This window comes from Brachypodium distachyon, chromosome 4, assembly GCF_000005505.3.
Source record: "Brachypodium distachyon strain Bd21 chromosome 4, Brachypodium_distachyon_v3.0, whole genome shotgun sequence".
NCBI classification, from domain to species: domain Eukaryota; kingdom Viridiplantae; phylum Streptophyta; class Magnoliopsida; order Poales; family Poaceae; genus Brachypodium; species Brachypodium distachyon.
The window spans coordinates 14035978-14107048 of NC_016134.3; the positions used below are offsets into that span (position 1 = coordinate 14035978).

The 71071-nt window shown below is 44.4% G+C and overlaps 6 protein-coding genes and 1 long non-coding RNA gene across 7 annotated transcripts in view; 4 read left to right on the top strand and 3 right to left on the bottom strand.

Annotated features, from left to right (window-relative positions):
- Positions 1-14043: 14043 nt before the first annotated feature.
- On the bottom strand, positions 14044-16738 carry LOC100833119 (60S ribosomal protein L5-1). The gene is made up of 9 exons (XM_003577303.4): positions 16608-16738; positions 16121-16190; positions 15938-16029; positions 15691-15817; positions 15512-15591; positions 15310-15426; positions 14797-14931; positions 14434-14603; positions 14044-14354 (listed from the first exon to the last, which is right to left on the bottom strand). The coding sequence occupies exons 1-9, from the start codon at positions 16608-16610 to the stop codon at positions 14240-14242; spliced, it is 909 nt and encodes a 302-aa protein (XP_003577351.1). The 5' UTR covers positions 16611-16738; the 3' UTR covers positions 14044-14239.
- A 5200-nt stretch (positions 16739-21938) lies between these two features.
- Positions 21939-23662, top strand: LOC100833433 (patatin-like protein 1). The gene is made up of 2 exons (XM_003577305.4): positions 21939-22170; positions 22302-23662. Exons 1-2 carry the CDS (start codon positions 22072-22074, stop codon positions 23394-23396), a joined length of 1194 nt encoding a protein of 397 aa, XP_003577353.1. The 5' UTR covers positions 21939-22071; the 3' UTR covers positions 23397-23662.
- A 6736-nt stretch (positions 23663-30398) lies between these two features.
- Positions 30399-32042, top strand: LOC100833932 (patatin-like protein 1). The gene is made up of 2 exons (XM_003577306.4): positions 30399-30665; positions 30777-32042. Exons 1-2 carry the CDS (start codon positions 30525-30527, stop codon positions 31845-31847), a joined length of 1212 nt encoding a protein of 403 aa, XP_003577354.1. The 5' UTR covers positions 30399-30524; the 3' UTR covers positions 31848-32042.
- Positions 32043-46660: 14618 nt separating this feature from the next.
- On the top strand, positions 46661-48482 carry LOC100834245 (patatin-like protein 1). The gene is made up of 2 exons (XM_003577307.4): positions 46661-47038; positions 47146-48482. Exons 1-2 carry the CDS (start codon positions 46883-46885, stop codon positions 48229-48231), a joined length of 1242 nt encoding a protein of 413 aa, XP_003577355.1. The 5' UTR covers positions 46661-46882; the 3' UTR covers positions 48232-48482.
- An 8229-nt stretch (positions 48483-56711) lies between these two features.
- LOC112268892 lies at positions 56712-57001 on the bottom strand. Its single transcript, XR_002960391.1, has 2 exons — positions 56967-57001; positions 56712-56867 (listed from the first exon to the last, which is right to left on the bottom strand). It is a non-coding gene; the product is annotated as an uncharacterized LOC112268892 (long non-coding RNA).
- Positions 57002-61347: 4346 nt separating this feature from the next.
- On the top strand, positions 61348-62656 carry LOC106866585 (cyclin-dependent kinase inhibitor 3). Its single transcript, XM_014901857.2, has 3 exons — positions 61348-61840; positions 61978-62127; positions 62248-62656. The coding sequence occupies exons 1-3, from the start codon at positions 61518-61520 to the stop codon at positions 62318-62320; spliced, it is 546 nt and encodes a 181-aa protein (XP_014757343.1). The 5' UTR covers positions 61348-61517; the 3' UTR covers positions 62321-62656.
- Positions 62657-68944: 6288 nt separating this feature from the next.
- The window catches only part of LOC100825130, a 4565-nt gene continuing 2438 nt past the window's right edge, over positions 68945-71071 (bottom strand). The window contains exons 4-5 of the mRNA XM_010239247.3: positions 70805-70960; positions 68945-70712 (exon numbers count right to left, since the gene is read on the bottom strand). Of these exons, the coding sequence (XP_010237549.1) occupies positions 70482-70712; positions 70805-70960 (387 nt within the window). The 3' untranslated portion in view covers positions 68945-70481. The remainder of the gene's footprint in view (positions 70713-70804; positions 70961-71071) is intronic.

Below are 71071 nucleotides of genomic sequence, written 5' to 3' on the forward strand. Positions count from 1 at the left end.
TATACCTAAAATGAATTAGGCGAACTAACTAAGGTTTTCTCCACATAAAAGTATGATTTTAAGTTCTCACAAAAAAAATAGTATGATTTTAAGGTATGGGAAAATCATACTTAACTAGATTGAGCTAATCTCATTGAATTACATTTTTCTAATTCACCATGTATTTTCTAGATTTTTTTTATAAGCTAGAAAATACCCCAATTGTGGTCTAAAGACAATAAGCTATATATTTTTCTACACAAAACAGTACGACCTACTTGTAGTGGAAAATCCTAAGAGTATCTTAAGATTTCTTCCAGTAGGTTTTACGTTTATTGGTTACACCAATTAATTATTATAAATTTTCTAAGCATTTACAATCAATCACAAAAATACGTACACGGTTTAAAAATGAAAAAGAAAACAAGTAGGTCATGTTCATATATAAAAAATACAAGCTCGATCCACAAATAGGTTTCATCACTTTTTAGGCTTCTAGGTCTTTTTCTAGATGTTTCTAGTTTTTTTTTACTCCCTCCGTCCCATATTAAGTGATGAAATATTACATGTATCTAGAGACTTTTTGGGTATGGATACATCCATATTTGGACAAATTGGAGTCAATTAATATGGGACGGAGGGGGTACTATTTAATAAACACCTAGTTTAGGATTAAATCTTTGAAAAAAACTAAAAATTAATGTTTTAAAAAGAATAGATGAAATTTATGAACTAATGGCACTGCTTTACATTTTTTGTACACAAAGTTATGGATTTTGCAAAATCAACACAAAATGGAATTTTCCTATTGGCTGAAAAAAGAGTGGGACACAAACAGTAAGGACCACTGGCCAGAAATTTGTTGGCCAGAGTTGCGGAAATTTGGGCATAAAGGCTTTAATCGGGGTCGGCCTATTGGGTTGTCCCGATTCGGTTTGGGCATGGAGTCTTTTTTTTCAGTAGTATGTTTAATTCGTTGGCCAGAGCTGCAGAAATATCGTGACGACGTGGTGGAGAATAATTCTGACAACCAGAGGCAAGAGAGGGAGGGAACGGCGGAGCGCGATGCACAATTTATAGAAAAGTGTAAGTGATGGCGTGCTTGAGTGGCTAGTGAGTTAGCTAGTATTACAGTGGTCGCGCTGGTCTAGGGCCCTGCGTTACCAAGATAGCTATTAACTCTTTGTAGGAGGCGAAAGCTTACTCACACATGGTCGTACATATAACCACGAGACGTGGTTGAGGGTGAAATCACGATGGCAACGGTTAGGGTAAACCCTATTTTCTGTATTAAGTAAACACACAAAAAGGGAGTAGAATATCTATATTACAATCAAATCATTACATTAAAGCTAAACCGAAAGGTCCTACATATACATGCATCTAATGATTTGGAATTTTTCAAAGCCATCAAAATAGAGTTTGTGCCTAAAACTATTTTCCCAGGCAAACATATAATTAGAAATATACCTAAAATGAGTTAGACGAACTAAGGTTTTCTCCACGTAACAGTATGATTTTAAGTTCTCAAAAAAAAACAGTATGATTTTAAGGTATGGGGAAATCATACTTAACTAGATTGATCTAGTCTCATTCGAATTACATTTTTCTGATTCACCATCTATTTTCTATAATTTTATAAGCTTGAAAATACCCCAATTGTGGATTTGTGGTCTAAAGACAATAAGCTGTATATTTTTCTACACAAAACAGTGTGACCTACTTGTAGTGGAAATTCCTAGTATCTTAAGATTTCTTCCAATGGGTTTTACATTTATTGGTTACACCAATTAATTATTATAAAATTTCTAAGTATTTACAAATAATCAAAAAAAATACGTACACACATTAAAAATGAAAAAAACAAGTAGGTCATGTCCATATAAAAAAATAGAAGCTCCACAAAATAGGTTTCATGATTTTTTAGGCTTCTAGGTCTTTTTCTAGAAGTTTCTAGTCTTTTTACTATTTAATAAACATCTAATTTAGGATTAAATCATTGAGCAAAAAAATTAAAACAATATTTTAAAAAATAATAACAATATAGATGAAATTTATGAACTAATGGTACTAGCTTTACATTTTTTGTATTTTTGTACACAAAGTTATGGATTTTGCAAAATCATCACGTAATGGAATTTTCCTATTGGCTGAAAAAAGAATGGGACACAAAAAAGTAAGGACCACTAGCTAGAAATTTGTTGGCCAGAGGTGCGGAAATTTGGACATAAAGCTTTAATCGAGGTCGGCCTATTGGGTTGTCCCGATTTGGTTTGGGCCTAGAGTCTTTTTTTTTCTAATACTATGTTTAATTTGTTGGCCAGAGCTGCAGAAATATCATGATGACGCGGTGGAGAATTCCGATAACCCGAGGCGGGAGAGGGAGGGCAGGGCTGAGCACGATGCACAATTTACAGGAAAGTGGAAGTGATGGCGTGCTTGAGTAGCATGCTGCTCTGCTGGAAAGCCGATGGCAACATTTGGAAACGTTGCGACGGCCGGCTCCGCACCGCAACTTGGCTAGCGTGACATTACTTGCGTGCTGATTGATGGTAAAGGCGACTTATGTCACAAAATGATGATACTGTTGTCAATTGGATCGAACACGGGACACCATGGCCAAGCTTGTGTGCACCCCTTTTTAGTTTGTGTTTTCGTTTTTCGTTAAAGATGTGGTTTTGTTTTTAGGACCAAACAAATTCAAAAACTTATGAAACCGTAAGTGTAGGCTTGAAATATTTTTTCCACCTAACTTAGAACTTTCATCTCCTTTTGGGGAAGTCTGAAAAGTTTGAAAATTCTATTTTAAATATGTAATTGAATTTAAATATGGATAAAATAAAATCCTACTGCACATTTAAAATTTTGGAAAATGCCCAAAAGTTTATAGAGTGTCCTCACATATCCAACTCTCAAATAAAATTTCCATGGATTTTTAAGTAGGTTTACTATATTTGAAAATTTCAAATATAGTTTAATTAAAAAATTGTTATTTGGGCATCCAAACAAACTCCAAAATCTTAAAAAATTACCCGAGGAGGATAAACTCCAAGAAAAACGATCGGGTTCTGCAGAGTTGAACCATCATTAGGCGCTGGACCAAGTGCAATCATCTCGTCCACTTATCACCAATTAAGTTCTGCTGAAATTTATATTTAGGGGAACCGACGTCAAGGTTGTTGCAACAAAAACGTGTTTTCACTGCACAATCCGATATAATGATGGATATTGATAAGCAAGAAGCGATTCTCCTAGGAAAGTATCTTCCCATAAACGAATGTTGGCCCTCTAGGACAAACATACCACCTAAACAAAATCATCCTTATATTAACCGGCCGCATAAGTCCTTTCCAAAACTGAGAATGTCTGAAACACTGGACCGATGAAGCGCAAGAGGAGCGAATGTACTGTTGCGCATCGCCTGGTTCTGAAACCTTGCTTTGGGACCTGGACCGTCGAGGACCTGCACCAATAATAACTACCGCAGAGCAATTAGCTCATGTCCTAGATCACGTGCTTACCTAAACTTTGGAGAGAAAATGCTTTGATTCCTTGTATTGGCAAATAAGGTTATTAGCTGGATTCATTGCTTTCATCGGGTTAGGAGGAAGCTTGGCAGGCATGTAAACTTTCATCCATTAACTTACAAACTTGAAAAACGGGACCTTAAACTTGGCAGACCGGTTCAGTTTAGTCCGAATCAATGAATTCAGGCTTAATTCGGCCACACTAGCAGCTGACATCGGGTGACGAAATTTTTCGTTTAATCCCTCGGGAGAGTTAGGTCTCGAACCCGCGGTCGACAAAGCCAAATCCCTCAAAATCCTGAATCAACGTCCAACCTTAGTGCCAAATTCCCCATTTTTTCTCCAATCCTTTCTTTCCAAAATCGTCACCCGCTACTTCGCCGTAGCAGTCGCCGCCTCCATTCATGTCGCTGCCCCCATTCCCTTGGCCTTCATTGTTCTCGTGGACGCCGCCGATGTCGGGCGAAGCGGGTTCGAGAGCTAACTCTTTCAGGGGTTAAACATAAGATTTTGTCGCCCGAAAATTTGCGAAAAGGACCTTGATAAGTTGGCCATGCCGTCCACATCAGCTACCAGCGGGGCTGAATTAAGCTTGAATCGATTTGGACTAAAATGAACCAGTCTGCCAAGTTTAACGTCCTGCTTTTAAAGTTTGCGTCCTGACATGCATTTTCCTCTCGGGATAGCACGTTACTCCAAACTTTTAAACTGGGCTGGAGAAAACCCATATTTTTTTTCTAAACAAGGGAAGAAGACGGCATCCAGATTGTGACAAATATATTCATGAGCATCAATATTTATACTCCGAAGTTTTAAATGGGACTAGAGAAAACCCATATTTTGTTTTCTAAACAAGGGGAAGAAGACGAGGAGTCGCGCATCACGGTTTTGCATCCAGATTGTGACAAATAGATTCCTGAGCACCAGTTATATATTTATATTTATATTCACTAGCCAATAATTATTTTTGTGGCAAACAAGTAAAGGTACAGTCATGAGTCAATCATACATGTGGTATTTCCCGTTACTCTTTTTGGCCCTGATCTCGTTTTCTCTTAATTGTTCACATTAGCGTTTAGTACATGTGGCACATAGTTAATGAAAAATAAATAAATAATCATGACAAATAGTAGGTAATGTGACAAAAGATATATGAAATTGTAAGGAGCAAAGTTTCGCCCTTTCGTCTCCTGGAGCGAAAGCTCCGTTGTTCGTCCCATCAGGAAACGTGACTGCGATTGCGCCAAATGCATGCCACGGTGGCAACTTGCCCTGCATAAGTGGCAATTGTAGTTCTGTGATTGTAGCAAATTTAGTCCGCGGCAAATCGCTATCCTCATGGATAAGAAAAGTCAAGACCTTCCAAATCTCCCGAAAAAGGAATATTAAATCTGGGTATCATTGAATCCACGTAATGTTGTGGTGGTGTCAACTTTAACCCATTGCGTGGCAGGGCTAAGAAGCGAACATTCGCTCTCTGTGCGCTCCCATGTGAAAATAGGATAAAATTATTCACATTACTGTTCATAGATTTCTAGAGAAAGATACTTTTTCATCGTTCAGCTTGTCATGAAATTCTATTTTGTCTCTTACCTAAATTCGTATATTTCTGTCTTTCAACTTTTAAAACAATATATTTTTTTCTCCTTGCCCTGACCCCAAACTTGCCACTGTGATCGATGAATGTGTTCTTTTTTTCCTCTTCGAAACGACACTCTGGCCTCTCGAATACATATTTCTGCAGGTTATGCCAGGTTTTGCAAGTATATACTGCCAGCAAAAGAAAAAGATCCATTGCTAGTTTATTAATTAGAGGCCTCCAGTCCAGGTTATGTTTTTTTTAATCTTATCTTAGGTTAATTTAGATTATTTCACGTAAAATTCTTAGACTGTGATTCTCTCCATCAGACTAGCAATCTTCGATTTAAACATTACTCGCTCCGTTTCATAACTCTTGTCGAAATATTACATGTATCTAGACGTTTTTTACAAATAGATACATCCATTTTTTGACAAATTTGAGACAAGAATTATGAAACGGAAGGAGTACACGTTTACTCGGAAATGGAGGTGCTCCTGTTATCTTTCAGAAAGCACGCGAGGCATCCATCCAAGTCAGACTAGTCGTAGATGGCAACATATATGGTCTCGCAAAAATCCAGCTTGGAGCGTGGTGAACGGGAAATCGGGAATGTGTAAGAGATTGTTGGTCCACATGGATGCAACGTCGCGTGTACGTTCAGAGGGCGTGACATCGATCATTGCCTTCTTCGCCGTGTTCGTCGAGGCAGCTGGTGAGTCACACGTTACACTCAAATCCATCAGGAAACGCAAATTCGAAAAGGAGAAATCAATCTATATATGTAGACTAGCTAGCACAATGCACGTGCGTTGACTAATTTAGTTTTTCTCGTTTGTCATTGGATTGCATATTGGGCGGGTATGCTTAGGTCTGACGTCAGGGAGAAACCAGAGATGGGAACAAAGATGCTGCAAGTTGGTGGTGAAAGGAGATTATTAACAGAAGATTCCGTTGGAGTTTGAACAATTTGAGGGAGGCTGGAAGATAACACAGTTTGATCATGATCGGAACCTCTTTTATATCTGCTTTAGATTCAGTACGTAGATTCAGTGCTAGTCTTTATCGGTTGTCAGGCTGTTTGATCTGATAACCCAAAGTGTTTCTGGACTTATATGTGTATTTGCTTTTAAGATTACGAACGCCGGTTGGAGAACATGCTTTGTAGGTTTCGCTGCCTCTTGTTCAAACAAAATAAAATGAATGCACATCCGTTGCTACGGACAAAAAGGTATGCTTGTTTAAAGAAAATGACGTAGGGTTATCTATTATTATATCTTCGATCATATAATTCATATACTATTACAAAACACAACATAAGTGACGGGTCATCAGTGACAGGGCTTCCCTGTCCGTCACTGATGAAGTTCATCAGTGACGGGCGCATAACACCCGTCACTGATGACGCCTCAGCAGTGGCGGGCGTACCACGCCCGTCACTAATGAACCCTCATCAGTGACGCGCACAGAGAGCCCGTCACTAACGGCCAAATATGAAAAATTGCAAAAATCACAAAAACACGCATCAGTGGCGGGCCTTGATGCAAAGCCCGACACTGATGACCCCTGAAGATTGAAAAAATCATAACTAATTCATAAAAAATCAAAAAAATGTGATTCTTTTTATTGAAGTCTTGTTTTTTTCTTGCTTAACATAGCGGAACAATAACATCAGATGGTAACATTTTAAAAATGACCCCTGTTTATAGGGGCCCCAAAATCTTCACATCTTGTCTTTTCCCACAGTTGAACTTTAGGTTTTAAGCCAGATGATCAAACTTTTGTCCACATATGCCATATTTCATGATAATATATTCATGTTTCGCATATAAGTGCATCTTGTCATGTCAAGCAATATAGTCAAAGAGATTTAGAAATTTTAGGTTCAAAAAATATGAGTTACCATTTTTTATATGTTATTATTCATATTTGGGACCATCAGCGGCGGTCGTTATCTTTGGGCCCGCCACTAATGCTCTCAGGATTTTTCATTGCTAATAACCACAGATCCATGTGCTCTTACCCTATTGGCCGAGCAAAGAACGCATCGGATCTAGGGCCCACCTCTCTTCCCATCCTCCTCCCAGTATTTTCTCCCGATCTACCTCCCTTCCGATCCCCTGGCCTTCTCTCTCCCTTTTCCTCTAGCCGCGGGTGTCCAAGCTCCCCTCTCCCCTTTCTCCACACTAGCTGAAAAGACCTCGATGTCGCCTAGAGGGGGGGTGAATAGGCGCTTTAAAAACTTTTACGGATTTGGCTCTATATAACCTAAATGTGGATTTAAACTAGTTGGATATTTTCAAGCACAAATCCTGAATATGCTAGGCTCAACTATAGTGCACCAACAACTTAAGCAATAACAAGATGAGCACTTATATTAATCAATAAGCTAGCACAAGATATATAAGATAGGACATGGCACATAGCACATATAAGATAATATATGACTTCAAGCACGATGGCTATCACAAATTAAAACACAAGTGAATGAACTCGGTTTAGTAATACCCGAGGCACGCGGAAACGGTGATTTATCCCGATGTTCACTTCCTAAGAAGCTAATCACCGTTGGAGAGGTGCGGGCACCACAAGAGGTAACCCGAATAGCCGTGAAAGTGCACACCCAACTTCTTGAGCCTCCCACACCAAAGTAGGAGTTCAATCACTAAGATGGCTAGTTTATTCCTCCACTCCGGAGATGGCAAGCTCCATAACCAATTCACAAAGCACCACAAAGGAGAACCTTGTGCCTCTTCACAATCTCCACGAAGAGGTCACCGGGGCAACAACCACCAAGCCGTCTAAGAGGAGAACCTCCAAGAGTAACAAGCTCACGGGCTCTCACTCGAACTAATCAAGGTGGAGAGCTCAAAACAATGCACCAAATGCAAAGCAAGAACACAAGAAATGCTCAAATCCCTCTCTCCCAAATCTCACCCAAATCAACAAATGGATTGGAGAAATTAGAGAGGAGGAACAAAGGAGGAACTCAACAAATGAACCCTCCAAATAGATCTACAAACTCCCTTCAATTTTATGGAAGATTTGGGGCTTGCGGGAGGTGGAGAAAGCTCTCAAAGAATGGGGATTTTCGGCTCTTGGAACCCTTGACCCGATGGGGAAGAACACCCCTGTTTATAGGGGCCCCAAAATCTGCCCGTTGGACACAGATTTTGCGACCAGGAGGCATTCTCGGAGGCTTCGGGATTCATTCCGGACAAACCCGAAGCTACTGGACACACCCGGAGGCAATCCCGGAGATTCCGGATTTAAATCCGGGCTGCCCAAAACTGCAGCACAACACACACGAAAACGGCGATAACTTTTGCAAACGAACTCCGATTTCGATGAACTTGGACTTGTTTCGAAGATAACAACGAGATCTATGAACTCACGCAGAAATACAACAAAGATCAACCAAAAGAGATGATGCAAAATATACAAAGGTTTGAGCACTCTACGCACGACGAGTTGAAGCAACGTACTCGAAAGCCCCTCTTGATAGAATGGCTATCGAACCAATAAACCGATCTCCCACCAAACTCCTTGAGACCGGTAAAACTAGAAAAACCTAGATAGAATATACCTTTGCCTTGAGCAATCCACTTTAGGTTGATGTAGGCGTTCGTGCTTGTCTCATGGAACACTTCACTTCATCACGGTCACTTGGTGAAGATTGTCAATTTGCTCCCCTATACTCCAATGTGGGAGACCTTCACTTTAAGCTCATCTTCACATCTCCATTATCACCAAATGCATGGCAAGCTTTAAGCATGTATCTTCTCGGGATGCTTATCTTGAGCTTGCCCTTTGTCAATCTTGATGACCGTCTCCATATGGGCTATATAAGATTGTTTCTTCAAAGCTCACTCATATGTATCACCTAAACCTCAACCAAAAATAACATAGACATAATATGGGTTAGTCCATAAGTGCACTATACAATTGCTTACCATATGATTCATGTATATAATCGACGGAGTGCTTTTCTTGGCCTTGCTCTTCTCAACCTTGATGAAACATCACCACTTGATCTCATCTCTCATGGGCTATATGCAATCTTCGATCCAAATCCATGAGTTTCACTTGAATCCAATCTTTGCACTTCTTCTTGGTCAACCTTCATATTTGCTTTACTCCATCTTTATGATACCATGAATATCACGTTAGTCCTCTTCATCTTCTAACACAAAATCTTGAGACACCAAATGGATTCTTCACTCGATTACTTGCTCCATGACTTGGTTAACTATGACTCAACTCATGAGCTCAACATAACCTTATCATGAAACCATATGTTGAAACCTTATCTTGTAACCATTCTCTCAAGATATTAATCCTTCACGGGAACTTCACTTTCTTCTTCTTGGTAATATTTGATTCACTCATTGAAATCCAATAACTTCATGCCTTCAATTCAATATACTTTTCTTACTAGCATTCCTTGAATTAAAGCTCAATGCAAACAACTTATGCAAAAAGATTGTCATCGGATACCAAAACCACACATCCAATTGTCAACAACTCAATGTATATCTTTATCTTCATGATATTTATCATTGAATTAACCAAGTGGTCTTCATTCATTGCCTATAAAACATTCCTTCAATTATATCTCAACTAAAACATTAGTCCATAAAAATTATCATTAATTACCAAAACCACACGTGGGCAACATGCACTTCACAAGGAGCAGCGGCCGCCGCCTCCACCACCGGATCCGGCGACCTCAACCCCGGCCACCACTGGATCCGCCGCCGGACCCTGGCGACGATGCACGCAAACGGCCCCGACCCTGGCCGCCGCCGGATCCCGCCCTGACCCCGACCCCTGCCCTGGCCCCGCTCGCCCCGCCGCCGGCCACACTCGCCCCGAGCCTCGCCCCGCCTCCGGTATGATATGTCTCTCCCTCTCGGTTCTCTCACTCTCCATCTCTCTTTCTCTCCATGTCCAGATCGAGCCCGTCGCCTTCCCCACCTCCGCGAGCTCGACCTCCCGCCAGATCCGGTCGCCCCAACCCCGCCACCTCGGGATCCGCCTCTCCATCTCTCTTGCGGTGCAGCACATCAGCGCCGCCATGGAGATAAGCCCGATGCCGCCGTGGAGCCGAGGACGGCAACGCCCATGAGACTATTTGTAATCTGTGATTTTGTGTATCCGTGATTCGTTGATCTGTGATTTTGTGTCTCCGTGATTCATTGATTTGTGATTTGTGATCTCTGTATCCATGATTTGTGAAAATTTTGCAGGCTACGGGCCTGCTTTTTAAAAAAATTCTCAAAATGCTATCAATGTCGGTCAAGAAGGACGCCCGCCACTGATGTACCTGTTTTGACCGTTACTGGTCGCCGTTTTTGTAGTAGTGATATTTGTTCTCATAGATCATATAATCCATATTTGTTCTCATTGTAATGATTTGTGTCAAATATTTCCTTCTTTTCTAGTTACAATGTTTTCACTTAGTAGTCGTCAATTCACCTCCCATGCCTCTCCTCCTTGAGCACCGGCAACTGACAAATGGGTCCGTCCGAATACAGTGACCTCACATTTTTCTATTGCTTCGAACTCCAATCTCCTCCGGTATCTTCTTTCTTTTGCAGGACTCCTCCCCCAATCGACCTGCAGCAGCCGCCTCCATTCTCTAATCCCCAATTCCCTATCATCCGGACTATTAAAGTAGTGACAAAAATCAAACACAGAGTTTTATGTTCCATCACAATGTAAGGTGTGCCGTAGCGGCGCACGGGCAAATGCAGTCCGAAGCCACCCACCAGCTGAGTCTTTTATAGAAGATAAAGATATAAGGAACGATATGAATCTGTTGATAACAATCTTAAAGTTATCAAAGATCTTGAACAAGGTAGAGCTGCTTCATCCTTATCTAGTATTAAAAAGATAATGACATGGATCCACGCTTCATTAAAAAAACATATACTTTTGATCTTGATGCTTGTGCAGGGTTAATTTGTTATCTGCCTCGGAGGATGATCATGGATGGAGACATTGCTGATCTATTTGAAGCAACCCTTAATTTTAGTGGTAAAATAATAGAAGAAGTTTCACTGGCTGTGTTATTGTTAGTTCTGAACCCAAGGTTAGGCGTAAGAAAGGTAGAAAAAGGAAATAGTTTTTCATGTCAGGTATTAGCTGTAATGCTAGAGATTTAGGTCATGATAGGGGTTAATGAAATATGCTCTAAATAATACTCATTCCGTCTCAAATTAGTTCTACATGCAACTTCATAGAGATAAAATAAGTCAAATGGACAAAATACCACTTAGTCTCCCTCTTCATATTTCATAAATTTATTACATCAGGCATTTAATCTTTCTCCAATCTTTACTTATTCCTCATCTCTCTAATCCAATAGAATGATACCATTTAAATTGTTTGTCTAGAAAAGTAGCACAACGATTAATGATTGATTTACACTCTAAAAGTAATATGAAACGAAAGCAGTACAGTTGATCACTTGATCATTTCCTTGGACCCATGAATATAAAAAAGTATCCAAGAAAACTTGTAAGGATTATTTATGCAACTAATATGAAAGAAAGCAGTACGGTTGATCACTTGATCATTTCCTTGGACCCATGAATATCAAAGAGTTTTGATTTATTTCACCCTTGTTTCAAAAGTATGAAAGAAGAACTAACCCCCCCCCCCCCCCGCCCACCCCACCACACACACACAACAAAAAAAGAGAAAAAATACTACTCATTCCGATCCATAATAAGTGTAAGTGATTTGGATAGGAGAAAATATCATAGTAAAGACAAAAGAATCGCGAGATGGGTGGAAAACCATCGATCACACGTGTGATGTCATTGTAGTGTGCGGTGATGGGGGGGCAGGAGACTTGGCTGGTTGACCCTTGAGGGCGAGAGACTCGTAATTAGAGAGGTCGGTCTCACAGGATCGAAGACGAAGAATTGACATGTCAACGAGTTTGCCTTGAGACAAATAGACTGCTGTCGATCAATGAGATCCACTTGGATGTTGTGTGGAGGGTATTGAAGGTGGGTGCCCCGTGGGAACATGCTCTTTGGATAAGATTCGCATTTATTCTTCAATTGAATTAAGTACCAAATTCTCTTTCTCAACCTAATTTTAAGATCCATAAAAACTTTTGTAGGGGGTGCATCAAAGCAAAGCTCTTAAAACAATGAGACAACGACCCACCATATTTATATTACCATTAAAACGTCGTCGTATATTGCCCACCGGGCTAGTATATATCACATTCCACAAGCAGTTCCAATGGCTCTCATCAGCTCACATCTATGATCCTAAACATAAACGGTGGCAAATGGACAATAAGGGCATGTACAATGGTTTATGAGATTGGACCCTCTCAGTGTTTCATGTCATTTAGAAAAACAACAAAACATGTTGTACAATAGGTTATCTTTTAGTACATATCTTACAATTAATGTTTATATGAATAAAATTAAATAAGTAAATATTAAGAAAGATGAAATCTAGTACAATGACAATTTTGGCTTATCATTCTTGTGAAAAGATCATCTCTCAATTAAGAGAAGGCTCAAGCTTTTTCATTTTTTTTTTCCACGTCATCAATTATCCTATGTGACATTGCTAAGAAAAACTGATGTCACCTCATTGTACATGCCGTAAGTGGCCACCATTTACATCCCTAATTACCATAAACTTACCATTTATATAGTCTAAACTATCTACTCCCTGGGTAACCGTATCCTCTGAATTCACCATTTTCTTTGCATCCCTTTCATGCGTATCCAACCATCCGATTCAAAATCATCGCCCTGTGATGCATGCCTTACTTTTTTGCAAAGACATGCCCACCCCCCGTCAAAGTCGGAGAGGGATCCCCTGACTTTATAGTCACTGACATGTGGACCCAGCCCCACGTGCCAATGACTCGGGATCCAAGTCGGTCAAAGGCAGCCCTGCAGATTTGCAAATACATCCTGCATCCAATTGTTAAGCTTACACACCCGGATCCCTTCCGCTACGGCTGCAATCAGCATCATTAGAGCATTTTCAATGCAAGGTGTTTAGGGTGGTGTTTGCATAAAATAAACCGGCTTTTGTCTAAACACTGGTGCTTGTGTTCTATATGATAGATACTTAATTAGACACCTCTAATATAAAAATAAGCACCGGTGCTTGAGAATAAACCGGTTTAATTTTGTAACACTGCGCTCCTCGAGAATGGAACCCTTCACTTGCGACGGCTGCCTTCAATTTGCTCGAAAATTTCAGGAAAGATAAACACGCCTCCTTGAGCCCACGGCAGCCATGCTCCTCGTGCGGACGTCCCTCCCTGCACAGCTTGTACTCGCGTATGAGCTTCAACCTCTCGAGCTCATACCGATCGGCCGCCACGAGCAAGCTCTGAGCCATCGCTGTTATTTCACCGTCGCCCCATCGTCTGAGCAGCGAGTCGGTCTAGATTTTGAACACTCCAGCATCCATGTGTTCAGCGACCAATCTATGGCAAAACCATTTCTGCACTTGTAACAAATTTTATATTTATGTTCATAGCATCGTTTCGGGCAAGAAGGCCGCATCTACCGCGGCATGTTACCCCTCCAATAAAGTACTACCTCAGTTCCTTAGGTTCCTAAATTCTTGTCGAAATATTACGTGTATCTAGACACTTTTTAGGAATAGATACATCGACAAGAATTTAGAAACGGAGGGAGTATTTCCCCATCAACAGAATTATCAGAATTCTTACTCAGCAGTTTTGATTCTTTCTCAGAGTTCCGAAATTCTCTAGGCAAGGTTTGCATTAGGATGTAAAAGAAATAACGACCATGCAGAGATGAGAAGGCCTCGCAAATGATCCCGTAATAAAAAAACAAAATGATTCAAACAGCAATGCCAGCACAATATATAATTGAAAAACTTAAGCCAGACACCTACGGACGACAAAACTTCAGAATCAGGGAAAACCATCGAAACTGATACTAGATCAACAAACTCAGAGACATCATAAAACCAGCAGATCGTCATATAATTAAGATAATCTATAGCTCCAGCATGATCCTCAAAACTGAAAGAAACAGGTTCATCTTGCACAGTGACCAACTTCAACAAGGGGTGAATGACATGGAGCAAGTTTGGCTCAAAGCATAAAGATAGAACTACTAAGAGACTACACTCTTCACTCGTCATCCTCATCATCATCGACATCAGCACCTGCAGAGGCGTTGAGGGCATTCAGCCTTTGTACCAGACTGGCCTTCCTCTCGTCGTAGGTCAGCTTCTTGAGATTGTATCTGCAACAAAGAAACAAGTTCAATCAATCACATCAGGGTGCCCATATTATCAGAGCCTACAATCAGCAGCCAGCCATACCTCTTGTGTGTCTTTGGTGGTTCCTTGGTTGATTTGGCCATGCTAGGATCAGCACGAATGGCAGCATGAACCTTCTTGTACAGCGCCTCCATGTCATCAGCCGAAATACCCTTCTTGATGTACTCACTGAAGTGGCTCTGGAACTTCTCTGGTTCCTCATCGGCGAGAGACTGGAACGAGAATTGTATAAGTCAAAACAACGGCCAGCCAAACCTCTTTCAACAACCTCAAGAAGCACACAGCTCAAGGCTTGATATATGCCCAGGTTATCTTTGTCAAAGGAATTGAAAATAAAGGCCAAGATGAACAGGTAACAATGAACTGACATAGTATCATAACAAATGGTTTCAACTTTTAACTCACTCTCATGTAGTCTGCTACATGGCCTCCATAGATGTACTTGCGGTGAACCTCAGCATCAAGCTGCTTCTCATCCTTCTTGAAACCAGCAAACCTTTTGTCACTGTGGGGAATGTCCAGACCACCATCCAAAGCTCCCTGCAGAAGCAAACATAAGTACACCATTATTTAGAAATGCTCCAAACATAGTCCATAAATAAATTGTGAAGATACCTCACTCAAGAGGAAACAAACAGCTCAAGACATAACAAATAAACGATTGTTCCATTTTCAAAAACTGGGCAAACTCAATGCCGCAAGACAAACTTGGCATAGGCAATAAGTGCAAAATAACTTATAACAGCCTCAAATCTATAATATATTCAAGGTGATAAGTAATCTAGACAGAACTGTCGAGTCAAAAACAGAGTAGTCCTCACCAGTTGAACTACCACAGGTGTGTAGGTCTACGTTCAAGCAGCCATTCAAAATTACCATACAAGTATGCAAGCATCATAACATGAACGCATCACATACCTTGAGGGCGCCGAAGACACGGTTTCCAGTAGTGGTCCTGATAAGGCCAACATCAAGTAGAGCACGGAAAGGCCTCCTCTCATCAGATGGCTCAACAGAGTAGTCCTCACCAGTTGCCTGAGCTCACATATATCCATCATTAGATGTGTTCAGAAAAAGGACCATACAAAATGGTAGCCTCAAATTTCGAAATGGATTATACCTCAACATTGCCCTCATATTCCTGATCCAACTCACGGTACTTGAGAATGCGACGAGCCAAAAGGAGGCCAGTGCAGTATGCTAAAAAATGAATTCAGACAGCCCAATTAAATACCACATATGAATCAAGGCAGGAAGTAGGAACATCTTCCGCAAACAAGTTCTGTTGACAATACGTACCTGCAGCATAGTTGGTGAGACCGACTGTCAGGCCATACCGAGGCAGCTCATGGGAATAGGCAGCAGCCATCACGATATCACCAGCAATGGTAGCGTACACGATTTGGGCAGTGACATCTTTGTTGGTCTGAAGTACTACAGTTAAGAGATACAATGTGCCACTTCTAATCCAAAATTGCAATAATAGTAACAATAAGCAGAGATAAGTAACCAGTGCACCACATGACATCTACTGACTAAAGGATACGAATCGCACGACAAAGCGGTACTTGGGTGTGTTGTACTTGTTCTTGTCTTGGTTGGTGAGCCTCAGCCTGGCCCTGTAATCAGTCTTTCCCTCTGCAAACATATGTAATCAGCCATGAAAAACACTTGTCATCCCATGACAGGAAGTACAAAATCACCAAGTGACAGGAACGATCAAACTTACGTCTCCTCCGCTTGAACTTGACTTGGAAGCGCTTGGAGTACGCCCTGGTCTTCTGGGTCTTGACGAACACCTACATAAATAAACATCCAAAAAACATATGAACACGACAGAAATCTAGACATATACACAAGACCTCTGATATTCTACAGCAGCATCCGGAGGAAAAATGTAATCTGATAACTTGCCGTCCGAAAACTTAGCGAGCATATTACTGTAAACGCACAACGCTAAATTTTGCAGAACATGGTGCGATTCCTTCTACCACTCAAGCTACTCCTAGCGGACGCAACCAGGCAGAGCCACAAGATCCTAGATGTACTAACCGGCGAACATAATCCCCGCACTACTCCTACAGGATACATCCAAACCAGAACGAGAACTCCCCAGATTTACCAATCACCGTACCGAAATTTCGAGCCATAAGAATCCAGCACCAAACAGACGACGAACGCGTGGAATCGACGGGCGGGGTAAGGGGAAATCTTACCATTTTCGCTGGCTGCGGCGGGGGAGAACAGAAGCAGCGGCGGCGGCGGCTGCTGCTCTTGGGATGCGACAGGGAGGCGACGGAGTGGGGAATGGGAGGGGCATTTTATTCGGATGGGAGAAACCCTAGAGGGGTTCGGGTGGATGGATGGGATGAGGAGCTGCGGATGGACGGCTCTGATTGGCGCAGGGTTTTTCTCCGTGGGCTGAATGGGCCTGGGCCGGGAAATTGGTTATGGCTTCTGGTATTCAGGACCTTCGACTAATTCTCTCAAAAAAAATTAGAAGACTTGGGCTCTAAACGCGGGAACAGTTTCGGCCCATATAGGATTTTTCTGTAGACGAAGGGGACGACGCTTCCTGTTAGGGCCTTTGGCCCGCTCCAGGAGCTTCGTTTGAAGCTTGAAAACGATCTTTTTCTTTTCTTTTTCTTTTTTTTAAGCTTGAACACGATCTTCCTTTTTCTGGACTTTTTTCCCTGCGTGAGTACCGCCTAGAGTTTGTTTGGTTGGGTCCTGGTGATATGTAACGTCAGGATTTTTAAAAGGCCATTAGCATCTTCTATTTTTTTTACAGCAATTAGCATCTTCTCTTAAATAATGACAACCATTACAAAGGGATTAGAAGCCTCTTCGCGTGAACGATGTGTGTTTGACCACGCCACCAGTGTAATTGAGGAGACATTGCATTGGAGCTTCTTGAATCTTGATCCATTAATTGCTTTTATGGACCGAAATTCGATCAAACATTGTTGCCCGTACGGTCGATCGAACGTTTTTCATGTTTTATGGTCGATCTTAACATTCAGGCCCGTACAGTGGCAGGTGCGAGGTGGGCAACTTTTCAGGGCCTCCAAAAAATAGGGGGCCCCAAATCTAGGCTTAATAGTGGTCCTGATTAGTGCTTAGCCATCCTTAATTAACACAAAAGAAAAAACATTAAACGGAAAAGAGAAAAGCCCGTGAAGGCAAAGGAAAAACAGGCCTGCTCGGCTGCAACTCGTTGTGTGCACGGATGGATCGATAGGCAGCAGGGGCCAGGGTGGGGCCGCGGGGAGGTCAGTTTTTTTTTCAGCCGTTGGGAGGTCAGCTTTATTTGCTTGGTCTGCTTCTACATATAGAACCTTTATTATTTCAACATAAAATTTGAATTTTTCAATCTATTACGAAGATATCGTATACTTTCTCCATCCCATATTAAGTGATAAAATATTATATGTATTTAGACGTTTATTTGGATAGAGATACATCCATATTTGAGCAAATTTGGATCAGTGGGAGTATTAAAGTAATATAATTAAGTATAATATATTTTGATTATGTGACATTTTTTATTATTAAAGCCCCATTTCATATTTCGCACCAGGCCCGGAATTCCTACACACGGCGGCCCTGTTAGCATTAGTTGCGGTCGCTTCGCGCTTCGTAGGCGTGGATATGACGCATCCATCCATCCATCGATCATCATTTGGGACTAAGACCAATTTTGCTAGCAGCATGACAGACGAAGGAGACGGCTTACCAAACAATGATGTTGGTTTCCCTGGGAGTAGACAAGCTTTTGGGTTTATATCATTTTGTGGTTATGTACAGGGAGGGAGGGAGTCACGTGGACACGGACATGACAAGCGAGCCGGGCGACATAGCACGCGCGGTAGACTGCAGGACTGAAAAAGTGAAAATGTTGACCCAGCGCCTAGCGACGACCTAGCTAAGCTTAAGTTAAGCCAGTCGCGGGGTTAGGTTCGTCGATGATCACACTACTTTTTCCCTTGTATATACAACAACAATAAGCATCGATCTCCAAGCAGCAAAAACTTGTCAGGGAAATAATAAAAAGAATAAAGAATTAATCAAAGGACGAAGCTGTGTTCACATGTTAATTTAGCATGGTCAGAACACGAAATTTCCACAAAATCCAGTGTCGATATGGCTTCATCTTTATTGAGTTTATCACAAGCCTAGTAGAATGCCCGTACGTTGCGACGGCCTCTTAAACATGTGTGAGCGAAAATTCATGTTTATACAAAACATAACAATATAATTGAACATTCAATCAAAATGATATCTGGGTCGATGCTACCAGCCGCGGCCACGGACATGACACCAAGTCCACACCGCTCGCTGGCCGTGGCTGGCGTCAGAAGAAGGTCATGGAGCACGCGGTGGCGCAGTGCACGAGGAACTGCGCGGCGGTGGATAGCGCCGGTAAGCTCTGGACCCCTTTGCTCGTCTCTTCCACGGGAATCTAATCTGGCGCCGACGCGTATCACCGCAGGGAGGTGCTGCGCGGGCAGTTGAGTCGGCGACGGCGGCCCGGTAAGGCAGCGTTGTGGGAATAGAAAAAGAAAAATTCGATGGAGGGTAAGGTGACACGGAACATCAGGACATACACGGAAATTGATGCACGACGGACGACGACGGAGGAAACCTTCCTGCTTTTATTATTATATAAATAATATATATATACATATATATATATGTACATATATATATATGGATAGATCAATCTGATGCACACGCAAACACACAGTCAAATATTTAGGGCCAAAGGACATGTGCCTAATCTTTTTTTTATTTCTTACTATCTCCCAAATCCCACGCTACAAAGACTAGCCTGCTGCACGTGTGTGTATATATGCAACCAGATTACCAGACCCAACTCATCACCCGACTAGGACTTATAGCCTAATTGACTTGTACGTGACTAACTCCAAGGCTATAAACACTAGCTATTGCGTGTACTAATTTTCAGTAGGCAAGACTATTCCAACAATCTTCTATTCCCATCGTCGCATATTAAATGATGAAATATTACATGTATTTGGACGTTTTTTGGTATATATACATCTATATTTGGACAAATTTGATTTATGAGACCTCCGGATCATATTTCGCAGTCGTCAAGGGGACGGAAAGACAATTATTAGAGCATCCCTAATAAATGAAGTAAAATAGAGCATCCTGAAGAAGTTTTAGGACAATAAAACTGTTTGTGTTTTCCTAGATGATGATGTATTTTAGGGCACGACTGCCACACAAGACGGTGTTAAAATATGGCACGGTTGCCTCTGCGTGGTCAAGGAATCGGGCCGACTGCCGATGCGTCCTGCGTGATCGAGGAATCGGGCTGGCGGTCGCCTCTTCTGTCGCAGGATGCTCGGCGGATGGTGGTGCGCATAATTGGCCGATGGGAGATGGTGGTGTGTGGTAGAACCCTACCTCTACCTGCTTGGCGGATGGCGGCGTGTCACGCGACGATCGACGGATGGGTGGCGGAGGTTCGAAGATGACTGACGCTCGCGCGGTGAAGGGCTGCAATTGACTAAAGGTTGCGCTGCTCCGAGCCCCGATTCAGATTGGCGGCTGTGACAGGAGAGGGCATCCAGAGCAGTGGAACACATATAAAAATGCATGACATGTTAGGACGGCTAGATCCCATTGTTAGCAATAATCTTGATTCGTGTATCTGCATGCTTAGTTTTCGTTTATGCATGTAGTCAGGCGTCCGGCGAGCGGCGAGCGATGCGTACGAGTCCGGCAAAGTTTCAGCTAGATGAGCGTGAAGGTGAGATGCCAAGAGGTGTTGTGCGATGCAACACGGAGGCGAGCTGCCGTCGTGCCGTGCGATGCGGCCGGTCACGGGAAGCTGAACAAGCCCGGCCATATCGAGTGCTAGCTGCATGTGTTGGCTGGACGTGTTGATCCTAGAGTGATTCTAGGAGAAAGAAGAGGTCGTGATTAGTTAGTTGTTAGGAGCTGGCCGAGTCGTAATCAGCTTGCGAGGCCTGGAGTGATTTCAGGAGGTGCAGATCTCGGTTAGGTGCACGTAGCGTGAGTTTAGGGATTAGTGGCCTGAGATTGGCTCTATTTAAGGCATTGTAATCAGCTTTATTTAAAAACAAGAAAGAGGAATAGAATGAGAGAAAAAAGCTCGGTTGTGAGAGGCAGCTCGAGGCCAAAAATCTTGCTTTTCTTTTCTTGTGTGAGTTGAGAGATTCAGCTCCAACACCAAAGGGCCTGCCCGACCCATTTACAAATTTTCTTACATTTTCCATGTATTTTGTATGGGGCTAAATGGGCCCGGTCCAGGTTGGTGGGTCGTGTCGGGGCCTTCCGTCGTAACGGATCGGCACATTCCGTTTATGTGTGGACCTGTGGCGCTGGGCCTAGGTAAGCTTGATTAGTAGCGGAGCGGGCCGTGCTGCCCCAAGGCCGGCCCGGACGTTGCTCAGCTATAGGTTGGCCCTCATGAATTTTTTTTTTGGATCTGCCGTACAATGAAATCCATAAAAAAAATCCCGTGGTTTCAAATCCTAAAAATCTAACGTGTTGTATCTAACTATGAAACGGAAGGAGTAACTCTTTTTTTTTTTAAAGAAACGCATGCATTCCAATGAACTTGCAGACACGGCAAGATCGCCGGCCGCTAGTCGAGATACATCTGGAGGTAGGTTCTCAAGCTACAGTAAATGTTCAGTTTAGACACGATATGAACCCACTGCAGCCAACACATGTGCTGGTTTGTTACAAACCCGAGCAACATGACAAACTCGAAAATCAATAAAAACCATCCGAAGAATAAACTTGGTCTCCCTGAACATCGCACCCAACAGACCCACATCATGATCTGACGAGAAAAGAGCATGCTTCAGAACTTGACGGTCTGTCTCCATGATAATTCTTCCCGTCCCTATCTGATTGGCATAAAAGCTAGTGCGAATGACTGTTTCAGTTTCAGCTTGTAAGGCTTCAGACACGTGAGGCAGGCGCCCTGCTGCAGCAAACAGAACAGCTCCGGTGCAATCCCTGGCGATATACCCCCAGCCCCCGCTGGCACTCTCTGCACATGATAAGCCCCATCACAGTTAATTTTAACGAAATCTTCAGGCCGCAGGCTCCAGGAAGGGGTCATCCGGACAGCAGCTTCATTATCGTTCGTCAAAACTGCATTTCATTTGTCCGCATGATGCCTAACAATAAACCGAAATTCCTCAACGGATGCCACACTTGCCCCACGATTGGATTTGTTCCCCTCCGACCACCAGCACCATAAGAAAGCCACAGCCAAACTAGCCTCCTTTCTTGGCAAATTCCTCCAGATTCAAGGCACGCCACCTTTTTCACCTGCTTGCACTTAAAAAACAGGTGATTCCAACTGCCTCGCACGCGCTTGCTAGGATGGTTTCTTTCGTCATTTTGCTTACCCGCAGCGCTTCCTCCCTCAGTCCCTCTGGAATCTGCTGCGCATCCTCTGAAAATAGTAATTTGCATGGATTTGAGAAACACGTGCATGGAATCGCCACTAGCCGGCATCGATGGGGTTCTACTTCTGCAGTAGTGCCAGTAAAGCAGCCTCTACTCTATATATCAGCAAGACCCGGCAAGTCTCGATCCAAATCAAAGCCAGCGGTTAGAGCAGAGCACGTACGGGTGGTGTGGAGTAGTACTGGAGCAGAGAAAGCAATGAAGGGCCGGCTGATCACCGTGCTGAGCATCGACGGCGGCGGCATCCGCGGCCTCATCCCCTCCACCATCCTCGCCTGCCTCGAGTCCAAGCTCCAAGTACGTCTACACACACACACACACACCAAGTTCTCCATCGAATCCCTCGGTCTTCTTCCTCCTTCTCCTTCGGCTCCTGTAATTATAATCAGGAAGAATCTGGGTTGATTAATTTGTTGATAAATTCGCAGAACATAGACGGGCCGGGCGCGCGGATCGCGGACTACTTCGACGTGATCGCGGGGACGAGTACGGGGGCGCTGCTGACCTCCATGCTGGCGGCGCCAGGAGACGACAAGCGGCCGGTCAAGGCCGCCAGCGAGCTCAAAGACTTCTACCTGGAGAACGGTCCCAAGATCTTCCCGCGGAAGAAGCTCGGGTTCCTGAACCCGGCGGCAAACCTTTTCGGCGTCGTGACGGGCCCGAAATACGACGGGAAAGCCCTCCACGACAAGATCAAGGAGCTCACCCGGAAGACCAAAATCAAGGATACGGTCACCAACATCATCGTGCCCACCTTCGACGTCAAGAACCTGCAGCCCGTCATCTTCTCCACCTACGAGGCCAAGGAGGACCCCCTCAAGAATGCGTACCTCTCAGACATCTGCATCAGCACCACGGCGGCGCCGATCTACTTCCCGGCGCACTTATTCAAAACCTACCACAAAGGCCCAAACACGGAGGTCACGGACAAGGAGAGAGAGTACAACCTCATCGACGGCGGGGTCGCCGCCAACAACCCAACCATGGTGGCCATGACGACGATCATCACCAGGCAGGTGTCTGTCGGGAACCTAGACTTCTCACCCAGGAACCACGCCGAGGACAACAACTTCCTCATCATCTCTCTCGGGACGGGATACACCAGGCCGGAGGAGGAGTACACGGCACCGAAGTGCGCCAAGTGGGGAGCCCGGCAGTGGATCTACAACGGCGGGTTCACACCAATGATCGACATTTTTTCGCATGCCAGCGCCGACATGGTGGACATCCACGTCAACGTGCTCTTCAAGGCGCTCCGCATGGAGGAGAACTACCTCCGGATCCAGTACGACTCCCTGAAGGGCGACACCTCGTCGATGGACCTCGCCACGAATAAGAACATGCACGCGCTCATAGGGATCGGGGAGAAGCTGCTCAAGAGTAAGGTGGCCAGGGTCAACATCAACACCGGGGTGCATGAAACCGTGGAGGGGAAGGGCACCAACGAGGAGGCGCTGGCAAGGTTCGCCACGACGCTCGCCGAGGAGCGCAAGCTGCGTCAGGTCAACGTCAACTCCTACTAGAGCTGCTAAACAGAGTGATTTGTCCAACTCCAAGTATGAAACGTATGTCCTGAAGATGCATGCATCGTAGGACTGCTGCGGTGATATTTTTAATGTAACTAGCACAGGGGCCTGCACAACACCTTAATTAGTCTCCAGCATTTCTTTATTAACTTAAAATAACTGAGGTCCTGTACTCCTTGCCATTCATGAAAATTGATCAAAATTCAAGATGTATGTATATATATTAGTCAATAGAGAAGACCTGGGGTGAGCTCATTACAAAATGGCAAGCTGTCATCTCTACTGCATACGAGATACTCCTGCAAAGTATTTTACCGGAGCAAGCCTCCAAAGAAACAAGAAAAATAAGGGGCTGATCAGTGACTGTGCAAAAAATACACACACTAGCTGTGGATGCCCATCACACATCTGACGCTCCCAAGCGCAAGCCCCCAGACTTTGAGTCTTCGTCCCGCTCATTGACTTTGAGTCTTCGTCCTTAGCGAGTCTTTGACCACTAGGCCATGGGCGTGCTTCGAGCTCTGACAGGGGCACAGGGCAGTCAGATCTGTCCGATTAATTGCACAACCCACGTGGTCAGTACCGACGCTGTGCTGTATGGAGTCGCTGGCAGAAACTACATGCTGATAGCAGCATGATGATGTCAATTCTTGAAATCAAAGAATAGGCAGGAAAGAGAGTCTCGAGATCATGGGGGAGAGTGAACGGTTCGTGGGATCAGGAGTCAGGAGATTTTCGTTTATGGGCTGGCCTTTGGGCCCAGCTGGTTTATTGTGCTGGGTTAGCCGGGACGTCGGGTGTTAGCCCATTTTTCCTTCTTTCGGTTAATTCGGTTAATTCAGGTAACCGAGGGCGAAAACAGAACTGCCCGATTTAAATTTGGTTTTTTAATTCCAGAACCGAGGTCAGCACCGAAAATATCGGTTTTGGTACTTGTCATTTCGGTTTTCGGTTAAAATGCCCAGCCTTAGAGAAATCCCTGCACGGAGTGGAGACGATTGGAGGAAATTTGAACTGAAATCTCGGCAATACCTGCCAGGACGGGGAGTAATTGAGCTGGCCGGCCCTAGGGATTTTCATTACGTAGAGATATAGATTTGGTGCTAATGACGCAGGATGTAGATGAGGTGCTAATGCCAACATGTAACGAGGAAAGGGCCCAAGAAAGAAGGAGCATAATAAGTTGTGTTGGCTGCGTGCCCCGCTCGGCAGCCTAGGCGGATGCAACTTGTGCTTTCGTCGCCCCTCGCCTACCATATTCCTGCGTTCCTTACCGCCATCTGCAAAGCTGCAGCTTCCCATGCGTCAGGCGGCTAGTATTCTTAAATCTTGTTCGTTGTCTCGTCGAGTCACCGGACGACGGCGCAGGCAGCACGCAGGTAACTCGTTTCTTTAATTCTTTAGATGATTAGATAACCACTCATCATTCAATTTTCGAGTCACTCAGAAAATCTGATTTTTTTTTCTTGTATAACCGTATGTACAACAAGTCTTATATGTATTTATTTCTGACCAGATGAACGTATGTATTATTTTTTTTATCTAATCAAGCATTCAATTATTTCTTTAGTTTTTAGAAAATTGAGCCCTCAAATCTAAAGATTGATTCTCAAATATGGTCGGGTACTAATTAATTAATACTTCTTTTGTCGACTAAAATTGTAAGTTAGTGTTTGATTAAGGTAGTACTTCTTTTATCAATTAGTACAACATGTAGAATAGGTTAACTAATACAATGGCATATGAAATAAGTCATAACTGAGCAATCAATTGTGTTTTTTATGTCTCCAATGATATTTTTGATTTGTTGGAAGAGCTTGGCAGTTGTCATTATCAATTTACACTACTATAAATATAGCGTATATTTTCTCATACAAAGACACATGTGGTTTAAGATCGATGCTATATAGCAATTTTTTGGATCCTTTTTTTTTGAGTAAAACCAGCTACTAAAAGCTGCATCCCACTAGCTAAATGTCCGTGCTTTGCTACGAGATTAAGGATCTGTGGCTGTGGCTCATATTTTTAAAATTTCTGATAAATAATAATTATCTCAAAATATATTTTTTTACGAAACGGCAGCAGCGCTGCATTTCATTGATTTAGAACAAAAGAGTTATTTACAACTCCAAGAAGGAGAACAAAAGCAGAAAACATAAAACAGCCTAGGAAAGAGCTTCGGGAGGCCGAACCTTGTGAAACCAACAACTCTCAATCATCTAAAGGAGGCAACCGCCTTGCAACCAGCAAGCTTCCAGGTCAGGAGCTCGTCGAAGGCAAGATCACATAGCTTGGCAACGGAAGAATGATGTGATTGAAACACCCTCTGGTTTCGCTCGAGCCAAATATGCCACCATCCCAGCATGATCGTGACACCGAGACGGTCTCGGTGCAAATTGGAGGTGCAACGTTGAGCTTCATCAAACCACCACTCAGAAAGGAGAAGAAAAGACTGATGAGGCATGGAGTTAGACATTGACTTTCCGTAGGAGCAGCGTCCAGAACTGAGCGGCGAAGGAGCAAGTAGCAAACATGTGGGAAGCAGTCTCCGCGAGGTTCGGCACATCTGACATATAGGATTAGCATTGATACCTCTTAAAATGAGGGGATCTGCAGTGAGGCATCTTTGAAGAGCAACTGTCCAAGAGAAAAACTTCACTTTAGCTGGGATTTGAATTTTCCAAATAAGGGCATCCTCCATGTCGTCCAAGGAATTGGATATAATATGCAGATGCAGCTGAGTAAGATCCTGATGGCTCAAGCTTTCAAGAAATTGAATCCGGCTCGTTGGATAGAGAAACATTTTGAACATTGTTCCACGGAGCAATGAATTGCACCAAGACTTCATGAGTGGGCTGATGCTTGATGTTTCGGATCCAGCATGATTATGGAGTGCAACTTTGACACAAGAGTCTCGAGCCCTAGAATGATGGAAAAGAGCTGGGAAGCGAGCAGCAAGAGGCTGGTCAAAAAGTCATGGGTCAATCCAAAAAGAACATCTTGAACCGTCGCCGAGGTGGAATTTAGCAGCCGCATGAAAAAGAGCAAGTGCTGCACTGTGGAACAATGTTGTTTTTGAATAACAATTATCTTGAAAGTCATTAAAACCAATCAAGAATAGTCAAAAGATCATGATACGTATGAATAAGTGGCAATTAGATAAGTCTATAACCATTAAGGAATAGTATTGTTGGAGTGAACTCGCGACCACCAACTCAAATCTTTATAAGTGTAAAGATATCATAGATCGCTCTAACCTGCATCAGCCCGTTCGAGAAGTGGTAGTGGCCAGTTTTCTTTCCACCCTGACCAAGAGTACACTTCCTCAAATATTTAACCCTAAGCAATTGCTGCCATAAACCATTTTCATTTTCCAGGTTCCATGGGTAGGCAAATAACAGGCCAAAGAGAGCCGTCCCGCTCGCGGGCCCTGCGTCCTTGCCGCGCCGGCGTCACCCCGGTGACGAGCACAGCCTGCAAAAGCTCAAAGAAAGGAGACGCTCGGTCCCCTCCCGTACGAGGGAAGAAGACGAGCCCGGACCGTCCGATCTATGGCTGTCTCTCACCCTCGGCCGTCGGATCCGTCCCTTAATGAAGCGAACCGGTATCCGGCCCAGTTGGGCTTCAGCCCAACTGTGGCCCAAAAATCGCCCGGTAAAAAAAAAGGAAAAACTGAAGGGAGCCTTCCTGAGGCGGCCCAGCTGGCGGCCCAGCCCGCGCACGCGCGCGCACCAGGCCGGACCGGCTGACCCATGAGGCCGGCGGGGTCCAAAAAATTTGCAGAAAAGCCCAAAAACATGGGAAAATTGCAGTAAAATAAAACCCTTACATGGGCTGGGCCGTAAATCCTACGTGGCGACGACCAAGTTAACATTCCGCAAGCACGAGTCAAAGACACCTACGTGGCGCGGTCGATCCTACGTGGCAGAGGAAGACTAGTCAATGAGTCAAGCCTCTCATGGCATAGTCAAATGGTTAAATGAGTTAGAGTGGGGGGCAAGAAAGGTGAGAGGAGGGGGGCCTTAGTCCATGGTGGACCATGGACCAAGCTCTACTTTTCTCACATGGTGCACACAAAAGTTACGGAGCAAAGGAGCTACTTTTACCATTTTGCCCCCACTTTTCTCTCTCCCTTAAGGGTAGCCATGGTCATTTGTCATGAACCCCTAGGCTATAAATACCCCGCATGGGGGCATGTATCATTCACTCTCTCTTGAATAAACTCAAGGGGAGAGGGCTAGAGCCTCTTGCAAAGAGCTCTAGTTTCGAGATCCGGGAAGACGCGTTCGGTCCGGACTCGAAGGAGAAAGGGTTGGGTTAGAGTTCCGAGGGTAGCTTAACCTCGATACTTGGAAAGACGCGTTCGGTCCAAGTACGAGGGGGCCCCGATGAACCTCTCGCCGAAATGTGTCTCGGAAAGATCCGCTCGGCCCAAGCCCTAGGCTAACACCCCCCTCGAAGTCTTTCCTAACATAGGATTAAGTCGCATCCGCAGGGTCGACCGAACTTATTCAAAAAACATCGACGTGTCAACTTGTCCAAGTGTACGGCGACCTTCGCTATAAGACCGGCGTACACGCCCTACCTTTATTCCCGTGCTTGAGCCATCGAACATTGGCACCCCTTACTCTAATTGTTGTCGAGAACAACAACAAGTTATTTCTCAGTCGGTTAAGAAATAGCAAAACCGTAACTTAAATTAGAGTTAAGTATTACAAATCTACCTCCTAACGATAAAAACCTATCTTTCCAGCGGCTAAGTTTATGTTCTACTTTATCTTCCGTGGCCTTCCATTCTTCCTAGTATGAACAGGTACCCATAAGTAGCCTAAGTACTCCATAGCCCATAGGCACTGAGATCTCACCTTACAGGTAAAGATCTGTGCTAAATCAGAGCTCTTTTCAACGGCATCATCAAAACAAAACAAAAATTCACTTTTATGAAAATTAATCTTCAACCCATTGATTTGTTCAAAGAGACGAAGCAAAAACTTAAAGATCTCTCACACCGACGCTCGCTCGCAGCGCACCGGAGCTGGCGGTATCCACAACCACAATTATCCACGACGACATGAATACATGATTGCCCATGCGTTAGCTGCCTCATGCATGCATTGATTCCTTTTTTGATTCTGCAAAGCTGCATGCAAGTTAATTAGCCGGCGTCCCTACAATACAGGACTAGTATAAGCTAACGTACTTTAGGATCACGCTAGCGTATTACCCGCTAACAAAAGCCACTGCGTCACCCTACTGAGACAGCTTGTTGGTCCGTTGATTGATAGATCGTCGCTAGCTATAGGATAACAAATGTTTGCAACTAGTAGCACATATACGTCAAAACACGCTAATAATTTAATTAGCATCGGTAGAGCTTGGAGTTATCCATGCGAATTTTGTACTCGATAATACTAGCGAGTCAGAGCTAGTATCTTTAACTATAAGCTTAACCACGCCAGCATCCACATGGCTGGTAACAATCGTCCCGTCATGACAAAGTATTTGTGTTGTTCAACTGTCGTGCAATAGCTTTCCTTCGCTGTCGTTGTTAGTGCACCAGTAATGAAATGAACCTCACCGTGGCCTACCACGCGGCCCAGCCACCAACCCTGACGCGGTCATTGATCACAAAACGCAAAGGGCCGATTTACTGGCCCGCCTTCTCATTTTTTTTTGAACGGATGGCCCGCCTTCCCATATTCCTCGCGTTAGAGATATAATAAGACAATGTTTAAACATAGTCTATCTTATCAATCCCAACCATATTATATCTCTAACAGCTTATAATAAGACAATGTTTAAACAAAATCTATCTTATCAATCACAACCATATTATATCTCTAACAGCTATTCACAAGGAGACAAGCACTCATTTTAAGCTTGACACATATTTCATGATGCAAAATGAATGATGCATGTGACACATCGTATAGTTCATCAAACACTCTTTGTGGTCACTTCGGAGTCGGCACATGCTGTATGGACAATTCCTTAGGACTCTCTGCCATAATCCTATATTATTTATTTTTCATATGCTTTATTTTTCTCTAAACCGAATGAACCCTAGAAAAGAAAAGAGATTCCTACGCGGTGCACACACATCTTTTAGCTTACGTGGTGCCCCTTCTGACATACGAAATTTTTTGACAGAGGCGCAGCTCAGATGGCATCCTCGTGAAATCGCCGCCGCCGTTCGTATTTCGGTGATTTGGCTGCGGTGTCATCGAGGCGCGAAGAACTCGGCTCTGGGGTACGAACAGGTTGGGGGAAAGTTGAAGAGGTAATTGAATAATTTTTTTCTTGTCAGTTACTCGTCACTGTGTTACCAGGAACCTACGTGTAAATTGTTACACCCAAAGTATTTTTTTTTTGTGAAATTCCCACAACCCGACGAACTCCACATAACTACCGTGTGTCCAATCCAGACTAAATTGTACTCCTTTTGATACATAAAAAATATCGGTAGTTTTATACTGAGTAAAAAAAAATTGTACTAAGTGTGGCCACACTTTTTATGATGGATCGGAGGGAGTACTACTTTACACATCATCTCAAGTTTTAGGACTAGTCTATCCTAGTATTACGCAAATAGTTTGACTAAAATGTTTGCGCCTCTTAAGTACTCGCTCCGTCTCATATTAAGTGACAATATATTACATGTATCTAAACTTTTTTTTAATATAAAAAGTTTACCTCTTCCCGAAACTTGAATCACGATATGATATGATATGATATGGGATGGAGGAAGCAGTTGTTACCTCTTCCCGAAACTGCTCGTACGCGCTTGCTAGGATGGGTTCTTTTGTCGTTCTGCTTACCCGCAGCGCTTCCTCCGTCTGGAATCTGCCGCGCGACTGCATCTCGCAGGCTCCAGCGGGGACAAAATAGTTATTTGCATGGATTTGAAAAAAACGTGCTTGGAATCTGCCGCGCCACCAACCGCCCTGATGAGTTTCTACTTCTGCAGTAGTGCCAGTATAGCAGCCTCTCTATATATCAGCAAACACCCGGCAAGTCTCGATCCAAATCAGAGTCCACCAGCTTAGTAAGCTTAGCGCGCGCGGCTGTGGAGTACGGGTGGTGTGGACTGTGGAGTACTGGAGTCTGGAGCCCTTGACCAGAGAGATGAGCAATATGGACGGCGGCAACTCCGACCAGGCAACGGCGCCATCGAAGAAGCTAATCACCGTGCTGAGCATCGACGGCGGTGGCATCCGCGGCCTCATCCCCTCCACCATCCTCGCCTGCCTCGAGACCAAGCTCCAAGTACGTATATACACACACCAAGTTCTCCGTCGATCTCGGTCTTCTTCCTCCTCCTCCTCCTGTAATTATAGTCAGGAATCTGGGTTGATTAATTTGTTGACAAATTCGCAGGCGATAGACGGGCCGAAAGCGCGGATCGCGGACTACTTCGACGTGATCGCCGGGACTAGCACGGGGGCGTTGTTGACCTGCATGCTGGCGACCCCATCCCCAGGGGACAACAAGCTGCCGGTCAAGGCAGCCAGCGAGCTCAACGAATTCTACCTTGAACACGGGCCCAAGATCTTCCCGCAGAAGAAGCTCGGGTTCCTGAACAAGGCGGCGAACATGGTCGGTGCCGTCATGGGCCCGAAGTACGACGGGAAAGTCCTCCACGAGAAGATCAAGGACGTCACCGGCAAGGTCAAAATCAAGGATACGATCACCAACATCCTCGTGCCCACCTTCGACGTCAAGCACCTGCAGCCCGTCATCTTCTCCACCGACGAGGCCAAGGTGGATCCCCTCAAGAACGCGTACCTCTCAGACATCTGCATCAGCACCTCGGCGGCACCGATCTACTTCCCGGCGTACTTATTCGAGGTCGAGGAGTGGAAGTACAACCTCATCGACGGCGGGGTCGCTGCCAACAACCCAACCATGGCGGCCATCACGTCGATGATGATCCCCAAGGAGGTGCCTGGCGGGAAGCTAGAATCCTCACCCAGGAACCACGCCGAGGACAATGACTTCCTCGTCATCTCTCTCGGGACGGGATACACCAGGCCGGAGGAGGAGTACACGGCACCGAAGTGCGCCAAGTGGGGAGCCTGGCAGTGGATCTACAAAGGCGGGTTCACGCCGCTGATCGACATTTTTTCGCATGCCAGCGCCGACATGGTGGACATTCACGTCAACGTGCTTTTCAAGGCGCTCCGCATGGAGGAGAACTACCTCCGGATCCAGCACGACTTCCTGAAGGGCGACACCTCATCGATGGACCTCGCCACGAATAAGAACATGCACGCGCTCATAGGGATCGGGGAGAAGCTGCTCAAGAGTAAGGTGGCCAGGGTCAACATCAACACCGGGGTGCATGAACCCGTGGAGGGGAAGGGCACCAACGAGGAGGCGCTGGCAAGGTTCGCCACGAAGCTCGCCGAGGAGCGCAAGCGGCGTGCCAACCCAAAAACTCATTCCTAGGAGGGTGTGTGCACACCACCACAACCACAAGATCCTTGAAGATTCTTGCTGCTCCCGTTCAATGATTCTTATCTTAAATTTGCTCAAAAGTGGATTTATCTATTTCTAAAATAAATTCTAGATACATGTAATATTTTCATAAAAATTATGTAACGAATAAAGTATTTTTTACAGCATGCAACCTCTTTATTTTTGGACTCTCATTGTCTAGTCCTAAACTTGTTCCATGCAGACCCTCTATGGTCCACGCTATGGGGCCCACGCCTCTGTCTCTCTATCGTTATGTCTCCCACGTCTCTCTCCCCCCGCAGGCTAACCTCAACTCCTACTAGAGCTACTACAGTCTACAGTCTTCTTTTGTGAAACGTTGTTATTGCTGTCGTGATATTTTAATGTAACTAACATAGTACCGCACAGCATCCTTTGTCTCCATCAGTTTTTATTAACTTTTAACATAAGTGAGTGTTTATTTCTGATCAGTCGACAATCCTAACCATCCGTGAAGATGTTTTTATCCATCGGACCTACATTAGTCTTACATAAATCTCAACGATTGAATCAAAAGGTTGCCTATTTGTCATTCATGAAAATTGATCAAAATTCAAGATCTACACTAATCAAAAGAGAAAAGTACGTCTTTCTTCCTCAACTTGTCGGAATGTTGTTGCCGTTGCTTAAAAAAAATCTGCCTTTTCATCCTTCAACTTTCAAAACCGAACACTTTTTGCCCACCAACTTTCAAAACCAGACACTTTTCGCCCTCCGTCGACCCAAAACGGTATCTTTGTCCACTTGGCCGGTTTTACTTCTCCACCGCTTCTTCTTCCACTCTGTCTGGACCTGGGTGCGGTTGCAGTTTAATTGCGGTCCGGGGTGATGCGGCCTGGTTTGGTCTGAGCCCACGTAGACAGGAATTGGGCTGAAAAACCATGGGTTGGCCTGTTCTGGTCTGTGGCCATGTACAAGAAGCATCGGTCTCCAATCGTTTTGTTGGGAAAGCAAAAGCAAAAGAAAAGGAGAAGATGTCCTCAAAAAAAAGAAGAATCGTCCTCTAAAAAAAAAGGAGAAGAATCGAAGAACGAGGCTGTGTTGACGCGTTAATCAAGCATCCATTGGTCAGATCACCAGCAAAAAATTCCACCAAATTCACAGTGTCGAATATCCATATGATGCAGGTGCAGCTAATACAACATCAGTAGGATATATGGTAGCCGTGAGTTTTCCGCGCAAAAAAGAGAGGCATAAGGTACGATCCTGCTATATATTTATGACTTCATCTTACGCACGATCCGACCTGCAGCATTCACATCACAGACGCCTCCCGGAATCCCGAGCAGGACTCCATCGAATCCCCGGCCGGCCTCGTGCGCATGGGTCAATGAGTTAAAGATCGATCCAAAAGATAATACAGAGTATAGTACAGTAGTAGTAGAGAAGCTAACCGCCTGCCCCGGCCGTGGAAGACCACGGATGACGCGTTGATGATTCGTTTTGGTCCTAGAAAATGCCCTAAAGCAGAAACGGGGAAAGTTTTCCACTGGTATGACTCCATATCAGACCGCTGACATCAGCATGATGTTAGCACCATTGAAGATTTCCTCCGACGACGGCCACGCCAACTTGCATACCTTGTCTTCTTTTCATGCCGAGAAATAACTGGCAACTCGTCGCAAGAAAAAATAATAACAGGCAACTGGTGTGCAGCTTCACGACAGTGGAGTGTACAACACCAGATCTCTATATATGGTGTGATAATTTTTCTTTTAGGGAAAACAGTAGATCAACGATCTACTGCAATTTATTAAATAAATCGGTAAATATGTACAGAAGGCAACAAAATGTTACCAAAGAAAACTCAACGAAAATTGTAACCCAATCCTGAAGATTGGCATAGGACTTTCTCCTGGCTCTATGAGGTGTGATAAATTTTAGGGTATAATTATCTCTGTTTTCATCCAATCTTTGTGGAAATTGCACATACTCACTAGGGTTACGACTTTTCTCAAGATATATTGTGCATATGTTAACCAATTGCACAAAACTAATGAAGTTGTGAATATGTTAACTGCAACTTCACTTTGGATCTCTTGCAAATTCCATAACAATGTGTTCTTTCGCTCTGTATCATGCTCTGGGATGCAGGTACTCTGGCGACTGCTCCTTCGACATCCTTCGGTCCTGAAAGGTGCTATGTTCAAGCATAAATCGTCAAGTATTGGAGCATATACTGCTTCACCAGGAGGGCAAGTCGATGAAAACTCCAAAATTGCAACGGCGATGCAAAGGAGAAAGGTTGTCTCCATGGTTCCATGCTCACCTTATGTACCTGCGAGTGCTTCAGGCTCTTTCTCTGACAGATGCTTCAGCAGTTGCTGATAACTGAAGATCTTCTGAAGTTTGTTCCGACGACATGACTTAACGCTTTTGAGTAGACGAGAAGCACAATATCCATTCCAGAAAAACTTTCCCAAGTGCTGTAACAGGGTGTCCCTAGACCGTAGCTTGTCATTTTGGTGTCTTTTGGCCATTCCGCTGCACTACAAAGCGCTGATGACAGAACTTTGTTTCATTTGTCATGAGATAATAAATGGAACTGGGCGAGCCCCCTTTTTTCATCTAAAAAAAATCACGAGCAACAGATAAAGCTAATCGGTGCTCGAAATTGTCGAGTTTATGTTTTCGATCGCAAAACCAAAAAGAATCCATCGGGCGTCCGTCGATCGTGCATGGTTGGTGGCTGGCAATTAGCGTGAGACTGACACGAGCGACAGGGATGGACACATGCAATTATCTATGTGCACTCGTGTAAAAGGTGGCCACTGTCTTTTTTCCCAGCTAGGTCCGGTCCAGCGTACGTGTCTGCCCCTTTCTTCAAAACGTTGCACACATTTTTGGCTTGGACACTGACACGTACGCATCGATCACGACATATATATCTACGGCGCCATGCAGCAAATAACACGACCCCACGATAAAATTAAAATTATCTATACCCTGCCATGTCATCCATCATCAGTACTAGCCACCGTACGTAATCATTTGAGTCATGCATGGTACTCGTAGATCTTTCAAATAAACATCACCGGTGGGCAAATGAAGAGAAGGAAAAGGCTAGCGATTAGCGCACCCAATTGTTTTTTATTAGTGAACCGATAGCATATTCAAATTAGTGATGATTACCCAAGTTGGCCATCATAAACCACACATGTTAAACCACGCGGGTTCTCCTTTAATTCGCCAGAGCATCTTATACGACCCATATATAGTCCCACACAACACAGACACACATGTACGAAAGGAAAGGCAAAAAGGATTGAACGTACACGTGACGGATCAAATCAACGGAACGATCATTAAATTTGTACGTACGGGCGTACATCGGTTGGTTGGTGAGCAGGCTAGCTAGCTGGTCGTACGTGAGACTGACGGACCATCCTGTGTGACGCGTATACTCGTGTAAAAGGTGTCCACGTACCAGCTCCCGGCGGCCCTGTAACTTTCTTCAAACGTATATAGTACAGTACACACGCATTTTAGCTTTGGACAGTTGGCACGTAGGACTGCTGTATCGATCACGACATCTATGACATGCATGGATGGGAACAATTCGAACTAAAATTAGTTGCCCGTACGGTCAATCGAACATTTTTTAACATTTTTTTGGGTCGAACTTAGCATTTGTTGCGTAGGCACACAGTTGCTTCGAGCTTCGTTAGGGATGTATAAACGGCTGGGTAAACCCCGCCGCCAGACCCGTTTCCTAGAAATATTAGTGCGTTTTTACCTCTGACATGGCGCTCATCATCAAGAAGTCATAACTAAGCGGGCCTACGCTTCGCGTTGGTCGGTGACCTACTCCACCACCATCTTCACTTCGCGGCCGCTGATCCACGGCGGATCTCTCGAGTTTCTTTCCGCTGAGAGGCATCTCATCCTTCGTGAGGTGACTGGCCACGTTGCCGACCGGTTATCCATCTCTGTTGACAGGTTCCACTATGGTGGTCGATCGATCTCGTTCCCGTGCCATGTGGTCTGTGGTCTGATCGGGCCGGGTTCGAGACCGCAGTCTGGTCTTACGAACGAGCCGGAGATTCGGGTGGTTGGGGCGATTCCACATCGTTCGGTTACGCCTGGCCTGTTGGGGGCGGCGCCTCGGATTCCTCCGGGACGTGTGGAGGCTTCATCTACCATTGATCATGGCGAAGCGTGATCGAGCTCTCGGGCCCCACAGCGAGTGGGCACGGAGCATATCTCGGATGCCGTCCTCGGTGAGTCCGTCCTGGACACCTACTTTTCCCATTTCTGGTCTGGATCTAGGGTTTCACCTCCCCCTTCGCGAGGAGAGTTCTTCGGCTGGTGGCCAGGGAAGGTCGCCGGCGATTCGTGTTCTTTTGTGCAGGTGCTGTCTTCTTCCCTGGCTCAGACCTCTTCGCCGATGGGGGATCGGGGAGCGCAGTTCAACCGGGGTCAGCGTCTTGATGGTTTCAGGTCCGGGTGTTAGGGAAGAGGGGCTGGGCATGGTCGCGGCCGGCCAAACGTCTGGCAACGGGATTCTCCTGAGGGAGGCCAGTCCTCTTCCAACATCAGCGGTTCATCACATGATAGCCGTTGGGATGTGGCGGCGGCGCAGGGCGGCCGTGAGGCGGGAATGCAGGATCGCTGGGCGGTGGCAGCACATGCGCAAGGTGTGCAGGGTGGGCGTCAGCAGGGTGGTCGCCAGGAAGAAACCCATGCTGCTACTCCCGGTAACATCGATCCTTGTCTTCACTGTCGTTCTTCGTCGCATGTTTCGGCTCGCTGCCCTTCTTTGATCTGTGAGCGCTGTGGTAAATCTGGTCATGTGCTGGCTTCTTGCAATGTTTTTCTTCCTTGGGAATGCGTTGCACCGATGTGTGCTTTTCAATCTAAGGGGCAAGGGTTCTTTTATATGCCTGATTCTTCCTCTGCTAAGCAAGTGAAAGATCGTAATAGCAGTGTAGTTATCTCTGTGATTGAGGGTGTTGCTTCTAGTCGTGACATTGAGATTGAGTTTACCAATTTCTTTGCTTTGGGTTGGTGCTGTACTGCTCGACGGATTGGTGTTAACAAGTATGTGATGAGATTTGCTACTCCTCGTGAGGTAGAGAAGGCTTGCTACCAGGATAGGTTTTTCATGAAAAATTGTGCAGCTACTTTGCGTTTGACTCCTTGGACTGCTTCTGTTGGGGCTAAAGCTGACTTGAACATTGCTTGGGTTAAGATTGCTAATATTCCTGTGGAAAAGCGTTCAGAGAAAAATGTTGCTTATGCTGCATCTCTGGTTGGGGTACCCTTGGAAATTGACAACTCAAAATTGCATCATCCTGAATATGTGCGTGTTTTGATTGGGTGTCGTGATGTGGCACGGCTTCCTAAAGTGGCTGAGGGGTGTTTGGGGAGACAGTTCTATGACTTTTACTATGAGATTGATTCTGTCTTGGTTGGTTCTCTTCCTAATATCGGTAAATTAGTGGTTGTGGATGGTCAAGATCAGATATCTCAACCTTCTCCTTCTAAACGACCTCGTATGGAGGAAAGGAACACTGGGTCTATTGGATTTCCTAGATTGGGTGCTGGTGGTAAAGGAGGAAATCAGGCCCCTCATGCTTCATTGGAAAATGTGATTTCTCCGGTTGAGGAGATTCCTGATTTGTCTGAGATTATGGTGGAGGATGTCCCTGTTCCTGTGACTTGAAAAACTTCATTTCTCTCAGTGGTTGATAATGAGATGGTTCTTATGGTGGGAAAGGATAGTTCTGCTATTCAGGGGGAAATGATGAATACTAATGATGATGCTGAGACTGAAGAAGACTCTGAGGAGCCATCTGAAGAGGATACTGAGCTGTTTCTTGACAAGCTGGCTCAAGAACAAGATCAGGGTAAATGGCTTGTACCCTGCACTCTTACTCTCTCTTTTGCTCCCTCTACACCTGTTCCTCCTAAACTTATGCTGCAAAATAATACCTTGGTCAATTGGGATGTTCCTCTGCTGGCTTTTTCTTCTTGTATCCCTTTGGCTCTTATGCCAAACATCAATCCCATTGTTGTAGAGTTGAATGCACTCCATGCTGACGGACTTTCTCAGATTCAGGATTATGTGGTTCACTCTCCATCTGGTACTCTGCTTGAGGAGCATGATACTGAGCAACAGGTACCATATGAGTGTTTATTTCCTAAGGATGAGCTGTCTGAGGCTGTGCTTCCTGAGGTTCCTCACAGATTTAGTAAGCGCCTATTGCAAAAAGGTGGACTTGAGACTATGATGGATCAAGCTGCTGATCTGTCTAAAAGGAGGAATTTGGAAGGTAATCTCACATACTCCTCTACATCCTTTTCTGCTATCCCTACTACTCAGTTAATGCTTAGGATTTCTCTCATGGGTGTTATCATTCTTGATAATGATTTTTCTTCTGTTGATTTGTTGAAAGAACTTGAAAATGTTAGATTTGATTTGGTTCAAAAACACATTGATGTGAAAACTAATTCTGCTTTACATGTGGTAACTAGTAATGGGGACTCTACCCCTCTTATGTTACATTGGTTACCTACTGGGGAGGAAGAGGGAGAGGAAAAATGTATTCCTCTTCAACCAAAAAAGAAGAGATCTCCTAAAGTAAAGCTATCTCCTAACAGGTTCAGGCCTATCACTAGAAGTTATAAAAAGACTACTTCACTGTCTACTAGCTGCCTTGTACCCCTTGGCAGAGCTGGTAGAAAAAAGCAGTTGCCCCCTAGATATTCATGATTGGTATGTTCTGGAATTGTAGAGGGGTAGGCAAAAAAGGCATGGCTGCTTGCCTCTCTGATCTTGTCCATGCTAATAACCTAGAGTTTGTGTGCCTTCAAGAAACTCATAAAAAAGATTTTCTTCAGAGTTTTTTCAGAAAAGTGGACCCTAAAAATGATTTCTCCTGGAAATGGATTCCTTCTCAGGGAAGATCTGGTGGTATACTGGGGGGGGGGGGGATTAGAAATGATAGCTTTGAGTTGGTTTCTTTTAAATTGGAAAATTATGTGTTGCAATTTAATTTGTGGGATAAGAGGAAGAAGTGTAATTGGAACCTTCTGACTGTTTATGGAGCTGCTCATGAGGAGTTTAAAGATGTTTTCTTAACTAAATTAGCAGCGTTTTGTAACACTGTTGATGGGACTTATATTATTGGGGGGGACTTTAACATTCTCAGACATGGGGTGGGGGGGTGGGGGAGAAGAATAAATTATTTCATGCTTCCCATTCTTCTAACTTGTTTAATTTTGTCATTCATACTCTTGAGTTGAGGGAGATACACATGAATGGTGGTGCCTATACCTGGTCTAACAACCAGCTTGATCCTACATTGGAAAAACTGGATAGAGTTCTCATGTCTTTGGATTGGGAGGATATTTTCCCTCTTACCTCACTCACTAAGTTAGTAAGGAGCAAATCTGATCACAATCCCCTTATTCTGAACACCAATGAGGTTGTGTCTCCTAAGATTAAGAAAGATTTTCATTTTGATATCTCCTGGCTGAAAGATGAGAGATTCTTACCTAAAGTGGCTGAGCTTTGGAATCAACCTGTAACTAAAACTGATATTGTGGATGTTATCAATGTCAAATTAAAGAAAGTGAAGAAGTATTTCAAGGGTTGGGGTTCTAATTTGTTTGGTGTAAATAGGAAAAGGAGAGCTAAGCTTAAAGAGGAGATTGCTTGAATTGAGAGTTGGGAGGAGGTTGCTGTTATTTTTCCTGATATGTATGGTAGGAAGGTGGCTATCCAAGCTGAGCTGGATGAGCTTTATGCTGAGGAGGAAATGCATTGGATTAAAAAAACTCATGAGAATTGGATTTTGAAAGGAGACCAGAATACTGCCTACTTTCACAGAATTGCTAATGGAAAAAAAAGAAAAAAATACAATACATACTCTGGTAGATGGTGGAGTTAACATTGAAGGGACTAAATAATTGCTTGAGCATGCCACTGCTTATTATAAAGACCTTTTTGGTCCTGCTCCTGGTAATATGTTTCAGCTATCTCCTGACCTGTGGGCTGCTCATGAGGTGTTGGATGAACATGATAATGAGGAACTGACTAGGTACTTTCTAATTGAGGAAGTTAAAAATGCCCTGTTTTCTATGAAACCTAATAAAGCCCCTGGTCCAGATAACATCCCTATTGAATTTTTTTAAGCAACTTCGCATATTATATCTGGTGACATTATGAGACTTTTCACTAATTTCTATGAGGGTACCCTTGAAATTCAGAGACTGAACTATGGTATCATAACTTTGCTTCCTACGTTGGCTGGGGCTGATAAAATACAACAATTCAGACCCATTTGTCTCCTTAAATGTTTGTATAAACGGGTCACTAAAACTCCGACTTTGAAATTGGAACCTTTCTCTGAGAAATTGATTAGTATACAACAGAATGCTTTTATCAAGAGTAGGAATATTATGGATGGCATACTAACCCTGCATGAAGTAATGCATCATACTCATGTTAAGAAAAAAGTTGGAGTGCTCTGAAAACTTGACTTTGAGAAAGCTTATGACAAGGTCAATTGGGATTTTCTCCTATCTTGTCTCAAAATGAAAGCCTTTAACCCTAAATGGTGTATGTGGATTGAGAAAGCTCTTAAAAATGGAACTGTTAGTGTTAAATTGAATAATAAAACTGGCCCATACTTTCAGAGTGCTAAGGGAGTTAGACAGGGTGATCTCTTGTCTCCTATGTTGTTTAACTTGGCTGCTGAGGTTTTAACTAAAATGGTGCTTAAAGGTCAAGAGAATGGTCTTTTTGTTGGTTTGGCTGATGATCTGATTGATCATGGATTGGCTATCTTACAATATGCTGATGACATAGTCATCTGTTTGCAGCATGACGATGTAAAAGCTGTTAACATGAAACTCCTATTATATGTCTTTGAAAGGATGTCAAGATTAAAAGTTAACTTTGTAAAAGTGAGGTTTATATGATTGGAGGTGATAATGATGCTGCTGCCTTTATGCTGACCTTTTTGGCTGTTAAGTTGGGTTGTTGCCCATGAAATATCTAGGTATTCCTGTGAGTTTTGCTCATTTGAAAAATAAAGACTGGGAGTTTCTTGATGCTAAATTTCTAAAAAGGTTGGAATCTTGGAAGGGTTGTAGTCTCTCTATAGGTGGGAAACTGGTTCTGCTTAATGCTTGCTTATCTAATTTACCTTCTTACCACATGTCTATGTACTTGCTTAATAAGACTTTTATTGAGAAGCTAGATAAGCATAGAAGGAAATTTCTTCGGGAAGGAAATTCTGAAAAAAAGAAATATCACCTGGTGAAATGGAAGAGGATGTGCAGATCCAAGGGAAAAGGGGGTCTTGGTGTAAAGGATTTAAGGAGGCAAAATGTGAGCCTCCTGTGTAAATGGTGGTGAAGGCTTGAAACTGGTTCTGGTTTATGGCAATCTGTTGTAAGGAGGAAATACCTTAGTGATGCTTCTGTTCCTACAGTTAAAATGAAGTAGAATGATTCCCCCTGTTGGAAAGTTTTATTGAAGATTAGAGAATTTTATCTTGCTGGTACGAGAATTGCTCTAAGGGATGGGGGACATATGAGACTTTGGGAGGATTGTTGGGACACCGGGGAGCCACTTGCAATCCAGTTTCCTGAATTGTATTGTATTTGTCAGTCTCCTAACATCACTATCAAAATGTATAGGGAGGATCCTACTTTGGTAACTTTTCATAAACAGCTTAATCCTCTTCTGACTGGCCAATGGGCTCATATCACTAACAAGCTTGTCTCCTTACCTTTAAATCATAATGCTGATCTGGTAAGATGGAGTTTGGAAAAATCTGGAAAATATTCTGTCAAGTCTTCATACCAGTGGCTTGAACGAAATAATCATGGTGCTCATAATAAATGGATTTGGCAATCCAAAATTCCTCTTAAGATTCAAATTTTCCTTTGGCTATTATTCCAGAATGCAGTTCTTACTAGGGACTGTTTGTTGAGGAAAAATTGGCATGGCTCTCCTTTATGCTCCTTTTGTGGTTTGTTGGAAAATGCCAGACACCTCTTTTTCACCTGCTCTGTGGAGAGAGTGGAGGGTGGTGGGCTCTCTGTTTGGTACACAATTGGTTCCTTCTTCTCTTTGGCAATTTTTTGCTTGGATGCATGCCTTTTTACCTAAGGGTGATCGTTTCTTTGTGGTGGGACTAGCAGCTGTTGTTTGGTCCACCTGGAAGTGTCGTAACCGAGTTACTTTTGAGAACTACAAATTAAAATCACATTTTGAAATTGTTTTTGCTGCTTGTGCATATCTCATGTCTTGGTGAGGGCTTCAGAAAGGGGTAGACGTGGAGTTGCTGAAGGAAGGTACCAAGAAGCTGGTCTGCAATGCGCAAGACCTGATGCGCAAGATGAAGGAGGGGGCGCCTGCTGATGCGTCTACCTGGAGCGTGCCTCGCATTGATGCTGACTGATCTGCTCGACGACCTTGTTTTCTATCAGTTAGTCTGTGTGATGTTTTGCTGAGCATGTTGTGGCTGTTGTCCTAGACCTGTTCTGCTTCTTCATTTTGGTTGTAACAATGTTGGTTTAAAGACTTGGTAGGTTTTCTGCAGGGGCAGGTTTTTGTCCCGTAGTCAACAACCTGAATGCAGGTTGTTGGTCAGCAGGTTTTCTGCCCAGACGTAGGTGTAGTTCGAAGTACTTTCTGCTCCTCAAAGTCTGTTATGAACTTGTGTATTTCCGTTTTAAGTAGTGGAAAGGGGGAACCCCGGGTGGAAAAAAAACATCCTTACGCTTCGTAGGGGTGGATATCTTATATCCGATGCATGCACGCATCCATCCATTCGATCGATTGATCATCATTTGGGACCTGACCAATTTTGCTAGTTGCACGGCAGACGAAAGAGACGGGTTACCAAACAATGATTAGTCATGATCACGTACGTACGTATACATACATGCATGCACGCACGCTGCCAAAAGTTTTTACAGGGATCGAGTCGGTCACTCGGACACGATCGAGAAAGATGAAAATTTCAGTCAACAGCAATGGTATAGACAAAATCACATATTCCTCCGTCTCAAAATAACTGACGTGGATTTGTATAAGATCTTATACAAATTCACTTATTTTGGGACCGAGGAAGTATATATATAACGGTTCCTTCTGATGAAACTTATTAGTTGTCTATTAATTTTGTTAGCCCAAACCACCACATCATAGCATAAACTACAAACGTGCTGTACATACATATAGCTACAAATAGTCCGACTGGTCGATCGAAACTACGGTAGAGTCTCGTGATCATCGAGTTGGCGAGCGATGGCTACGGTGTGACATGCATAGCTAGGCTACGGGTAGCGGAAAGTGGACTAGTCAATGGGGCAAATGATGCGTTATCAACGAGTATATTGATTGGGGTTGTTGGACGGGAGTGGATGTCGTCTCTATGCGTGCTGGTCCGACCACATCCCAATCCAATGTGATTCTCACTGTCTCCCGGCCTGTCAGCAAGTGTTGCATAAATGTGTATAGACAGGACCGAAAATGTACGTTCATCCAGCGACGACCTAGCTTAATTAGCTAAGCCAGCCGGGGTTAGGACGTTCGTCGATGGACGATCACACTGTTTTTCCTCGATTGTATATACAGCAGGCAATCGATCTCCAAGCCGAAACTTGTGTGAGGAAAGCAAAAAACAGAAAGAAGAAAAGAAAGAAAAACGAACTAAAGGACGAAGCTGTGTTACGCGTTAATCAGGCATGGTCAGATCAGATCGCCAGGAAATTTCGACGAAATCCATATTATTCCATATGACTTCATCTTCTAGCACCGCTGCTGGATCTACACGATGCAGACATTTTTCAGTACGTCCTCGCGGACCACGGAAATACTTCCTTCGATACGCAATAAGTGTTTTCGATCGGTTTATTATGATCGAAATAAGTACGTACTACCAGGCTACGTACAGGCTTACGATCCAACCGGCAGAATGCACATGCACCTCGGGAATCATCTCCAAAATCCCCGGCAGGCCTCGTGGCCGTGTGGATCTGCCGGGTGTTGTACGGCCACACTGTGGCTGCAGACAGTCGCCCGTACGTGCAGAACGTGTGACCAGATGCCACGCGGAAATTAAGGCTATAATTGGAAGGGCGACGCCGAGAGATCCAAAGATAACACTGTTCATCGATCGCGGCTTGCTACTTAACCCCCTTGCCCGATGACGCATGCATTGACGCTACAGCAGGAGGGGGTGTCGATCGGGGCCTTTTGTTCATAGCAAAAGTGGAGAGGAAAACACGTGAACAGAACTTCCCTTTTTGGTGGCTCCGTTGGTTCCTTTTGGTCGTCCTAGAAAACGCCCTAGCTAAAAGCAGAAACGGATAAACTCGCCGTGGCTCTTCTGTTCAAAGCCGGATTTAACAAAGAGTTGTGGCAAACGACAAAATTGATTTCTCGCTAATCTTCGTTAAGAACTTTTACTGATATGCGATGCCACCAATAGATAAAGAAGAGTGGCACTAGCTAAACATGTTTTTTTTCCTGGCTTTTGTCCCAACTTCTACGCCGGCCGCTGCCTGAATCAGGCTGGTCGATCGATCGTCACGGCGGCTCCGACACATGATCGTCCGACAAGCTAGGCGACAACACCCACGCCACTAGCTTGCACATATACCCTAATTTCCTTTTCGCAGAGAAATCACAAGCAAATAAAACAAAATATGATGGGGAAAAATTAAAGGAATTAAACATCACCCCCTTAATTTCTAGTGTATCAGTTGCGCTGTCTTAGGGAGGCTAGCTAACTGATGAACTACTACACTGAAGCTCGCATCGCACGGGAGCTAGCTGGCCTAAAAAGTTAATCATCCACGATCACATGATTGCCCACATGTGCTAGCTGCCTCAAGCCTCGTGCATTGCATTGCACGCACCTACCTTGGACTGAACGTACGTACATATGCGTCCTCTTCATTACAGGATTTGAAGATTAATTGGTTCCTTTTGATCTGCAAGGCTGCAGGTAAATTTAATTAATTAATCCGGCGTCCCCACAACTAGCTAGGATAAAGCTAACGTAACCACGCAAGCCGTATCACGGAGCGAACCATATATAGTTCTTGATTTGATCTCGGTAGATTAAGCTAGCGTATGGTACTAATAAAAGCTAGCTAGTGTCACCCTACTGACAGCTGCTTGGTTCGTTGATTGATTGATCCTCTCTGGGATAAAAATATAATGTAGTTAGCACGTACGTTAATAATTTAGCATCGGTATAGGGCTGGAGTTATCCATGCAGATTTTGTACCCATTCTAGCGAGTCATAGCTAGCTTGTTTCTTTGACTATAAGCTTACGAGCGAGCATGCACGGGCGCACATGGCTGCTAATTAACTACCGTCGCGTCACGACAAATGATTTTAGGGTTTAATTGCCGCACAACAGCTATCTTCGCTGTCGTTCTTTTTTTTTTCCCGCGATATATATCTTCGCTGTCGTTTATATTTTGCGGATATCTCGGCTATTCTTGTCATTAGTGCACCAATCATTAATGAAAGTAGCCTCTTTTTTTTTAGAAATTCTATTTCTATGAGTAGTGCTCCCTCTGAGCCTAATTAATTGGTGTCGGAAATTTTGCAAAAAAATTCTTGCTATTTTCTGAAATCGACCTGCAGTCCATGTATTATCAGAACTTTTGCAAAAGAAAAAACATGTTGTTTTTCGGAATCAACGCGTAGTGCACGTTCAATTGAAGATGTGTACTGTAGGTTGATTTTGTAAATTAACAGGTTTTCTTTGCAAAATGTCCGGCGCCAATTAATTGGGAACTGAGGGAGTAGAAACTGAGTCTTACATAAGATCAAGTTCAAATCTACGATTGTTGTATGTTTAATGAGAGAGACTGATATTCAGTTCAAGTTTAATTGATAGGAGAGGGGATATGGTTTGAACTACCTGTAGCACCGCATAGAAAAATGCAATAACCCTACCAGGTCCAGACTCCAGAGGACTAACTTATTATCTCGTGTACAGCAATCATGTACGAGTCCCGTTTCGGCGTTTCCCAAAAGAGCCTGGAAGCACAATTTAGATAAGTACTTCTAATTGTTTTGTTCATGCAGCAAGTTTCGAAAAGAAAGTTGTTCACCCAACAAAGTAAAAGAAAAATGTTCATCCAGCTGCAAGTGTTGTGACATACGGTCAACTAGTAGATCCACACTGACAGCGTACAAATCTCCGCGATCAATCATTCGATCTGACTGGTGCGAATATAATGAAGATCAGGTGTCCCACGAGCTACCTAACATTACGATAAGGTATCGGGACCAAGGACAAAAATAAATAAATAAATAAACAAGGCAAGCAGAAGGACAATAATTGCTGGCCTGATGCTTGGATTAATCTGAAGTACGTGCACGTAAATTTCAAACCCTCTCCTTTGGCAGGGGTTATGGCAAAGTTATTCGAAACAGTTTTGGCAAAGTTAAGGCACACACGGATCAGCGACTCCACCACAACAAAGTTATTCGCAAACAGTTTTGCTTTGAAATTAGTTGTGATCAAATCATGCTCAGAGCCTAACTAGCCTTTCATCGATCGATACACTCGATCCCACTAAGCATCCAAAGCCACACTAAGTGATTAGTGGTGATAAACGTGTCACTTAATTGGCTTAATTCGCATGCCGATGGTGATCATGAAAGTCCTGCTTTGCTCTCCGGGCCACCGGGCACGTCAATGGAGTACTGTACGTCTATAGGGACCCCTGCCCCAGCCAGCTCCCGTGAAACGTGACACACGCGCACACAAAAGAAATCAGCTAGATGTGTGTGGAGTTGCAAGATTCCATCTTACTGGCTCTTGATGCCAGAATTCGATTTAAATAGCTGGGTGCCCGGGGCAGAGAGCATCTACTGATCGATCTCAGCAGTGCAAGACCCAAGGAGCTAAGCAGAGCACCCGGCAAGCCTTGATCCAAATAAAAGTTCAGCAGCTTAGAAGAACAGAGCTCAGAGCTCGGAGCAGAGAGAGCAATCATGGAGGGCGGCAAGTGCGACCACCCCGAGCACGCGACGGCGCCATGCCCGCCGCCGTCGCAGGGCCGCCTGATCACCGTGCTGAGCATCGACGGCGGCGGCATCCGCGGCCTCATCCCCTCCACCATCATCGCCTGTCTCGAGTCCAAGCTCCAAGTACGCACCAGATTCTCCATTTTTGCCAGCTAGTCTTCTTCCTCCTCCCGTAATTCTGTAATCGTAATCTGGACCGGATTGGTCTCAATTTGTTACTCAATTCGCAGGAGATAGACGGGCCGGACGCGCGGATCGCGGACTACTTCGACGTGATAGCCGGGACAAGCACAGGCGCGCTGGTGACATCCATGCTGGCCGCCCCGGGGGAGAACAAGCGTCCCCTCTTCGCCGCCAGCGAGCTCAAGGACTTCTACCTGGAGAACGGGCCCAAGATCTTCCCGCAGAAGAAGCTCGGGTTCCTCAACCCCGCGGCGAACCTCTTCGGCGCCGTCATGGGGCCGAAATACGACGGGAAGTTCCTCCACGACAAGATCAAGAAGCTCACGCACAACACCACCATCGCGGAGACGGTCACCAACATCATCGTGCCCACCTTCGACGTCAAGTTCCTGCAGCCCGTCATCTTCTCCACCTACGAGGCCAAGGTGGATCCCTTGAAGAACGCGCACCTCTCCGACATCTGCATCAGCACCTCGGCCGCGCCGACATACTTCCCCGCCCATTTTTTTAGCACCCATGACCCGGACCCGAAGGCGGAGGTGAAGGAGAGGGAGTACCATCTTGTCGATGGGGGCGTGGCGGCGAACAACCCGACGATGGCCGCCATGTCCATGATCACCAAGGAGGTGTTGCGGAAGAACCCAGACTTCACCCATGGAAACCCCGCCGAGTACAACAACTACCTCATCATCTCTATCGGGACCGGGTCGGCGAAGATGGCGGAGAAGTACACGGCGCCAGCGTGCGCCAAGTGGGGCGTGCTGCGGTGGCTCTACGACGGCGGGTTCACGCCACTCATCGACATCTTTTCGCACGCCAGCGCCGACATGGTGGACATCCACGCTGCCGTGCTCTTCAAGGCGCTCCGAGTCAAGGAGAACTACCTCCGGATCCAGGACGACTCCCTGGAGGGTGACACCTCGTCGGTGGACATCGCCACCAAGAAGAACATGGAGGCGCTCATCGAAATCGGCAACGGGCTTCTCCAGAAAAAGGTGGCCAGGGTCAATATCGACACGGGCATGTATGAGACCGTGGAAGGGGAAGGCACCAATGAGGAGGCGCTCAAGCGATTCGCCGTGAAGCTCTCCAATGAGCGCAAGCTGCGCCAGGCCACCCTCAAATCCCACTAGCCTCTGAAGAAGAGAGTGTGAGTCTGCCCAGAGTTGCTGTTATTGTTGTTGTCATTGTGATATTGTAAGGTAATACTCCTGTGAGTGAGATGAACATTACTCCTGTTAGTTAATTAAGCAAGAGGGCAAATGTGCAAATTTGGAAGGCGAGTTATTAGCCGATCTATGGTAAATTAAATTTGTGGTGCATATATAATTAATAAGCATATGTGTATGTTCAAGACAATGATTTGAATGAGCAAATTAAAATAAAAGGGAGCATATATATATTGCTAGGCTGGATGATACCGAGGAAGTGGTTCACGAGGCTGGATTGTCTCGTCCATACCCTGTGGAAGCTTCCTTTTCGAATTTTTTTTAATGATAATTAGTATTCCTGAAGGTGGAACGCATATGATTCTCTGGTTATAGTGTTTTTGGCTAAGGACAACAACCGTTGACAGTTGACACTAACCGATTAAATGCCGACGGCTGTTCTCCGCTTCGCTGTACCCATTTTTTGCTCTTAATAATGCTCATTTCGGATGAGATTTCAGAATATGTTGGTTCTTCCAGTGGGGGACAGACTATGTCATGCCGATTGACTCGGATCTTCCACCACATCACTACAACAATAGTAGAGAAAATCTTATTTTTTGACAACGTAAGTGAAAAAAAGATCTTTCTACGTAAAACGAGGAAAGCAAAACGAGCTCGCGTGATCCCGTCGAGCACATTGGCGTCGTCCGTGCTCGATCATGTGGTGCATAGGGAAATCAAGAGCTGTTTTACATAACTTTTTTTTTTGAGAGGAGCTGTTTTACATAACTGGGCCAGGAGTTTTCTCTGTGCGACCTGCCTACATGGGCCTCTGATTCCTTCATTTCACTCTGTCTAAACATGGGCTTGCTATAAAAAAGGAAAAACCAGTCATGGGCTCGCTCGAAAATTCCATTTGGTGCTGTGGTGATCCAGGGGTTCTAGTACAGGCCGGGTCTTTTTACATATGTCTTCTGTACCGTTGGCCGTTCTCATCTGGTCCGGCCCAATGTAGCTGCAGTCTCACCCTGTGCATTCGGTTTTCGGTTCGGTTCGGTTTATACGGTTTGTATACTTCGGTTCAATACGGTTACGTATAAAAATACTGTTCGGTTTCGATTATAACCATTTGATTTTGGTTCGGTTTCGGTTATAACCCAATTAACCAAAGTTGACGCGAATTTTTGAGCAACACATAAATTTTTGGCATGACCTATACTGAAATTACCACAAATGGACAAGTCATAATTCATAACACAATTCTGTTCAAGGCTTCAAGCACAGCCACACACATAGTTCACTAGTTCACTTCAGCACCACAAATGGACAAGTCACAATTCATAACACAATTCAGTTCAAGGCTTCAAGCACAGCCACACACGTAGTTCACTAGTTCACTTCAGCACCACAAATGGACAAGTCATAATTCATAACACAATTCAGTTCAAGGCTTCAAGCACAGCCACACACATAATTCACTAGTTCACTTCAGCACCCAGCCGGCAGCAGCAGTCACCCGGTCACCCCAGATCAGTCCAGAGAGATTATGTCATTGTCATCAACTTGGAGGCTTCACTTGATAGAATTGTGGCTAATGATGCTTGGTGTACTAGATTTCCGTTCGTATCAGGAATGTTGAACCGGAGCATTCAGATCACCGGCCTGTTGTTTTGTCCGTGGGACGCGGAATTAATCCGGTCTGTAAGTACAAGGGAGATCGACTTAAGAGATTTGAAGCTAGGTGGCTCTTAGAAGATGATGTTGACTCAGTGGTACAGAACGCATGGGAGATTGCTCGTCTGAAAGGGTGTCAAGGGGCTGCTGCACTGATCCGCTCGGTCTCATCTGATCTGCATACCTGGAGTCGTGATGTGCTTGGTGAGCTGCCTAAGAGAATTAAAAATCTGAAGAAAGAACTTGAGGAATGTAGAAGGGCTGTTGTTTCTGCTCATACTATTCAACGAGAACAGGTCCTTCGTTTCAAGCTGGAGCGTTTGGAGGAACAACATGATTTGTTCTGGCGGCAACGTGTACATGTTAACTGGTTGGCCAACGGTGACCGTAATACAGCTTTCTTTCACGTGGCTGCTTCTGAACGGAAAAAACATAATACTATACATAGGCTCAAAGGAGATGATGGTGTGACGGTGGAAGGGGAGGAGAGTTTACAGGACCTGGTATCTAACTATTTCTTTGACTTGTTTACCCCCTTGGCAGGCTTGGATAGTACACCGGCGACTTTGCATATTTCTTCTCGGGTAGCGGACGAAATGAATGAAATTCTTGATGCTCCATTTACAGCTGAGGAGATACGCAAAGCTCTTGATGGCATTGGGGACCTAAAGGCACCTGGTCCGGATGGCATGCCCGCCGTGTTCTATAAAAGGTACTGGAGTATGGTGGGTGAAACTGTTGTGCAGGAGGTACTTTTGTTGCAGGGGGGCAGTATACCGGAGGGGTGGAATGATACTGTTGTTGTACTCATCCCAAAGGTTCAGAATCCAGAAAGAATTAAAGACTTGCGCCCAATTAGTCTCTGCAACGTGGTGTACAAGCTTGTATCTAAGGTTCTTTGCTAACCGTCTCAAGTGTATCTTAGGGGATATCATCTCTGATAATCGAAGTGCTTTTGTCCCGGGCCATCTTATTTCGGATAACACCATTTTAGCATATGAGATGACACATTTCATGCGGAGAAAGAGAAAGGGTACGCCATATGCAGCTTTGAAACTGGATACGAGTAAAGTATATGACCGTGTCGAGTGGCATTTCCTTGAGGAAGTCATGAGGAAAATGGGATTCAGTAGCTCCTTTGTTAAATTGATCATGAATTGTATCTGTTCTGTCAAGTATCGTTTCCCTATAAATGCAGTCTGACGGATCAGATTATACCTGGACGTGGCTTACGACAAGGAGACCCTATTTCCCCATATTTGTTCCTCCTGTGTGTAGAATCTGGAATGCTGAGGAGTTTGGCTGTGTACGTGGAATTAAAATTTGTTCTTCGGCTCTGGCAGTAAACCATCTACTTTTCGCAGATGATTCTCTGTTGTTGTGGGAGGCTACTGAAGAGGGGGCGCACGCCATCAACCATGTCCTACAAGTCTATGAGCAGTGTTCTGGGCAGATGATAGACAGGAAAAATCTTGTATCTCGTTCAGTCCGAGTTGTTCTCGGAGTGGGCGTACTACCTTGCTGCATGTGTTGGGACTGGCAAATGAAACTGATGGAGGAAAATATCTCGGTCTTCCAACTTATGTGGGGCGTTCGAAATCAGTTTGCTTTGGTTATCTCAAAGAAAGAATCTGGGAACGCATTCAAGGGTGGAAAGAACGGTGTTTATCTCGTGCGGGTAAAGAGATTATGATCAAGGCTGTGGCCCAGGCCATCCCAGCGTATGCTATGCCGTGTTTTGATTTAACTAAAGGTCTGTGTGATTCGATTAGCCAGTTGATGGGTCTGACTACGGCTCAGTCGCCGGAGATTCTAGTTTCTCGTCGACCGGCCCCAAGCTGCTCAATCTTGTTACAAATAGCAGATAGGTGTGTCTTACTCCAGCTAGCAAGACTTTCCCTAGCATGCAGACGCAGCAAGTTAATATCACCGTAAAAATAGGACTTCGAGCTTTGGTCCTTTTGCTTACAAGACAAATGCTTCAGCCGGCAGCTCCTCTGACAAAGCATAACACATGCACTGAACAGCACAGCACACCCAAATCCAAGGCAAACCAATTTCTTTAAAAAATAAGAAAGAAAAGAAACAAAAAGAAAAATGATAAAAAAAAAGAAATTGCACGTGAAATTTTAAAAGTTTCACTGAATTTTATGTGCAATTTTAAAATTTGCAAGTGAAATTTTATGTACAATTTAAAATTTGCACGTGAAAATTTTATATGCAATTTTCTTAGGCTGGAACTATCCATTGCGTATTTCTAAACAGAAGAAACATAGACATCCCCTAAAACATGCCTCCCAACAAAAATAAACATGCCTCCCAACAAAAACAAACACCACACTACAACTTGCACGGGTCTCGAAGTATATCCAACGGACCACGGCGTTGACTGAAAACATATAATTTGGGAGACAAATGTCTCTACTGTGCAACTATGGTCTTCGGAATATGCAAGTCATTCAAAAAAAAATCAGAACCCAATAAATAAAATTATTGTGCAAAATACCTCGTGTTGCTATTTTATGTTAGAATAATACATACTCCCTCCGTTTCATATTAAGTGACTCAACTTTGTCTAAATATGAACGTATCTATATACTAAAATACGTCTAGATATTGTGAAACTCGGAGTGTGCAGTTCGTAAAAAAACAATAGGGGCTTAGAAAAACACGCATCAACCATTTGTGATAAACACAGTCCAATAAACTAAATAAATGAAATACAAAGAGGCAAACACATACTGTGTGCATTATTAATGAGTTGCACATGAAAAAAGCAAAAAAGAAATGAAAACAAGGAAACAATAAAAATAAAAAGAAGAAAGAGGAACAAAAAAACACAGAGAAAAATGGATTCGAACCTCCGACCCATATGCTAGAAGGACCCATATGCTAGAAGGTAACGCTGCTAATCACAATTCACAAAACACCAAACAAGCTAGCTGACGCAGTCTACATTTAATTGGACCTACTTTATCTGCTACACGTTCCCATCGACTGAGAAAAACGGTTTCTCAGGCGACTGCTACCTAGCCATTCCGAACTTCCGAAACATGAAGGAGGGCTTGGCTTCAGAGATCTCCATTCTTTTAATATTGCACTCCTCGCAAAGCAAGCTTGGTGACTTATTAATGCTCCAAATTCCCTGTGCGCTAAAGTTCTGAAGGAGAAATATTTTCCCTTGGGTGATATGATCTTTGCGGAACCTGTAACAGGTATGAGTTATGTTTGGCGCAGTATTCTGAAGGGCTTGGAGCTTATCCGCCAAGGTATTGTGATGAGAATTGGCAATGGTGAAAATGTGAATATTTGGACGGATCCTTGGATACCCCGTGGCGTCACCAGGAGAGTCTCCTGCAATCAGGGACATACTGTACTTTCGCGTGTTGATCTAATTGATCCGTCCACTGGAACTTGGGACAAAGAGCTTGTGCAGGATATCCTCCCACGTGATGATGCTGAAATTGTTCTGAAGATACCCATCTATAAAGATATGGAAGATTTTGCAGCTTGGCACTATGATTCTAAAGGTATTTTCTCGGTTAAATCTGCCTACATGGTGCATGTGTACTACCTCCGTCGTGCTGAAGAAGGATCCACTTCGGATGCTCCTGGGACTGTGGGATGGAAAGAGGAGACTTGGAAGAGACTTTGGAAACTGAAATGTCCTCCCAAAGTTCATCATTTCTTGTGGCGTTTTAGTCATAACTCACATCCAGTACGCAGAAATCTTGAACGCCGCGGTATGGACCTTGACACTCGATGTGTGGTATGTAGTACACTGTTTGAGGATGGATGCCATCTGTTTTTTAAGTGTCGCTTGGTTAAGGAACGTTGGCGGGCTCTGGAATTGGAAGATGTGCGTGTTCAACTTAGTTTGTGCACTTCAGCTTTTGACGTCTGCCATTCGATCTTGAAGCTGCCATCTGAGAAAGCCACTTTTGTGGTGGCTACACTTTGGTGCTGGTGGACGGAGAGGAATAAGGCCCTCCCAAGTGAGCATTTATTTTCGGTGGCTGAATTCCAATTCAATGTTCGACATTATGCAAACGAGTGGCTTTCCATGTTAACAGTGAAGGTAGACGTCCCACTGAGGTCTAACCAGCACTGGAGTCTTCCAGATACCCATGTTATAAAGTTCAACTGTGATGGTGCTTTCTCCCAGAATGAGCAGAAGGGTGGTCGGGGCTGCATTGCTCGGAATAATGTTGGGTCTATTGTTTTCTAGGCAGCGGGGGCTCTGGATCATGTCGCTGATGCACTCCAAGCAGAGACCGAAGCGATGATGCGTAGTATCCTATAAGCCGACCAATTGGGCATGAGAAGAGTTATCTTCGAGACGGATTGTCAAATCCTGCAGAGGGCGCTATCTACATCGGATTATGATGCAGCGCCGCTGGGAGCGATGTTTAGAAAAGCCAAATATATTCTCCATATGTCTTTCGTGTATGCTTCGGTCATGTTTTGTCCTCGGATGTGTAATATGCCGGCTCATGCTTTAGCCGCTTTGGGTTCGTGTGGGTCTCATGCCGGACATTTTGTGTGGCTTTTGACTCCTATCCGGAGGATGTAATCCGTCTGGTGGCCGGTGATATCGCTGCGCCTACAAGTTAATGGAATGGCTGCGTTCCTTTCAAAAAAAAAAACTTGGAGGCATCCAAGTTCTACAATTACACAGAAAAAAAAGATAAACAGTAAGAAAGGTTACATGATCAACAAAATAATGAAAATACACAACCGTTTGTTTTAGTACCTTCCTCTAGTTTGGTCAACTCTGCAAGATCAGCTTCAATGTTGATACACTTACAGCGCAACCAATCTTGCGTACATATCAAGGCTTGGAGTGTCATTGGTGTCAAAGAGCTTCTAAAGTCATCTAGAATACATCCACTAGTACTGAAAGCTGATTCAAAAGCAACCATTGAGATTGGTATTGCTAGCATGTCACGGGCCAATTTTGAAAGGACCGAAAAGCGAGCGGAATTAGCCTTCCACCAAGAAAGAATGTCAAAATCAGAAGATAGCTCCTCTATATCCTCCACTAAGTACTTGTCTAATTCAGTTCTGGTATTTGTACTAGAATCTCTATTACCAACTCGCATTGATCTCTTGTTGTACCGTGATCTCATAAGAGAATTTTCAGATGCATTTACACTAGCTTGAGATTGTGATATTGATTCACTAGTACTAGCAGTAGCAGTACCATATATTGCTTTGTATTCTTCAAACAAAGAGACAAATTCTTTGTGTGAAGAAGCCAAGATCCTGTTACCTATGATACTGCTGTACGTGTCTTCAATTAGGCCCTTAGAAAAATGAGATTCCTTCGTCCTTGCATCAATAATTAAGAGAATAACACTGAAGTTGGAGCCTTAGAGGGCATTAAGAACAGCAAATATATAGATATTGACAAAAGAGGTAACAATTTAATACCTAGGATCAAGGATGGCAGCAATGAATATATACTTGTTCATCTTCTCCGGATCACCCCAATACTTCTCATAACTATCTTTCATCTTGGTAGCCATGTTTTTAAAGATTATATCATCACCACAGATCACACGATCACTCCATTCACCCAACAGAAAATTCACAGCAGCAATCTCTTCCAAGAAGGTATTTGCTGTAATGTACTTGGTGTCAGAAACCTTATCCATGAGATCATAGAAGTGTTGAAGGAATTCTTTAAACTCACGAATATACACCCAATCATCATAAGTTGGAGGACCCCGCTCGTCAGGAGCACCACTACCAGCCTTAGGTCCTGGACCAAACTTATCTAACTCAGTTTTGTAGTTGGGATCATGAAGTGCATATTGCTCAAATGCCCTCTCAAATTTCTCAGCGGTGTTTAGCATTACAAATGTAGAGTTCCATCTAGTGGACACATCAACATTAAACAAACCTTTGATGTCTACCTTACTGAGTTCAACACACTTCTTAAATACTTTCAGCCTCATTGGGGAGGCTCTCACATACTTGATAGCATTTCTAATTCTGTTTACAGGATGGCACATTATCTTTAGCCCATCTTGGATCACAAGATTAACAATATGTGCCACACACCTCATGTGAAGATGCTGACCTCTTGCAAGAGTACAACCCCTATTGGTCAAAGACCTCTTCATGTAGGCTAAGCAAGTTCATTAGAGCTTGCATTATCTACGGTAATAGTGCAGACTCTATCAATACCCCAGTCAATCAGCAGTTTATCTAATGCTTTCCCAATTTCATCCCCTTGGTTTCCATCTACCAAGACAAAGCTAAGTTTTTTTTTCTTAAGCCTCCACTCTAAATCAATGTAATGTGCAGTAAGAACCATGAAGCTTTGCTGTTTTTTTTATGTCCATGTATCAGTGGTGAGGCAAACAGTTTGATGGGAATCCCTGAAATATTTTCTAAGCTTAGTTTTCTCAGCTTCATAGAGTGCAATGATATCTCTATACATTGTTGTCCTAGATGGGACAACAAACCTAGGGCAAGCTTTGGACATGAAGTGCCTAAAACCTTCTTTTTCTGCAAATATGAATGGCAGCTCATCCACCACTATCATGCGAGCAAATGCTTCCCTAACCTCTCTCATTATATTGCCAAGGAACCATAGAAGCAGAATTACCATCAAGACTAACTTGGAAGTTAAGCTCAGTTTGGTTGCGAACTGACTTCTCAGGATTTTTTTGGCAACTCTTGAAATGGTTATTTAAAGAAGCCGTACCAGCATTTGTGGAGTTGCAGCCCAGTTCTTTATTGCAATACTTGCCGTTAGCACGATCTGGATTATCTTCCTGAACTTTGAAGTGCTTCTATATCTTCGACCTCTTGACCCTTGCTTTCGTGACAGCCTTACTCTCAGGTGTAACATCAGCTGCAGGTTGAGAAGCTCCATTGCTTGCATCAGTACCAGTGGCACCGGCACTATGTGGTATGTTGTCAGTCTCGGACATCTGAAAAAACACAAAAATGTACATGCTTGTGGTCAAGTGTCCACTCTCAGTCTTATGCAAATTAGATCCTAAACATTAAACAAGAAAGGAAGAGATTACATTGCAAGATTCAGCCAATTCCGTCTTCCTTGCACAGGTTCCACGCTGCCCGGTTGCCGCGCCTGGCTAGGACTCGGCGGCGCCTCCCGGTCGCCGCGTCTGGCGCTGAGGCTGGTGGCGGCGGCGGCTCGGTGGGAGAGAGGGAGTGGACTAGGCCACTGGGGCTTGGGGTTGGTGGCGCGCGGTGGCGGCTCGGGCGGAGAGAGGGAGTGGACTGGGCGTCTGGGCCACTGGGGGCTTGCCGGCTTGAGGTTGGTGGCGGGCGGCGGTGGCTCGACCTCTCGAGGCGAGAGGAACGAGAGGAAGGAACGAGCCTACTACTGCCCCGATTAGATGTCTCCGTGTTCGTGGGAAGTTGGGCTGGGTTGGCCGGTTCGTGGTGCGGTATGGAACCGAACGGCGAATGAGGTGTCTCCGTGTCTGAGTTTTTCGGTTTAACCGAAAACCGACGGTTTCTAACCGGAAAACCAAATCCGATTCGGTTAGCTGTTTGGCTACCTGAACCAGAACCAAAAACCGAGAAAACCGGATTTTCGGTTCGGTTTCGGTTATTTGCTTCCTGTTTTCAGTTTTCGGTTCGGTTTTGCACAGGTGACCTCGATCTCTTAAAGCATCGAACCCAGTCAGGCGGCTACCAGACTCGCGTCGGGCTCCCCAAGAATAGCTGGGCCGGGAGTTTCTCTTTGCGACAAGGCCTCCATGGCCTACATGGTAGCATCCTCTCAAAAAACGTGATGGCTAGCACGGCATGCAAGAGAGAGACTGGTCCCAATGAATGGATGAGTGGGTAGATGTCTACAGCTCAGCTAACTTCGTGCATTGTTCTAAAAAAAAAAGCTAACTTCGTGCATGCATTGGAGACGGCCTAAGAGCATCTCTAGCAGTTACCAAAAACGGTCGGCCTGAGACGTTACCGAAAACAGGCGGCCCGAATTCTGTTCTCGGTTTAGGGCCAAAAAAAAAACCATCCCGATCAGATACCAAAATGCGACCCGAAACTGAAACACGAGATCGGATTAACAAAACGGCCCGAAACGAGCTCGTATATCTACGGTTCGGAGGGGCCGTGTCGGTACCAAATCCGAACCACATCGCCACCCCAAACCATCGTGCCGCCGCCCCAAGCCACCGCAATGAGGCCGCATTCAACGTCAAGCGGACGCCGCGGCGGCCGGACGGTTTCCCTGCGTGGGTGGGGAAACAGGACCACCGCCGCCGCTGACGCCGCCCTCACCGCCAACAAGCGCCGCCGCTTAGGTGCCTGCCGGCGGGGGATGCTGAGGTGGTTCCACCACCGCCACCTCAGCAACGAAGCCCGTCGCCGGTGGGAGGTGTACCTTGAGGAGGAAGCGCAGAGGGCAGCAGCGGCGCCGCTGCCCGCGCCGTCAACGCCATGGGAGGAGGCCGAGTCCTCCCGCGCTGCGGCCCGCTGGGCTAGAAGGCCTTCCTTCGCAAGCTCCGGCGAGGAGGAGGAGGACAGCGACGACGTGGAGTTCGAGTGGGACAGCGGCGACGACGGGGCGGATTCCGACTACTCCATCATGCACGCGGTGAAGGAGCAGTCGAGGGCAAGCTTGGCCGAGGACGAAGAGCGCCGGAAGACGAAGGAGCAGGCCGAGCTCGACTTGGGCCATCGAGCTGTCCAAGGCTCCGGTCATCGTCATGTCCGACAACGATGAGTAAGCGGCGATGGCGGAGGTATGGATTCCGGCGCATCTTGAAGATGGCGCCGAAGGAGGAGCTTCTGTTTTGTTGTTTGCTCCTTAGCTTTTGTGTAGGATTTCGTATGCAGAACTGAAAATCGTATGCAATGTGATATGTTCGTCCAAGTTGTGTTGTTTAACTAATTCGCGCCATGTTTGAATTCAAAAGTTCGGTTGGCATTTTCGGTATCTGATCTGCAGATAGCTGGACGAAACTGAATTTTTGTTTTTCGATAAACTGAATCACCGAAGTTCGGATTGCAAAAGATCGGTATCTCCTACAGTTGCTATAAACGTACGTACGTGTATGGTGGTAGTGGGACGATACACTGTTATCTCCCATCCTCTCCTAAGTAGCTGAACAAGAACCGACTGCATGCACACTGACACCGGCACCGCAAGAAACCCTTGCGGCAAATGAAAAGGCTGGCTCCACATTTGAGCATCGTCTCGCCTCTGAGTGACCCTGCCTGATCGATCAATCAAATCAATATCCATGCTTGATTTATTAATTATACTCACGGCTGCCTTTTGCTTTCCGTTGCGTCCATGTCAGTGCATCACAAGCTGCGCGCGACACTTTAACAGTATAGTACTCTTACGTAGTACTACCACTGCTGCCATCTCGATGATTACTGGCGATCGAGTCGATCCGTTCCGCAGGAGATTTTGACGTGCACGCGAGGACGACAAACAATGCATGCAGAGATTTGCCCGTGGGGAAGAACTGTGGTGAACTGCAGGCGCGCGTACGTGTACTTTCTCGTATCCCAGTAAAGATTCTTTGCTGGTTAACCAGTAGATCTCATTGTAGATCAGATCAGATTAGCACTGCTTCTAGATCTGGGTTGCATCTCAAGGACCGGACAGAACCACCTCTCCCTCTACCACCACTGTTGCTGGCCCCTACCCTCCGTCACTGTCACAACTCACAACTGTTTGCTCACAAGGACGCACATTCCTCGTCTTTTTCTGCGCGATGTGGTTAACTCGCGGCCTCGCCTTTTGGCACCGCGATAGTAAAATTTCTTAACCTCGGAGCCTCGCGCATCATAGGCCATTAGGCCCCGCCCATGAAAGCAGAGTGTTTGTTCCTGACGTTGCCACTTGCCACTGAACAGAAGAGTCTAGCTGAACTGAACTGAAGACCCTGTGCGCGCGCGGGGCCTGCTTTACAAATTACAAGATCGATTTGCGATGGATTCAGAGTTCTTCACTGTGGCGCGCACGCATGGGAATCGATCGCCACCGTTGCTGGGAACCAAACGGCGGAGATTCTTTGTTCCCTGGATCCATGGAATCCGGTCAGGGCGCATGTTGATTGCTGAGGCAGCTTGGACGGAGCGCCGCGAGAGGGGGATATTCTTTCCCCACGTCCAGGACCTGTTGTGTGTGCATTCATGCGTCAGCTAGCAGATGCCGTCACGACCCCTTGTTGTGTGTTGTTGTGACATCCCCGTCTCGATCTTCTCCGACTCCTAGTGTTTCCGGTTAGAATATTACTCAAGGTTTATGTTTGCCCGTGGTTCGACACTGGTTGGGGCGCATGCTATGCATCAGCTACTTTAAGTACTTGTGTATTAAGTGGGGTGTGAGCCGTTCCATTTTCAACTTGCGACCCAGATCTAAGTATCTGGCATTTTTTTATGTACACCTTTAGTTTTGTTAGAATCCACCCATGTCTCTCCGTGTGGATTCTAACAAAACTAAAGGTGTACATAAAAAAATAAACTGCAGTCCACGCCTCTCTTTCGTTGATATTTTCGTTACTATAATGTTCTATCATTGAAATTTCAATGTTATCTCACTGTAAAAAGATATGCTAATAAAACGTCAACGAAATTTCATTGCACATAATGATGTGTTAATGAAATAATGTTTCAAAATAACAATAGTGGAGCCTAAAATTTTAATACTCCACGGGATCCTACTACAAAGATGGCTGGAGGGCGCGACGGACCCGTCGCGGGACGACGTGACGAGCTTTGTTTCAAAATAACAATATTGGAGCCTAAAATTTTAATACCAATCAAATTTGAAACAGAATTGCGTTGCTATATCATTAAACCTCAATACCAATCAAATTACATTGAAGATGCATGTGTACAATTATGATTAAAGTATTCAAAGCTTAAATATTTTTTTTCCTTTTATTAGAACAAAATATTTATCTTTCTGTTGGCCAAATTAACCAACTCTGCTGCATCAATGTGGTTAAAAAGAAAGAAAAAAAACTCTGCCGCATGACAAACAATGTGCCCTAGGCATTGGGCAGCCTGGCCCGAGAGCCTGACACCCAGGCCAAGTTATGGCTCCATATTTCAGCCGAAAGGCTAAAAAAAAGCCTAAAACAAAATAAATATGGCAAAAGTCCGATTTTTAAGTATTTCTTGTAAGTGGAAAAAAATAATCCAAGTACAGTAGTACTTGAACTGACACGACGGATTGTACTGCTCCTTCTCATGACTCCACAGGATCCTACTACAAAGACGGCTGGAGAGCGCGACCGACCCGTCGCGGGACGACGTGACGATCTTTGTTTGATTCGGTAATTAACCCCCCATCGTGATCAAATATCGTCGTTTATTACGAGAAATTGTTTATCCTTCCACCCACCACAGTCGACCACACCTCATCACGTACGTACCTCAGCTTGCTCCAGAACAAAGGAAGGAAGCACTTTAACTACTACACAGCCTGAGCCAGTGCTGATGCGTGTGTTAACAACTTAACACCCAGCAGAGGAAAGCGACTGGCTACCTACCTAGGTACTCGGAGTAGTGCTCCACCTTTGCTAGCCGGATCGAGCTCGAGGAGGAGCTAGCGAGAGCGTAGTAGCTCGTACGTCATGGGCAAGTGCCTGGGAAAGACCGGCGTGCAGCCGCGGCGCCGGTCTTCGTCGTCTTCTTCGGTCGAGGTTGCCGCGTACCTGACGCTGCGCAGCGGGCGGCGCGTGCCGGCAGCCAGCGGCGGCAGCCCCAGGCGGCGACATCACCGGCGGGGCGGACGGCGCTGCTGCGGCGAGCCGGGCGGCGCCGCCTCTTCTCCGGCGAGGCAGCGGCGTCGACGCCGGGTTCTTGCTGCAGCTTCGTCGTCGCAGGACGGCAAGGAAGAGGGCGAGGAGAGTACTCCTGGCGTCGTCGTCGTCCCGGACGAAGGCTGCAGCGTCAGGTAAATCAAATTGCTTCGCTTTTATACCTATCTAGTCCTACACTCTTCGTGCGTGAATCCAAAGTCCAAACAACTTTAGTTCTCTCCCGAATTTCCCGAATTTTGAATTGAGTTAATGAGTTTTCTTCAATCTGCAGGCACGCCACGGCCACGCCCGTCTCCGGCGAGGCGACGAGTACGAAACGCGGCCGCCACGACGCCGCCGTCGCCGCGCCCCCGGCGGAAGTGGAGATGGAGGCGTTCTTCGCGGCGGCCGAGCTCGCGGAGCGCCGGCGATTCGCGGAGACGTACGTCGTCGTCCCTTGAGCACTGATCTCCTACTGTACCATAATTAGCTAGCCGGCCGGCGTAATTCCTTTCCAGCGCACGCTAATTAATTAACACGAGCTGCATGCTGCTTCTCGCAGGTACAATTACGACATCACCCTGGACCGCCCGCTGGAAGGCCGCTTCGAGTGGTCGCCGGCGAATTCCACTTGAAGCAACAACAGGACCGGTAAACCGGCCGCGGGGGGTGAAGCTGTCAATTCACAGTCCATGAGAAATGGGCTGTGATCGAATTAATTGACTAGTTGACCACTGCACTGCTTCTCTAATTAATAACTTGTTGTTATGATAAGTAGTCATTGGCTAATCACTAGTGCTACCATCTCTGGTAAATTAATCTATGTATAGCAAATTAGCAATTGATGGTAGGAATGATTGTGATGATGAACTAATTATTGGAGGAAGCTTATGATGAATGAGCTCCACTTTCTTTGCTAATTTGATTTCGCCCGGTAAATTAATTTCAGCTCTTCACAAAAATTATTTTCAGTTCAGCCCCTTTTATATATTATGGTCATAATTATGGAGGAAATGTGTCTATGCGAGTTAATTTCTTTTCTGTTGCAAATAAATAAAAAAAAGGAGGGAAAAAACTGACATTTATTTTGCAATGTGATCTGTCCTTGTGTCATATAGTTAATCTTCCGAGTTTGTACTGTATTTCCCATCCAGGAAGAGTTGGAATTTACTGCAGGAGCTAGCCAGCAGTAAGTAATTCACTACAAATTGTTGAAATTGGAAACATGCCAAGAATCTCACTGACATGTGAATGTAGTCTTGGCTTCAAGCCATGCATGTATGCAAGTCAGATCGACAGTGTGTTTTGTTCCTTTCCAGATTTTGTTCCGACTTATTGCTGTTCCCGATTTGTACGACGAGATGGCTTATACGCGCGTACGTGTACACCGTACAAGCAGTGTACACGCACACGCACATGCATGGAGCATTTATTCAGGCTTTGCATGCATGGAGCATTTATTCAGGCTTTGTGAGTAATTTGATGCAGATATATGCATGCATGGAGCATTTATTCAGGCTTTGCATGAGGCAGCAGTGCTGTGCATCCATAACTTGGGTGCCATTCTTTTTCTCCCTTTTCCAGTCTATCTTTAGATCTCTCATTCTTTTCCCTCTTATTCCACCTTATGTTTTAGGACGTGTAACCTTTTTAGTTGGGTGAAAAATGGTGGAAAAGGGTTGAAAAGTTCATTTAAACATCAGCCTCCTTGTCGACTAAAAGTACAATCATGACATATTTAACTGCATGCCCATCTCTTAAGTCCATGCTAATTTCTTTTGATTTCCTTTTCTTAAAATAAAATTGTATGTAGCAATCACAATTTTTCTCTTCATTTTTTCAGCATGTCGTAAGATTAACGTTTCTGAAACGAGGAGTACATTGCTTAAAGGGGGAGACTAGAGCGAATAGGTAGATTTCAATGCCCTGATGTTGGGGATTAATTGTATATATTCTACTTGAGTCTCTATAATAACAATTACAACATATGCATGTCTGATTTTACATTGTTAACTGACCCTCTATTATTACCTGTACCCTGCATGTGCCTTTGCCATGAACTAAACCTACACCACCTTAACTCGTGTTAAAAGCCTACACTACTTAACTCATGTTAAAAGAGGGTCAAAAGCACACATCAGATCACCACATCTGGTTGTTGGGGTGCATAATTGCAACAAGCAAAAGAAAAACCACCAAAAGGGCAGCAAAAATACAAAAGAGATGGAATCTCTTGCACTTTTTCTGAGGGGCCTTAATCATTTGTTGCACTTGGGACCCTTATCCCTTTGGCACTTGCACTTAAATTATGTGTCCATTTGAGTACAAATCAAGATTAATTAAGATGGAGGTCAATTAAGCTAAAGTGGCTGTCCTTGTTATGAACCACCCTCCATATGCGAGGCATGCAATTGGACTAGGGTTTGTGCTTTGGATCTGGTGCTCAGCTGCTGGATGCATTGTTTGGTAGGAGCCAAGAGATGTGGACTATCAAGTGGTGGTATATTCCTAGCACGTACTAATCTGTTGGAGAATTGCCAGCTTCCTAAACCACTAGAATAAGCTAGGGATATCATATATCCACTCTTCACTTCTTTCCTCCGAGGCATGTATGCATGTCCAGTCTACCGACCGACTTATATATAACTGACTGATATTTTAACAAATACTTCTCCTGCTCCAAGATATATACATGACAATTTACTCATGTCTTCGAGACGCGAATTTGATGGTCATGTCTTTTTTAGGGTAATTTGATGGTTATTTTCTGTGTGAATATCTTAGTAAAAGAATTTTTAAAAATGCAGCACAGTAAGGTATCATTAGAAACCAAATGATGCTATCTTTATTTGACTAATCACAAAAATATTTTATTAAATGGATAAGTTGCAAGCTATGACATCATATGCATGCTTCCAATACTCATGTATATATAAGATTGCTCATGCTCTTGGTTGCGTGCAATGATCGATGCATATTATAGGCCGGATGTCAGATTTCTCTACAAAACATGTGAGTACACACTTTGTTCCCTTGGATTCCAACAGGTGACAGAAGGAAAAGGATATGCTGCATATGCTATACTGAAAAAATGGAATATCTGCATGGCCTTTTTGCTTCTTTTCTCCATTGGATCTCTCTGGTATGGATTCCCCAAGAAAGATATGCAGTGCGCCAGCAATGTGCACGTGAGGGAGCGTGAGAGGAATGATGGAAGAAGGTACATGGAGAGTACATACAACCTGGTGCAAAGCATATCTCACAAATCACTGTAGACTGTAGAGGAGGGGGGGGGGGGAGATCAGGGCTTTACTGTGGGGCCACCATGTAAGTAGGAGATGGCCGGCATCTTTCTCTGCCTCGGGATCCGAAATGGAATATACAAGTGACAGATTAGACACATCCTCTCTCCTTTAAGGACAAGCGAGATCAATTGTTTTTGGAGGCACTCGATGGATGTAGTCCATTGGTGGATGATGATGATTATGAATATATAAATTTAAGAAAAGGATTCAGGGTTTTTCAAAAGCTCAAACACATCGCCCATGGTGTGGTGATGGGAGCAATTTATAATGGGAAAATTGGGAGCTTTTGGTTGTGCATCTTTGTAGACAAATATGAATTTAAAGCACTTTTCTTCTTAAAGCATGTCAAGAAAGATGTACTGTGTGGTTTAGTGAACTGAACTTGGTTGGAAACTTGAGACTCGTTTTCTCCGCACTGTTTCCTCGTCCCGTTCCTCCTTCCAACCTAGATGCTCATCCGTGCTGTCGTTATTTGCAGCCCTCAAGGTTAGTCGTGCCCGCTTTTTTCCTTTTTTCTGATTCATTTTCTTTCTTCCATTATCCTTTGCTTCTCCTTCTCCTGGACTCATTTCATCCCATCGTGCGCGCTAAGCGACCAATCAACAGATTTTTTTTAATATTACATTATTGTGTGTAGTTTTTGCTCAATTAATTTAGGGATAATTAAGAATGTTAATGGTGCCTCTCAAAGCTCTAGATTTGGTCCCTTAACCCTAAAACCAATAGAATTTGGTACCGAACTTATGGGACCGAATAAGTTTAGTCCTTCTCCATTGCCTCATTTTTAGTAGATTTTTGTCAGCCGTGACATGGCTTTGACGTACTTGATTAGTTATACCAACGTGGCAGCTCTTGGCTGGATGCCACGTTAGCATCTGACTTCACAACCTAATCTGAAGCCCTCTTTTTTTACCTAGACTCGCCCCACATTTCCCAACCCAAGCGAGAGCAGCCGTAGCGGCCGAACCGTAGTGGCTGGTGGTGATAGTTGTGGCAGTGACGAATTCAGGGTAGCGAAAATGACCAAGACATAAGGCCAAAAGGCTAGTTCTTATCCGAGGACAACCCAATGGTGATGTGGCCTCCGATCAACGTTCGAGAGCAACCATGTGGACAAGTTAAGTCAAAACTATAAACATGGGCGGAGGACGAAACAAAATCAAGGTGGGGCGAACTCTCAAGCATAAAAAAAAATTGATGCAAAAAGTGTAAGAAGTTCATCACTTAGTATGATCCTAAACATATCACTTAGTACAATCGAGAAGAAACATATTAAAACAGAAGAAGAACTTTGAAACATACTGATAACAAACGAAGCTTTAGTGCTGTCTAGAAGGCCCAGGCAATGACATAGCTCTACATTGCTTTTGAAAATCTCTTTTAATTTTATCAAGATCAAGATTTTTGAATATCCCTCACTCAATGTAGCACACCATCAAGTCATTAAGCCAACCATCAGACATCTTATTGCGCAACTCGGTCTTGATGATCTTCATACTCCAGCTGAGAAGGCCCTTTCAACTGTTGCCGTCGCTACCGGCAAAATCAATGCCAATTCAATGATACAATAAATTGTACTCCTTCCGTTCCATAATTCTTGTCGAAATATTACATGTATCCAAATACTTTTTATGAATAGATACATCCATTTTTGATCAAATTTGAGACAAGAATTATGAAACGGAGGAAGTAGGAAACATGATGTAACTTTCAAGTTCAACTATCCTTTTAGCTAGACTTGCAATATCAAAACAATCTTTGAAGTCTTCAACTCTCCTCATATGAATAACGAATAGCTCAAGGCTATCAACTATAGGCTCACGCTCATAATTAGAGAAATCATCATAATAAATCTTTGTAAGCTGAGCAAGCCTATCCACATTGAACCTAGCAAATGAGTATATTGGATCAAGACAAGCTGCTCCTTGTTGCTGCTAGACGCTGGGCGCTGGTGGCTGGCGCTGTCCCGCTGACGCCGAGCAGCGTGGTAGAGATTGAGATATCGACGAGCAGCGCAGCCTGTCCAGCCCAGCAGCGCCGCCTGCTCCGGCGCCCGGCTCCCGCGCGACTAACCCTAATTCCATGCTGCCGCCGTCCGCCAGGCTCGAGCGAAAGAAAGACAGATGGAGAGAAGGAGCGTGAGGCTACGCGGTGCGAACAGCGAAAGAACGAATCCGTATTTCCCATCGGGCTCGAGGGCATCGGCAATTCGCAGGCCCAGGAAGGCAGGAAGGAACAGACGGCCGGCCCAACAACACAAATCACGTAAACGCAGCGTTTTTCTTTCCTCAATTAGCGTTAACTGCCTTACTTGTAGTCCCGTATCAAAAAAATTGGCGAAAATCAAGGTAGGGCAGGCGCCCGACCTTGCCCTACCGGGAGCTCCGCCCATGTCTATAAACTAGGCTACACCATATCTACTAAAATTAGGGCGAAGGATTAAACTCGCCCGGTTAAGTTAATATGATAACCATAATTTCAACGTTTTAAAGTTTAATAAGGACTAAATGTAGATTTTCATAATAATTGAGGACCAAAAGTATAGTTGTCCCATATTTTTTGCCTATAGCCTATCCTCGTCCATCGTGCTAATTGCCTGGAGCCTGATGTCAAAAAAAGTTGTCATTTTTTTGGCCTGGAACCTTGAAATCAAGAGGGACCTGGACTCGAAATACATCTATTCTGCTAGCGCAAATGGCAGAAAAACTGATGACCGAAAACCGAGATAAAAAATTTGTAGACCAAAAGTTTTTCCGTTAATTCAGGTATCAATTCCTGAAAGACCGACCGACCTGACAGAATTAAGAGTGTCCTCCTCATGTGATGCTATTTTTGTTTGATTGGCGTAAGATTGGTATATTTTGTTCCAAATAAACGAAATTATGTCATAAATATAGGCGAAATGCTGCCAAAATTTTGCAATGAACCCCCTCAATTTTCAAGTAAACTTTACGTTTCATATTTTAGAGACCAAAACCAAAATTATGATCATGACCAAATGCCGACCCCTACGCCAAACTTTCCAGCAAAGCGAACAAAATGAGGCATTTTCTAATGCAGTCTCTTAGACGTTGTATCTTAATGTACAACAAATGCTAAGAAACCACCTACCTAAATGCATTGACTCTTAAGTGTTGTACTCCCTCCGTTTGGGTTTATAAGGCCCACGCAGAATTTCATGCCAAACTTTGACCAAAAATTAGGTTGGTAATATAAGATTATTGCGACACAAAAGATATATAGTTGAATTCATATTGAAGAACTCCTTCTAATGGTATAAATTTTATATACATATACTCCCTCCGTCCCACATTAAATGACTCAAATTTGTCCAAATATGAATGTATTTATGTACAAAAAGTGTCTAGATACATGTAATAGAAAGTCACTTAAAATAGGACGGAGGGAATAGTAAATATAATTTGAATAATTGTTGATCAAAGTGTGGCGCAAAGTTCAATAGGAGAGTTATATACCCAAACGGAGGGAGCATCTCAAGTACTGACTCAGTTACCAAATATAAGATGTTTAAGTTTTGTACTAAGTTAAACTTTTTAGTTTACGGTTAAAAAAGCTTTTTAAAGTTTAAACAAGCTTATGTAAAAATGCATATACTTATTACAACCGCCCCTGGCTCTGTCTGTGACCCGCTTAATCGCTCCAGTCAATCATTTTTGGTTACTCCAAATTCCACGGGTAAGAGAATAAAGTGAGTTGCACCTGCCGAATAACGAAGTTAGTTGACCAAGTTTATGTATGTAACGCCATTGACTTAATACAGTGTCTATTGCTTAGGATCTGAGCAAGGGTGTGTTAGCTTTAGCTTATACACAGTACACTAGTGAAAATTGCTTGGTACAGGATTTGCACATGAAGAAATGTCCTCTTTTAGTTCTATTCTTTCTTTCTACTCTCAAGTGCACCTCTCACTGAAAGGCAATATGTGGATAATCCTTGTAAAACTGTGTCCAGCAATTCATCGATAGTCCCTGTAAAACTCTTTCATTTACATTTAGGACATGTACCCAAAATACTACTACTCGCAAAAAAAGTACGCAAAAAACTACAGAGCTTACTTCAGTCACTGAACGCAACAAAACGTTGTATTTGTTACAACCCTGGTGCACAGAAGCATCAGCTACAATTCCAGAAGCAAGAATTACATCGGAAGAAATACAAAGAGTTCATCACTGCTGACTGAAACAGGAAACTATACACACCTGAACACTGATTTGTTTTTGTTTTTCACGAAAGACTTCACACCTTCGAAACCAATAGCAGATTAGCAGCCAGTAACTTCCTCATACATAACCATTTTTTCCTTGCCAATCAAGAAGTTGCAAGCCACCCTTTGCTCTGCCTCTGCCACAATTCCGAATAAACAACCCTAGATAGCATGCAAGCTGTTAACTAAATCATGCTCGTCTACTCTTTTTCAAGATAACGCCTCCAGCTAGGACATATACTCGTTTCAAAAAAAAAATGTTAGGACATATACTCCACCTGACAGCATCAGTAATTCAGTATCATGCTCACATTTGCATGAAAATGAACTTGGCAAAGGAAAACCAGTGGAAAATCTGTGAGTGCCAGACTGTATAAGAACGGTCATGATTCCAGGAAATAAGGTTGCACCAACTATAGTTGGATCACAGGTTTGTTTCAGGAGGCAATAATTAATCTGGCATATATCATCAGACTGGAACACATTCTTATTAAACTCCACATCAACAAGCATTGTAATCTTCTTTTGCATGACGATTGAGATAGCTAGGTCCCATTTGCACAAGGCATGATGATCCAGTTTTTCCATGGCTGAAAGAAATTCGCCACTTCCAGACTAATCGAGAATTCGCTATTCCAAATGCCCAAGGACTAAAAGCACTACGCTCCCACTATTATATTTCTCTTCTTACAACCCACAAGCTTGCCCATCTAGAGTGAGTCATCCTTTGTCCTCTTTGTCCTTCCCCCAGTGTCATGCTGCCGGTAGCTACTCAAACCAATGGTGGCAGTAGGGAGTGTGCCAACAGTGCCTTGCGGGCATCTTTGAAGAGAAAACAAATAGTAACAATTGCACATGACTTTATGCATATTTACCGGTCAGAATTTTCAGAAACTCTGAAAACCAACCATCCTACATAATCACCACTCACAAACATCAACTGCATTCAGGAATTCAGGACAGATTGCAGGACCAGGCTCATCGAGCGATTCAATCCATGCATTGCTACTAAATGAATATCTGAGTCACTATGAAGTTTGACCAATCATTTCCCATGCAACACGACAAACACATATACGGATCTACTGGCACTAAAGAGTTCGATGCCGATGCACCTGAGAATCCTTCTGTTTTCTGTTTTCATAGTCTGACCAATGGGCCCCGGTTGCCGTTTTACCTCCGCACCACAGCTGGAACCAGCAGATTACTCACATCAATCACAATATTAGTTACATGTTACATCGACCTTCCTGTACCACCTTTCCCTCACTCTGGGCTCTGGCTTTCTCGTACGCTCTTTCCTGAACTCTCCGCAGCTTCGTCCTGCGCCTTGCGCATCTCCTCTGAGCCTGCGCCGCCGTTGCCATTCTGACAGACGAACTCTACCAACTTACGGGTTATCGTGTCATCCTTGAAATGTGTGATCTTCAGCAACTTCAGGTGATTGCAAGTAAACGGTCTCCCGCTTGGACTGATCTCGCCTCTGCTGTTGTGGTCCTTTTGCATAACAATGAACTGGTTTTAAGGGATTGGCCACACGCTAAAAACTCTCGGAGCAAACAGTTCATCAAGTAGCACATCATACGTACCTCATCGAGGTGAAGATAAAGCTTCTCTAAGTTGGGTGAATGCTCAAGAATGGTTGACAATGCATCAAAGTCAGGGCCTATGCACCATTCACCAAGCGACAGAGTCTTGAGGTTTTTGAACACAGGGCAATTCCTCAATTGACTCCTCAGCAGGACCTGAACATTAATATTGGAGTTGGTACTGAATACCGATGGTCCGCACATACTAGGTATACTTTTTTTTTTGAGGGAACACATACTAGGTATACTCACAAATAAATTAACCAA

Coding starts and splice junctions, on each gene's coding strand:
- LOC100833433 (XM_003577305.4), top strand. CDS start 22,072: ATGAAGGGCCGGCTGATCACCGTGCTGAGCATCGACGGCGGCGGCATC. Junction 22,171..22,301: donor GCCTCGAGTCCAAGCTCCAA/GTACGTCTACAC, acceptor ATAAATTCGCAG/AACATAGACGGGCCGGGCGC.
- LOC100833119 (XM_003577303.4), bottom strand. Junction 15,818..15,937: donor ACCGCTTTGTCGTGCGATTC/GTATCCTTTAGT, acceptor GTAGTACTTCAG/ACCAACAAAGATGTCACTGC. Junction 15,592..15,690: donor TCTCACCAACTATGCTGCAG/GTACGTATTGTC, acceptor TTCATTTTTTAG/CATACTGCACTGGCCTCCTT.
- LOC100834245 (XM_003577307.4), top strand. CDS start 46,883: ATGGAGGGCGGCAAGTGCGACCACCCCGAGCACGCGACGGCGCCATGC. Junction 47,039..47,145: donor GTCTCGAGTCCAAGCTCCAA/GTACGCACCAGA, acceptor CTCAATTCGCAG/GAGATAGACGGGCCGGACGC.
- LOC106866585 (XM_014901857.2), top strand. CDS start 61,518: ATGGGCAAGTGCCTGGGAAAGACCGGCGTGCAGCCGCGGCGCCGGTCT. Junction 61,841..61,977: donor GACGAAGGCTGCAGCGTCAG/GTAAATCAAATT, acceptor TTCAATCTGCAG/GCACGCCACGGCCACGCCCG. Junction 62,128..62,247: donor CGCCGGCGATTCGCGGAGAC/GTACGTCGTCGT, acceptor TGCTTCTCGCAG/GTACAATTACGACATCACCC.
- LOC100833932 (XM_003577306.4), top strand. CDS start 30,525: ATGAGCAATATGGACGGCGGCAACTCCGACCAGGCAACGGCGCCATCG. Junction 30,666..30,776: donor GCCTCGAGACCAAGCTCCAA/GTACGTATATAC, acceptor ACAAATTCGCAG/GCGATAGACGGGCCGAAAGC.